General features: G+C 37.1%; 7 protein-coding genes and 1 long non-coding RNA gene across 9 annotated transcripts in view; 5 read left to right on the top strand and 3 right to left on the bottom strand.

The window, feature by feature from the left end:
- Positions 1-579, bottom strand: part of ctso (cathepsin O) — a 10,220-nt gene extending 9,641 nt beyond the window's left edge. Inside the window, exon 1 of the mRNA XM_017417540.3 lies at positions 280-579. Within this exon, the coding sequence (XP_017273029.1) occupies positions 280-501 (222 nt within the window). The 5' untranslated portion in view covers positions 502-579. The remainder of the gene's footprint in view (positions 1-279) is intronic.
- A 519-nt stretch (positions 580-1,098) lies between these two features.
- asb5a (ankyrin repeat and SOCS box containing 5a) lies at positions 1,099-7,319 on the top strand. 2 transcript variants are annotated; one of them, XM_017417410.3, is made up of 7 exons: positions 1,099-1,451; positions 2,690-2,769; positions 4,441-4,548; positions 4,788-4,938; positions 5,325-5,459; positions 6,274-6,465; positions 6,598-7,317. In XM_017417410.3, exons 1-7 carry the CDS (start codon positions 1,247-1,249, stop codon positions 6,723-6,725), a joined length of 999 nt encoding a protein of 332 aa, XP_017272899.1. In that variant the 5' UTR covers positions 1,099-1,246; the 3' UTR covers positions 6,726-7,317. The 2 variants fall into 2 exon arrangements, with proteins under 2 accessions (XP_017272899.1, XP_017272900.1); XM_017417411.3 differs by lacking the exon at positions 1,099-1,451 and adding an exon at positions 1,522-2,410 and having other exon boundaries at positions 6,598-7,319.
- Positions 7,320-16,752: 9,433 nt separating this feature from the next.
- LOC108236632 (C3a anaphylatoxin chemotactic receptor-like) lies at positions 16,753-18,901 on the top strand. Its single transcript, XM_017417424.1, has 2 exons — positions 16,753-16,893; positions 18,038-18,901. Exons 1-2 carry the CDS (start codon positions 16,753-16,755, stop codon positions 18,899-18,901), a joined length of 1,005 nt encoding a protein of 334 aa, XP_017272913.1.
- Positions 18,902-20,641: 1,740 nt separating this feature from the next.
- Positions 20,642-38,905, top strand: gpm6aa (glycoprotein M6Aa). Its single transcript, XM_017417494.2, has 7 exons — positions 20,642-20,928; positions 31,515-31,707; positions 31,839-31,995; positions 34,360-34,513; positions 35,598-35,674; positions 35,758-35,823; positions 36,845-38,905. The coding sequence occupies exons 1-7, from the start codon at positions 20,892-20,894 to the stop codon at positions 36,995-36,997; spliced, it is 837 nt and encodes a 278-aa protein (XP_017272983.1). The 5' UTR covers positions 20,642-20,891; the 3' UTR covers positions 36,998-38,905.
- On the bottom strand, positions 35,832-62,385 carry LOC112450549. The gene is made up of 6 exons (XR_003039202.2): positions 62,325-62,385; positions 61,476-61,644; positions 60,461-60,644; positions 59,614-59,839; positions 59,147-59,260; positions 35,832-36,179 (listed from the first exon to the last, which is right to left on the bottom strand). It is a non-coding gene; the product is annotated as an uncharacterized LOC112450549 (long non-coding RNA).
- lrit3a (info leucine-rich repeat, immunoglobulin-like and transmembrane domains 3a) lies at positions 40,154-45,584 on the top strand. The gene is made up of 4 exons (XM_017417493.3): positions 40,154-40,526; positions 41,341-41,807; positions 43,433-43,738; positions 43,937-45,584. Exons 1-4 carry the CDS (start codon positions 40,381-40,383, stop codon positions 44,956-44,958), a joined length of 1,941 nt encoding a protein of 646 aa, XP_017272982.1. The 5' UTR covers positions 40,154-40,380; the 3' UTR covers positions 44,959-45,584.
- egf (epidermal growth factor) lies at positions 47,216-65,521 on the top strand. The gene is made up of 22 exons (XM_017417492.3): positions 47,216-47,719; positions 49,784-49,983; positions 50,742-50,923; positions 51,535-51,762; positions 51,881-52,080; positions 52,207-52,320; positions 52,580-52,702; positions 56,263-56,385; positions 57,483-57,608; positions 57,785-57,921; positions 58,140-58,288; positions 58,521-58,625; positions 59,056-59,279; positions 59,668-59,835; positions 60,031-60,180; positions 60,264-60,419; positions 60,519-60,635; positions 61,485-61,650; positions 62,317-62,481; positions 63,629-63,728; positions 63,903-63,999; positions 64,111-65,521. The coding sequence occupies exons 1-22, from the start codon at positions 47,596-47,598 to the stop codon at positions 64,290-64,292; spliced, it is 3,336 nt and encodes a 1,111-aa protein (XP_017272981.1). The 5' UTR covers positions 47,216-47,595; the 3' UTR covers positions 64,293-65,521.
- A 5,088-nt stretch (positions 65,522-70,609) lies between these two features.
- elovl6 (ELOVL fatty acid elongase 6) overlaps positions 70,610-70,726 on the bottom strand; it is a 14,935-nt gene continuing 14,818 nt past the window's right edge. Inside the window, exon 4 of the mRNA XM_017417420.3 lies at positions 70,610-70,726. This exon is cut by the window's right edge and continues 1,970 nt beyond it. The gene's annotated coding sequence lies outside the window, so the exon portion shown is untranslated.

The raw sequence follows: 70,726 nt of genomic DNA, 5'->3' as shown, positions 1-70,726 counted from the left end.
TAAAAATAAAGCTGCTTTCTAATTAACCCCTTAGGACTGTCATGTCCTGGATGAGTGAGAGTCTACACCAGCGAATAAAAGCACTTTGAATAAATGCTAAATATGTAATTTTAATGTGAAACTGCGTATTTTTAATGACTTTTGAGCTCATGACAGTAGTTTTCTGTTTGTTTACACAGCATCTGACCTACTTTATGACTGACATAGATTATCAATCTGAAGATTTATCAACCCTTTATCTTTAATAGTTCCTATCGGCCTCCTTCTGATATTTCTTACCTGAAAATAACGATGACGAAGGAGAAATTCGTCGCTGCTAACTTCATACAAACGGTGAAACTTTTTTCTAAACGCTTCAAAATCAGCCTCGCCGGAGCTATTATTATTATTATCTATCTTTGGAGGAATTTCAACAGAGCTCCCATTTTGACAACACACAGGAGAGCCCAGCAATGTGACAACAGCGGCTAAAACACCTGTAAACAACTCCAAAACCTCCATTAGACGAAGCGGCGTGTGGTGAAAACATGAAGTAAATACAGGAAGCAGACATGTTCAATGTTCGCGGAAAAGGCGTTAAATAACGTAGGGCGCATGCGCGGGAATCCGGAGGCGTTACCGTGGAAACTGTCAAATGTCTATAAAAGACACTGGCGCAAAATAAGGAAGAAAACAAAGAAAAAGAGAACAATTCTTCAAAATTAACGATTCAATCATCACTGATATTGTGTCTTATTTGGGGTATATTAACAGTGATGTATATAATTAAATATGTTAAGTTTTTTTTTTTTCTTTTTTACATTATTTATCCTCTTTACCCTCTATAATAAGTAACTATTAAGATAAGATGTATTCAACACAACCTAATTAATCCCCAAGCTATACAGAAACACACTTCTCACATGATCTTGTTTGAATATGTGCAAAAAAGTAGATATTTTGATAATTCTGTGCTGTTATGGTTGGGTTGTTTTGATTGCGACTGAAACAGGTAAGTGAGTTTGACATTGAAATAACTTCTGGCCACCCCACACCCACACACAGGGCACAATAACAACAGTATCTACTCCTAGGCACGGTGGCAGCTGCAGAACATTTTTTCCAGCCTGCATTTTGTCAGGACCAGCCAGCCAGTGAGTGCAGAGGAAGCAAAAGTAGGCTACTCTTGTGCTTTTTTTTTTTTTTTGAGTGGCATCTCATCCAGCCTTCATCACAACCAAAGCTCTTTTGAAGCGCGCCAGAGGAAATGTCAGAACCAACAGCGGAACTCACCAACAAGCCTTTCGCAGTCCAGTTGTCCAATGTTTATCTCAGCATCTTGGCTCTGTTCTGCTTCAAGCTCTTTGTTAAGATCTCGCTCAACTTGCTAACATACTTCTATATAGTCCGGGGAAATCGTAAAGAGGCTGCCCGGATATCAGCAGAGTTCTACGACTATGGTCAACAACACAGTGAGTATTCAGAGAAAACTATTTTAAAAGCCTTATAAAAAAAGTTTCCTTATAGCGATTTGTTGTTTACTAATAACTGTGTCAACGTGAAGCAGAAAAAATGTGAACAATGCAGCTGTCTCTGAAGCAGGCATGGTGACACCTTTGGCCTCAGCTGTATAAGGTTAGATGTAAACATGGTAAAAGTTTATTTAAACATCCAGTGTGCATACTTAGTGTTTACACACATGATTCCTGTTTTACAGATGAGCTATAAATACTGCATCATTAATCCAGTTAGCAGAAAAGCCATTAATTGCATCCTCATTAATACATACACTGTTACAAACATGAATGTGAGTCCACTTTTCCTTTCATTTCATGCCTAATAGCCACTTATAAATCCTGAAGTGCACATTCAGTTTTAAATGAAGTCACCGTCGGCCCCAGCAGCTCTTTCTCTCTAATGTAATAATAGAACACAGTCATGATATCCTTCTCGTCCCTCCCCCACCCCCATCCTGCCCTAGTTTCCATTCCCAGCTATGCGGTGCACCCTGTCACACTCTCACAGCAACCAAAACAACACTCCACATTCTCGGGGACAAGCGTTCTGAAGACACATTCTGGGGCAAGACAGACACGACAACAACATAATCTGTAGCGATCATTCAAAGGGAATACTAATGAACTAAACTCAGGATATTAGTCACGGTCCTGTAGATATGGTCCGCCTTGTTAGGAGAAATCTGTTTGATGTCTCTAGTTGCTTCTTTATGTCTATGTTTCAAATGAATGTCAGTCAGGGAAAAATGTAGGCTGCATGAACAGAAGAGCGTGACTTTCCGAAGATCTTTGCCTGATTATTATATATAATTTAGTCGACTGTTATTCATAATTTATGATTCAAATGAAGAAGGAAGATAATGATGATGCTAGCGTGTGGAATGCAGCAGCTGTTATTCTGGACATTGATTCAGGTGTGCCTGATAGGTGGGGGGACTTAATTTAGAATAAATAGCTACAGCCTTTCTCATTTTATCATTATTACGTTTTAATCAGCTTGCTATGTAAATGTTTGCCAATACAAACTTCAGTGCATCAGGAAATTTATAGCACGGTTTGCCACATACCTGCAATAAACATGGCTTGTATTGGTGTTCAAGATTAGTTTGCTGCTTCTGTTCTGAATAACAGAATCGGGTAAATGGTAATACATTCAGGTAGGAGCTGGCACTGAATTGATATTCTTGTCACAGGATCGTGGGCAGACCGCTCACCCCTCCACGACGCTGCCAGTCAGGGGCGCCTCCTGGCCCTGAGGACCCTCATTTTACAGGTGAAGAGAACACAATCCCTTGGAGGGTAATATGTGTCTCCTTATCTGCACATGCGGAGCCTTTTGTTACCACCTCTTGTCCTGTTAAATTGTGCTCAGTACCTTTGCAGATCCCCTGGCTGATAAAGAGATAGGGGGATTGAAGAGTCAGGGATTACAGTTCACGGCAGCTTTTTATTATTTTTTAAGGGGAGATTCTTATCCCAGATTATCTATTATTTATTTATTTGTTATTTAATTTGTGTAAAATTACAAGGCCAAAGCTTATCTTTTACTTTCTGTATCCATTACGGGCTGTGTGTAATGAGATCCAGCTGGCATCATAAATCTCAGTGTTGTGCATGAAATATACTTTAAAGGTGCTCACTGCAAACCATGAAATCAAACATAAAAAGGTAACCCTGAACTATATTAAATTGTGCAGTTTAAAACAGTTTACTCCTGTAGTTCTCCAGATGTAGTGATAGAAATTCTGCAATGTGGGTACACACTGTATGTAAACAAAACACTTTGATCTGCCTACTTTACTCAAAAAGTCTTAATATAAATGTGTACCAATACATGAAATGTGTTGGACTTCTCCCTCCCAAATGGTTCTTTCATGGAGGTGGCCATTGTTGACCTTTTTTCAGTCACTTCAGCCATTTTTGTAGGTTAACAAACACATGTGGTAGTTGGTAGATGCTCACAAATTTTACTTAGAAATGTTTAATTTATGAACACATTAATCACTGAGAAAAACAGGTGGATTTATTTTGTTATAGTATGATTTTTTATCTATTTATTTATTTTTAATTAGTTTTATGACTTTGCAATGAGTACTTTTAAAGTGACTGGTTATAAATACGATCCTGTCAGCTGATCAGTGATTTGTGTAAGCCTAAATTAAAATTGGCAAGAGCGTTGGCTTAAATACTCAAAACTCAAAAAGAATCAAGAATCTTTATTGTCATTATGCATAGAACAACAAAATTTGGTTTGATGTCCTCGATTTAGGATTCACACATATAAAATACTAAAATAATCTAATTTATAAAATGATGTTAATATACAAAATTTACAGGGTTTGGTTGTGTGCTGCTGACTAAATTATCTAAAAACTCATCATGTGTTTCACATTTTCATCTATTCTAAATGACATTTTTCTTAGTCTCAAGTGATTACCATGACTTACAGTATCCTTACCTGTTTTAGAGCTAAACATTATCATGTACGAAGAAATGGCATTCTCAGAAAGTTGTCAGGGAATGGGATAAAACCTGCAGCTTCCACTTTGCTCTTATGCTGCTCACAGATGGAGGACTGCGCTGCAAAGCCGATGATGCCTTGTTTAAGTCAGACAAAGCTTTGACAAAGCAGTGACATTACAGTATTTCACATGGTGAATTATTTAGCTCTTTACCAGATTTTTGTTTGATTTTCATTTTAATTATCAGGCTCATTAATGCCTAATGTTGAAGTGTGACTTTGCAGTCCAGTTTGCTAATTACTTTCAACCATAACTGAGGATGATGGGTTTGTTTTGTTTTGTAGGAGGAGATAAGCTTTGGTAAAGCTCTTGTAAATCCTGTTTATTTAACCAGCAGAGAGTGACAGGGGTTATTAGTTCTTGATGCTTCTTATTATGTCTTTTCCCATTAAACTGTTGGAGCTGCTGGGTTTTGTTTCCAGGGTCACAGTGTGAATGTTCTGACCATAGACCATGTGACACCCCTTCATGAGGCCTGTCTTGGAGACTATGTTGCCTGTGCCAGAGCTCTCATTGATGCAGGAGCAAATGTAAGTCACCCAGTGGCATGAAGACTCTTTAATGTCGCCGCTCAGCAGAGGTCAAATGTAATTTCCATGGATGGGAAACTCTAACAAATGAGCACCATGGTACCCTCCATCCACAGACAACTGCAGAGTGATTAAATTGTTGGTCCTCTTCAATTGTCGCTCCTGGCTGTTGCTATTAGTCAACTTGCACGGTTAAACAGGGGCTAAAAATAACAATAAAGACAAAAATGTTTTCACAGGTCAATGCTTCTACAATTGATGGAGTCACCCCTCTGTTCAATGCCTGTACAGTGGGCAGTGTGGCATGCACTGAAATTCTTTTGGAAAATGGAGCAAAACCCCAGAGCCTTGTGTACCAACCTTCACCGATACATGAGGCGACCAGCAAAGGTAAAACGTGACTAAGTGTTCTGCATTTCAGGTTGAAGCTTTAGCTAATATTAGAGGGTCGAAAAACTGTTTTTAAGAAAGTCAGAAGTTGAGGTACAGTACATCTTAAAAGATTTTCTGTTTTCTATACTTGGGGTCAACCTGTTTCTGTTAATGGTTTTCAATATTTTTCCAAATCAATAATTTTTCTCATCATAACTCACATTCAGTCCTGTCTTTGGATCTGTATTTGTGCCTTCTGCTTTGCTGCAGTGCCCTTTCTAACAAACCAGCAGTGTGAAGAACAGCTTTAAAAATAAATCTTAGCATGACCCGAGCGGACAGCTTGAAGAATTATCTCACACTGTCACTTGCTGATTACTTTCTCCATGCCCCATTACTTCCAGGTCATTATGGTTGCGTTGAGGCTCTGGTAACTTGGGGGGCTGATGTGGACACAGACATTCCTCACCTGGGCACAGCGCTTTACACTGCCTGTGTGTGCCAAGAGCTGGAGTGTGCCAGGAAGCTCCTGAGGGAAGGTGAGCTCGCAGCATAGATCTTCATATAGACTGGCACAGGGCCTATAGGAGCAGCACCAACACAAGTAAACATACTGTATAATAAACACACAAAGAATTAAAGGCCTAGCATTCCTTAAAAAGAATGCATATCGCCCGCCAAGCTACGACCGCACCTAATATTTGCTCAGTATCTGGAAAATTGGCCAAGTTATAGCTGCTCTTGTGTTGTCTAAGGTCATATAGCTGAGGTAGCCATCTTAAAATAGGAATTATTACTTTACGAAACTTTTGTTAAAATCCTGAGATATTTTGCAAACAGTACAGGCAAATGAACACACACACAGACACAAACAACAATATTAAAAAAAGAAGAAAAAAAATGTGCTTGCAAATTCTTAAAAGGCTTTAAAAAAAACAACAACTTATAATCATGATGTCCAAAATCTCAAAAACAACTAAGACTAAATTGCAAATGGTAAAATCTGTACTCAGATAATAAAGTTAATAGAAAATAAACATATTTGCAAAATTTTGATTGACATTTTTTTAAGTAAACAAATACACAATGGAAGCAAAACATATGCTGCAGTTTAATTAAGGTGTAACTATAAACGTGTGTGCACTCTGCTCACAGTTTCAAGCTTGTTACCCTCGATCAAAGCTAAGTTAATTAAATTACAAGGTTAATGAAAGATTTTATTAGATACATGTAAATAAAGGTTTTCAGGAAATATAAAAGCCACAGTGTGAGGAGTGGAGCTTTCTAATTATGATAAAATATGTGTGTGTCATTAAATGTTTTGGAATAGATGATCAAACTGCATCTTTACAGGTGCGAATGTGCAAAAAGGCAGATCCCTGGATTCACCCTTACATGCGGCAGCAGAAAAAGACTGCACAGCTGTCGTGAAGCTGCTGCTGGACTTCGGTGCAGACATTAACGCCAGAAACACAGAGTTCCAGAGGCCAGTAGACGTGGCTCCACCCAGCAGTCTAACAGAGGGCTTTCTACTTCTTTATGAAGGTAAAAGTTCACTTTCAGTGGAACCTCAGCTTCATCTGGGATAAATTTGTTGTTCTACTTCTGTTACTTTTATTAAAGTTATATATTTTTTAAAAACTTAAATTAATTACTTGAATGTGCTTTTCTCTGTAGCTACGCCACGACTCCTGAGCCAGTTGTGTCGTCAGTGCATCAGAAACTGCGTTGGCCGTGACAGACTCCACCTTCTTTCCCACCTCCCCCTCCCCAACAGGCTCAAGAGCTACCTGCAGTACCAATGACCTGCAGAACCAAGAAACCGTGTGCCTAAACGGGACTTTTAAGAAAGACACCTTTAACTGAAAAAGCTGATCAACACCTAAACTATTTTTTCACTGTCACTTTTAGTCACACCTCAGTAAGAGTGACTGATTTAAATTAGGTACAGAGCAGGAACGGAGTAGCTGACAGTAGGAAGCTGCACTGAGCTGGTCTGATTCCAAGCTGCAGATATGTACAAATCCTGTAAAGACCTGGATGCATGTGAAGGAGGATGGTGCTGCTAATAGCAACCACGGTTCCTGGGTTTATTATGGTAAAAATAAACAATGCAATAAAAATTACAAAGTAAATATTACTATATTTTTGGTGTGTGCGAGTGTTTAGAGAATGCCTTGATATTTCCAACAACTATAAGAAGATAATGCACTTTACATAAATATTTTACAAGATTTCAATGTCATATAAATGAAACTGAATGAGTATTCTACATTTCATACTGTACACTGTCAAATAAAATGTTTGTAAACCTTGTAAAGTGAAAGATTCTTGGGGGTTTTTTGTATACTGGACACAAAATGGTAACAGTAATCATCTTTTCCTCTACATGCACTTTAATCACGCAGCTAAGACGTTAACAACTGCAGGTTTCAGGCTTGAAACATTACGTGATAACGAGCTGGGAATACGTTTTTCAATTAAATAATTTCATTTCCATTAAAATGATCATGAAATATTTTTTTCATTATTTTATAATATTTTAATACCTCTTATTTTCTATTCAGAAGCAGCACTGCCACATAAATAAATTACATTTTCTTACTAAGATTGTTTTAACGTTTCATTCTCTAGAGGGCAGTAGAGGTTTGTAGGCAGTAGAACCAACAAGGGGAGGCGGTTGCCATAGAAACACATACAAAAAGAAGGCCAGAGGGGAAGGTTGAGAGAATTAGGCTCTAACAGCAAGTTAATTAGCTCAGGGGAGATAGGAAGGTGTTCTAATAACTAAATGTGATTCCAGGAATCCACCAGCTTCAGCCTGCAACAGAAAAGAGACAGTTTAGGTTTAAGGATTTGATTTGCCGCTCAGAAAAACATTCTAAACTAAGTGAATAATTTAGAATGCATTTTAAAAATTCACAATTTAAAAAACTGTGCTCACATTTTAACAGCATTCGTGAGAGCTGTGGTTTAAATAATATTGAGCCAGTGTCTAAAAGGTATTCGTTGCAAAGTGCGAATCCAGTAAAAAATATCTTAAACTAGAACCTACGGTGCAGTTTGAAAAACATAACTCCAGTAGATTTCCAGATATTTTGATTTGCAATTCTAAAATGGAGGTAGGCACTCCATGAAAATGAAGCTGAATCTGCTGCAAACCAAGAGCTAGCTTGAATCAGGTGATTGACCTACATTGGGCTGGCTGTAGTCTGCGTCCTTATAAGACAAGTGTAGAATCTCAGAAAAGACGTTTAGATGGAAATTTAAAAGTGAATCTGCTGCTAAACGTGAAAAAAAGAGAAATAATTAGAAAGGCAAGAGTCAAGAATAAATACTGGGACTCAAAACACTCACAAGTTTTACAAAACTTCTTCTAAATCAAATAATTTACCATTTAAACCCTAACATTTATCCACATATTTTACATATCATTACATCAGAATCAGACTTCTTCACCCCAAACACCTTCATTCAGTCAATAACTCAATTTAATAGAACATTTCCTAAGTGACTATGATGTTTGTTTTTTTTATTTTTACCTTCAAATGAGTTCTATACAACAGACATATTCTCACAGTGAAATTATTGCAATATTAAGAGGACAGGGGAGAACAACATAGTAGATCAGACTGATTTGTTAAAAATAATTTGGTAATTTAGGCTGTAAAGCAATGCAGAAATCAAGTGGGTTTTTTTTTTTGTTTTGTTTTTTTTTATTTTTAGCACTGAAAGAGCCAATTCAATCAGCCTGCTATTTGTATATTTTCACTTTCTGAGATTTTTCCAGTGATTATCTTGTGGCTGAGATATTTTCTCATAATTCCCCATAATAATTTTCTTTGCGTTTGTACGACAAAGACGTATCATTTTCTGCCAAGCAGAAGAACTGGAGCCAGATACAGCAGGTAATAGGAAGCAGATATCCAGAAAGATAATGAGCCATTAACGTTGTTTTGTTTGTTTTTTCTTTCTGTTCAGCTGTTGTGTGATTGAATTAGGAGTCCAAGATAACATCTTCTCAGGTTACAATACACCAGAGACTGAAAAACAACTTCACATAGTTGCAAAAAAATGCCTAGAATGACCTGCGATGAGGGCCCTTTGTGATCTTTTCATCACCTTTATGTGCATGCATGATCTATACTAATTGCTCCAGTTTACACAAAAGCACAAGAGGACTTAATGAAAGAAGCCCCTGATGGAACAATCCACGAGATGGAACTGATGGAGCTGCAGATTTACTAAATTTTAACTGATAAAAGTACGATTTCTGTTTATATTTAAAATTTTATGGCCCTCTTTGAATTGACAAAAAAGTAAGTAAATGAATAAATCAAATGTTTTTGTGTAAATAAATGCACAGTTTTACTTAAGCAGCAACAGAAGTTTAATGGTTGGAGCTGACCGCCCTGAAAGACCAGATTCATGCAATCATAAGCTCAAACTCTTTGCTTAGAAATATAAATATATATTAAAAAAAACTAGTATAGAGAAACATCTTATAAGAAGGCAGGTTCAAAACCTTTTCTTAGTGTTACTCATATAATGTGCCAAGAGACACATTTTTCCAGTTAGGAGTTGTGGAAGCCGCTCGCTCCACGACCTGAAAGGTCAGCCAGAGATCCTGGCCGAGGCTCGGAGAACTACAGAGGAAGGCACAAATCATCCTCAGCAAGCACCTAGAGCACAAAGCTACGAAGAAAATTCTCAACATCGGTGGGTTATCAATAGATAACCGAGACGTGTGTTAAACAAAGGTTTAAAGATACACCATGATGCACTGTGACAGTGACAGTAGTTAGAGACTCAAGCTGACAGATATTTAATTTCCCTCATTGGAAAATATCTATACTGCCCTTTTTAAATATCAAAAGTTAATATTTAACTGCTCAGGAAGGGTTGAATACTTCTTGATAAAATGAATTAAACTGATGGAAAAATGTAAATTCAAATATTGTGAATTAGAGCTTTGATATGGTAAAACAACATGTTTCACTGTCAGTCTCTGTGATTTTTTTTAACTCTAAGTGATTTCCCAATATGAGCAAGAAACATGAGAGACAAACTTAGATGATGACATTGTTTAATCCTCTCAGCTCTGATTTCAGGTCCTTGCTGGGTTAGTAGTCTATTAGAAAACCTCACGTTGTACGACAGTCCTCATGGTGAGGCGATATCCTTAATATCTTTTTTTTTTTTAGTCAGAAATAAAGATATCTCCTCCTGTCACGTTGTCTGGTTGTAATAAACATATATCCTATATAATTATTTTGTCAGTGATTTGTTGACATGTTTGATATCTGAAACATTGAATCTTGGTTGGCAAAAAAATGATTTGACTGATTATTTTTACAAATTTGAGCACTTTTTCAACATACAGTGGAGCTTCCATTACTTTTGAGGAGAAAAAAAGTGAATCATCCTGTCAAATGCTCATAATTAACCATTAAAAGACCTGAATGATGAACTTTGCTGCATTACAATATAAATGTCACCAATATATTGATGTTCTTTTTAATTATTATTGAAGCGAAGCCTGTTTCTAATTATTATGTCACATAAGTGGTAATTTATCTTCAGTCTGTATATTAAAGTAAACAGATGGTGACAGTGTTTCAGAGCAGACAGCTGAAATTAGAGCTTTCATCGTGTTTGAGCTATGCCTGCTTGTACCAGCAGGTGGCAGCATTGTGTTATATACAGAGCTGGGAGACAAGCTGAAGGAAGGGTCCAGATAAACAATGCAGTGATTTGCCTCATTGCTCTTCTGTTTCAGCTGATGTTAAGGGCTAAGTGTATGAATGAAATCACCACAGATGTAAAGAGTACCCTTGTCTTTGTTTGCATTTAAAAGCACACTGCTGGTAATAGTTCCTTTTTGCTTCAATACGTTACTAAACTGAGGTAGGCACCACCCCAAGGAACATCTCTATCTACACTGACAATGTGAAAAGATTCTCAATAGATTTTATGCTTCATAAAGACAGGACTCTTTAGTTTTAACATGTCTTTTCAAAGACAGAGATCAACTGCCAAGGTAATGACTGCAGAGATTTGTGCATATTCTCTCTTATTTAGGTTAGGTTATATCATATATAGAAGGCAGCTGAAAATTGTTTCTTGGTTCTCAAAAAAAAATTTTTATCTTTTCTTGCTTCTGTCTGAATAGTGGTGAGCTGCAGGCTAATAAACTGTTGGACATTTAAACTTGTTTTTAAGTCTTATTGTTGAGGCGTGTGGAAAACATACAAACAAATACCTGAACACTGACTAACACATCTCAGCAGATCCCACAATTCATTAACAAGGTCTGATCCAAACAAGTACAACTTGGTTTCTTCTCAGCGTAAGATGATTTCAGTTAAAGACTCTGGGGTGAAAGGCAGAGGGAGGAATGTTAGGCCTTTATTTGACCTCCGCCAAGGAGGTGTATGTTTCCAGTAGCGTTTGTTTGTTTGTTTGTTTGCCTGTGCACAAGATTGCAAGATTATCAAACAGTTCAGAACAGATTTTGATTAAAAAAAAATTCAGGAGATGTTGAGGTTCTCACAAAGAACAAATGATTACATTTTGGTGGTGATCAGGATCTACAGTTTTTTAATGACCCTATAGCCTTGCCGGAGGCTTGAGCCCTCAGAGTGCTTCTAGTTTATTTATGTTTTCAAACATTTAGTGATGTTTTAGTGATGAGGGGAGGAAATATGTTTGTAATGATTTGGTTCAGAGAGTTAACAGCCTGTAATATCACCATTATTGAAAAATCAAATGATCACAACACACTTAGCAAGAAATTATTGTTTGTAAACTCTACATTATTTCATGCAGTTAAAATGAAAAACAAAATGGATGTGGAAACACACACACACACACACACATGCACAAAGACATTGTCTAAAAATAAAATATGCATTTTTTTAAATACATTGGGTTATCATTAAGCATGTACTTGTTTTTTTCTTCTGATGTAATATTAAACAGACTCTGGGGAGAGTTACCAATATGATCGTTTGCAAGAACTGCATAGAAACAAACTTGGCCCTTCCTCTTGCACCACAGATTTAATCTGTGTTTTCATCTCCTACATTTATGACAATGTGGCTCTTCAACAGAGTAATGTGAGATTTGATCTTGGGCAAAAGCGTTGATTTTTGTGCGCTTATCGGAAGACATTAAAGTGGTTTTGGTGTCACTTGGACTGAGATCACTCTGTTGGTCCCAAACCTCCGAGCTCTCATAGATGCACAGCGTTCAGCACAGCTGATCTGCGAAGCCAGCGAAGAATGGATGACAGGAGGATAAGTGTTTCTGGCAGAGTGCCTGGCTTCTCATGAAGTCCAAGTGCCACTAGTTTTAATAGAGAGATAGAACAGAGCTGTAATGATGCGATCTTCACCTCCTCAAATAACTCTGGGCTGATGTTTGCATGAGAGCAAACCTCTGCGGGCGACCTGGGCTTCACTGCTGCCACTGATTTCTTTTGTTTTGTTGCCACTTCATCGGTACATACACTTGGAATTTAATCAATTAGACATTTCAGCACATATCAAATACCTCACCAACTCTACAGCAACCTATTCTGTTTTCATAGCAGTTAATGGTTGGTAAAGCTTCTTCCCTGCCTCCCTAAGGAGAGAAGAAAACCTGACCTCCTTAATCTTTCAGTGTCTTTTGATTTCCCTCAGCTTGACTGGGCGTGAACACACATCAGCACTTAAGATGAAGCGCGCTGTCGCCTGTTGACTCCTGCAGGCGCCGGCTGATGAACATCAGACTTTAGATTTTCACAGCTGAGCGTCGCCTTTAGAAGAAAAAGAGAAGAAAAACCTGCATTGTAAAAAAAACTGACTAACGAGGAATGAGATAAGCTGCTTTACATAACAAGTGCTGGCCGCGGTTACAGGGCGGTGTTTATATTTATTCTACATCAACATGCCTCTCCAGCCGGGCAGTATCTAAGGCCTGGTTGCTATGGCAACTGGAAAGCTCATACTGGAGAGCGACCAGGACACATTAATAAGCTTAGTGTGAGGTTCTTTGGGTCCTTCTGTTGGTCATGAGCACAAGCAGTGGCTTATGATTTCAAGCAGCAAATGCATGTAGAGAAACACATTCACAAAGGTAAGAATAAAAAAATACAATAAAATTCACCTCAAAACGTTCTAATGCATTACATCTGTGATGAAAACGAAAGATTCCGGTTAATGATACAAGGAGCTAACAGTGCCTTAAAATGCCCCGAGAAAGTGTTTCACCATCTGCTGATTTTTCCTATCAGCATCATGGCACCCAGTGTGGAGGAATCTCTGGTGGTGGAGGGAAGTAGCAGGAGGAGGAGGAGGAGGGAAGCACAGGCATGGCTAGCCTGGGGGTTATTGTGAAGCTTTGGAAGCTGAGGATTCCCTCTAGAATAAAAGCCCTCCCCCATTTCCCTACAGTAAATCTCTCAATAAGATGGTCTGTGGTTATCCGGGACAAACGCTGGCATTTTGTTTGTCTGTACGTGAGAAACGACTGTGTGAGCAATCATGTGTAGATGGGCTAGCTGTCTGCATAAACTGGTGCCACAAACATAAATGACTCACTGTTTCATGCAATGCAGAATATTTTAAAAAGCTACTTTTCAGCATATGTTGGATTTTACCAATAAGCATGGAACAACATACATCACTTCATCCCAGCGTTAATATTTTTGCCATTTCACTACTGAAAAAACTTAAAGGCCTAGCATGCCTGGAGGGACTGCATATCGCCCACCACCTTTCAAGCCAGAGTTTTAAACTAATGCATGTCAGGTTATAAATGTTTTAGACTTTAATGTTGATTTTAAGTGTTTTACAACAGCTTTCAAGATGTAATATGATGGTACGAACTTAAAAGATTCTCAATTTTATTGCCTTCTGCCAATAAAAAAAGCATTGATAAAGTTTTTCTGTTTGTGTGTGTTTGTTTGTACCATTGGTTGGAATTTTATGAAACTCAGAAAGTAATTATTGCATTTAAAACTGATTCACTTTTGGAGTCAACCTGATTCAAGATGGCAGATACAGCCAGCTGACCTTTAAAAACACAAAGACTATACCTCAGATACTGAGCTAAGATTTGTTGTGGTAGTAGGTGAGCATCATCACAACACATACTTCAAAGCGGAGCATATTGCTTCCTTGGATGCTTCCTGATGCCCAGGAAAAATCAGATGCCCAAACCACCTCAGCTGATGTCTTTTGTGGGGAGGAGCAGTGGCTCTACTCTGCGCTTCTCCAGAAATCCTCACCGTATTTCTACGATTGAGCCCAGCCTTCCAAAGAAGAAAGTATCCAGGATCTTGTGCTTTCGATCATAATCTATACCATATGACCATAGCTGAGGGTTGGAAGGGAGACGGGCCAGAAAATTGAGAGGCTTGCTTTTCACCTTAGCTCTTTCTTTACCACAACGGACACAGAGCTAAGAGGCTGCGATCCATCGATCCATCAGCCGCTCCATCACTCATGACTCCCAGATACTTGAACTCCTTCACTTGAGGTAAAGATTCCCTCCCTCTCCGGGGGGAACGTTCTTCCTTTTTATGGTTGAGAACCATGGCCTCAGACTTACTGGACACGTGTCCAGGATATAAAGAACACTGCACATGTATGCTGTGTGTAGCGTCTTAAGACCTAAACTCCTGCATTGTGTGTATTTTAAAATTTTCTTTCCCTTTTTGGGCTAATTGGGACCTGATGTGAATGCGATGTCTACAAATGTTGATGTCAGATCCTGGGAGGTTAAAATACATGTTTTGTCTACATATCTAAACCACAATGCATGAAAAAAAACCCACCTACACTAATAAAATAACAAGACAAAAAAAAACTTTTAAATTTGTCTTTACTATTTCATCACCTGTCGAGCCATGGACTATTTTAATTAGATGTGATGTTAGTCTGAAGGCAAGTGACACATGTCTAATTCTGACACCAATAACATGCTGAGCTTTATTGTTTGAAAGGAAGGAAGCTGTAGACTTATTGCAGCTTATGTTGAATTCCCCTGTTGGGTGAAGCAGCTTTATTTCTGCAAACCAAAGAAAGCTTCACTGTGACTTTAAGTGATATTCCTCTGGAGCTCAGCAGCGTTTCATTTAATTGGTAAGATCACTTTTGATTTGAAATATTGTACTATTTATTGGTAAATATCATTTTTTACATCAGTTTTATTTTTGAGTGTTATAAAAGTTATAATATTTGAAAATGTCACTTTTAGGTCTGGATTGAGAACCTGAAGCTTTATGCTCTGACTTTGCAGATCTTTCCCAATATTTACAAGATTCTTGTGCTGGTCTGCATTTGATGAGGATCCTATGTTAACAAACCAGTGACGGAAATTATGCATTTATTAAACCTTTGACTTAGCTGACTGACTGACTGACTGTGGGTATAATTTTGACTTTGAATGTGGTTTACTAGATCGTTAAATAACATTAGAAGTTGTATTCTGGGTCACAAGTATTCAAATTTGTTTCAAGTTGTATGACTTTATGAATGACATGAAAGGAGTTATAAGTTAAAGGTCAATCAAATCAAATAAAAAATATTTCAAATCCTTATGAAGGGTTTTGAACCAATACCACCAATGAGTTCATGTCTTTCAAAAAACAAACAAAAAAACTTTGTTTGACATCACTCATAATTTGAGAAGAAAAGGCAGGTGCTGATAAGAGATTTACAGAACACAGATAAGAAGATTTTAAAAATAGTTGTTATTCTCAGTTTTTTTTAAAAAAATGAATTTATCATAAATGTGAGAAGAGTTTAGGACAGCATAAATCAGGATCATTTCTCATTGTAAAATCCATCTAATGCTGACGTCTTGAAAAAAAAAATCTTTTGAAATGTAAACCATCTGAAGTTAATTTTGTGTTTCCTTTTCAAGAAGTTCCCATCTCTAATCTGTGCAGTTTCATTCTTCAGAGTCAGAGAGCAAACAGTGTTCATTTGAATTCAACATCACTGCCTGTATCTGTGCTCAGACTGTTTTCTCCTTTTATATTATACCTGAGATTAAAGGAAGCTGCAGTTTTAGTATCTTAAAGATGGGCCTTATGTTCCAGATTCACTTCCATGTATGATAAAGTAATTTGTAATATTATTAAACTAGAACATTATCATGTAGTACATTAGCAATGAATAACAACAACAACAACAAAAATAACCAAATATGGATGACAACTCGGCCACTGAGATGAAACTGATTACATCATCAAACACAAAATCGTATCATAAAAAAAGACTATTTTGGGTGTCTGATTCAGCCAGGCTTATTCTTAGACTATTAGCAACGTCTACCTCTGAGTTTATTCAGAACTTTCTGCTCTGTTACGCATTTATTTTAAGACTTGAAACAGAAAAAAAAGATATACTCAGTTCCTTTTTGCTATAGTGTGTATTTTTGTTTTTTATTTTCAGCAGTGAAAAATATTTCAGTGTTTCAGACTTTAGAGCTCAACTTTTAAAATGTCAGAGTGTAAGTTTTGAAGTAGATAATAACTAAATGTGCTCTCTAAAATTAAAGTGTAATGTTGGGTTTTATTTTCTTGACTGTGCTGAACTTTAAAGAAATTAATTTAATTTAAGATCCAGTCCATGCACACAAACACAAACTGTCTCCAGAAAAAAATATTTCCCATGATATTATTGTGCATTTGGTCTCACAAAATATCTGCTTTGAATTCTTTTATATATTAAATTAATCTTTTTTATTTCAGCTCCACCTGTGAATACAGAAATAATTTTAAAATCTTCTCTTTTTTTATTTTCTAGCGGCACAATGATTCTAAATTTTTCTCCATACATGTATTTAACGGATATCCAGACAAGAGGGGACATTGAATCAGTCATTAAAAAGATCAGCAACGTATTCTACATACTGGCTGTCATCTTTGGCATCCCAGGAAACTCTGCGGTGATCTGCATGGCTGGATTCAAGCTCAAGGTAAATAAATAGTTTACAGTGTAGCAAAAGGCTAGGTAATAGTTAAAAAAGCAAAATTGTAACTAAAACTAGGAAAATGCTGGGTAAAAGTTAAAAGCAGTAAAATGCTTGCTAAAAGTAGCAGAACAAAGCTTACAGTACACAAAAGCAGCAAAAGGCTATCTTAAAGGAAAAAGTACTAGAGTGGTAGCTAAAACCTAAATGTAGCATAAAATACACAAAAAAGAGGAAATATGCTGAAGAAAATTTCCAAAAGAACAATGTTTCTGAAGGAATAAAGAGATCTCCATGTATTAATATAGGGAAAACAAATAAAATTAAATATTTTGAAAAGTAAAAAAGTCATACCACCCATCTCCTGAATGAGCTGGGTGTTAAGATAAATGAACGGCTAAAATAGCACAAAGTATGCTAAGTTAAGCTAAAGTATAAGAAATGAAAACATCCGAAAAACAAAAACAAAAAAAGATTTCAATGAAGTTGGGCTCCTTTTTGCAGCTATAACAGCTTCCACATTTTTGGAAGGCTTTTCACGAGAGTTCCAAGGGTTTTTGTGGAAATTTTGCTTATTCCTGTAGAGAATTTATGAGTTGAGAAACTAATGTTGGACGAGATGTTCCGGCACCCAATGGGGTTTTTGGTCAGGACTCTGTGTGGGCCAGCCATCTCATCAAACCATTTCTTTACAGTCTTTGCTTTGTGCACTGAAGCACATTCATGTTGGAATAGAAAAGGGCCCTCCTCAAAGTTAGTTTCATAGCATTGTACCAAATGTCTTGATATGATGAAGCATTAAGATCCCCATTAATGAAAATCTGGCGCCCAGTCTAAACCCTGAGAGAGCTGGTGTCTATCTCCAGGGCTTATTGTGGGAGAGGTGGGATACATCCTGCACAGGTCGCAAGTCCATCACAGGGCCACATAGAGACAAATGAGACAACCAGCCATTAACGATGTCACTCACATCTAGGGACAAAGTAATAATAACAGGTTTGGTCTAATACGTTTGGCAAAATAATAATTTGCAAGTTAAATTGTGATTAAGTGAATATTTTCAACAGAAGATGTGTTGCTGCATGCATTTTATTGCAAACTACATGTAAAAATATCTAAAATTTTTCATCTTCTGTTATTTTCCACACAGAAGAACGTTACCAATGTGTGGCTGGTGAATCTGGCGATAGCGGACCTAATCTTCTGCTTCACGCGGCTCCTCTCCATCATCAATAAGCTCTTCTATGACCACTGGCCCTTTGGTGTCCTGTTCTGCAAGTTCAACAGCTTTTTCAAATATGCTAACATGTTCTGCTCCGTCTTCCTGCTGGCTGTGATCAGTATAGACAGAATGCTTTGTATTTGGAAACCCGTCTTTACAAAGCGACACCGCAGCCTGTTTGTTGCCAGGGTGGTGGCAGTAATTGTCTGGATCACAGCGGTCCTCTTCAGCAGTCCTCACTTCATCTACCGGCAACTTTACATGGATGAGAATAAAACCAAATGTTCCATAAGAGACGAGGCGATGGCGGGAGACAAGAGCACCAAATATGCTCTAATAAACATCCGCTTCATGTGTGGTTTTCTTTTACCTTTCATTGTCATCCTTGTCTGTTATATTGTAGCAGGCTTTGGCATCCGACGCATCCGCCTCTCAAAGAAGTCCCGCACCTTGCGTATATTGGCATCATTAGTAATTGCATTCTTCCTTTGCTGGGCTCCTTACCACTGCCTGAAGCTTGTGGATGAGGTGGACAGTGAGAACACAGGGCTGAAGGTCTGGCTGCCTCTGGCAAAAGGTTTTGCCTACTTTAATAGCTGCATAAACCCACTGTTGTACTTCTGCATGGGTCTGAATGTAAGGGGGGGGCTCAGGCAGAATCTGGACATTTACCGGAGAGCTCTAGGTGAGAATGTCGATGGAGAGGCAGCTCATTCAAATGATTGCTCTTTGGAAACAAGATGTACGGCAAAATACGGTTCTGCTGTGGCGGCAGGAAGAACTCGCGTTTAAGTTTCTCCAGTCTCAACTTTAGAGTTAAATCTGTTTTTGCTTCTAGAAGATGATATTTAGATAGAGCTATGGAAGAGATTCAATAAACAGTTTAAATGTGATTCAGTAACCCAGTGGTTCCCAAAGTGGGGGGCGTGCTCCACCTCGGGGGAGCGTGGTATGACTGAATGAAAAAAAATGAAGGCTAAACCCATTTTGCACAGAGAGGCATTGACAATAGTAGTATTGAATATCGTCACACACACAAAATAATTACACTTAAAATAATTTCACTTTAAAGGTGGTTTGTTGAGATTTTAGTTCATTTTATTGCAACCTGTAATTTATTGCAGTTTACTTTTATTAGTCGAATTGAGACTGCGTGTGTGCCATGGTGACAGGGGTGTGTGTGGGTGAGGGCAGAAATTTTAATATAAACAAAAGCGGGGGTCAAACAGAAAAAGTTTGGGAACCACTGTAGTAACCCAACCTCACTTGTGTTGTGGTGTTGGATCACAAAGAGGAACATCTTCATTTAAACATGAAATCCGACAACCAAGACCTACAACAGCCCAAAACTCGTCCCCTATCCCATCAACCCATCAACTGCTCTTCTGTATGCTTTTCCACACCTTTTTGAAATGACTGTTCATAAGAACCCAACAAGTGTTTTCAGATAAAATGGTGCAATTCAAACTTTTCAGCTCTATGATTTTACTGATGATAATAAACAGCCGGACGTGTTCGCCGGAACAAGACAAAACTGCTTGCATGTTTCAGTCACAAGTGATGCTTTAGCTTTCTGTCTGACTTGGATCACAAATAAGATGCAACAGATAAGTGAAACAAGCTTTAATTCTCACTGAGGGCTTTGTTAGCAAAACCACAACCCAAGACAAAAGAAAAAGAAAAAAAGGAAAAAAAAAGAGCTTTGTTGATAAACCGGATTTAATAAAGTGAATTATTAAAGTGTATAACGAGCCTAAGAAAGAAATAATACGCACATGAGCTCTGTTTTCAGACTGAAATCAAGTGATCACAAATATTAAATAAATTTTAGTCTTTATTCTTAAGACAAACAACACTTCAAAAAGGGTTTTTGATTTGCTATTTTGGAGAAATGTGAACAGATTGATAAAACAGACACAAAAAAAATAATGAATTGGTTATATAAAAAAGAGAAAATTTGAAATAGTCTTAATACTTTCTGCTTACACAACATACTACATATGAATCTTAAAAAAAATATTTTGAAACTCTGCAATGTCTGTCTGCATGTGCAGTGTGCATTCATTAAACTCCATTGAAACCTCTGTGGTGATTGTATAATTGAATCACTATGACTAATAAGATTAGGAGAATCCTATTTCAGAATCAGTTGCCCCCCCTTCGTTTAAGGAGCGAATAAGTTAATGCTGTAGAGCTACTGGTTCTGTGAGGAGGGAGATGGGTGATAATGGGTGTAACCATTCTGACAGGGAACCAGGGGTGTTTAAAGCATGTTCTGTTGACCCAAACAGGACACAACTGTTTACATGATACAGACAAAAAGAGTCTGAACTCACCGACATCTAAACTCTGCTTCTCCTCTCAGTGTTTCAGCTCCATATTTTCTATAAACCTGTCATTAAAACTAATAAAACCCTTTTGTCATGCCTGCGCTTGTGTCTGCCAACCGTAGAGACCACCCTCTGCTCAATCCAGCCCCCTACCCCTCCTCCTCCTCCTCCACCAGGGACCAAGGAGGGTTTCAGCACTCACCACGGCAGCTCACAATGGACAGCACCATAAAGACTCAGTGATCCCTCGCATCACCCAGACTCCTGACAGAAACCACAGCTGACAGCAGGGACACTCAGAGAGAGAGGGAGAAAAAGTCAGACAAGAGAAGGAGAGGAAGGAGTGCTCTGTGGGTTATTCCTGATTAACATATTAGATTTTCTAACCTGTAAACCAAGCAGATTTCTTTTGTTGTTGAAAAATTTAATTGCTCCAAAACAAAATCAGCAAAATGGAAGAAGAGATGGATGAGGGGCAGACCCAAAAAGGTAAGGATGTTTTGCATGTTTAGATTTATTTTTAAAGTAAATTTGACATGGGTTTATTTTGTTAATGTCAGCTGTGCCTGTTAGAATAGGGCAGCAGCTGTTTGTGGTAATTCCTTTGTCCACCAAGTATCAGCACTCCACTGAAAAAGGCACGTCTGTGTGTGCTGCTTGAGTAGTCAGAGGGGTGTGAACTGCTTCAGCGACGGCTGGACTGCCTTTGTTTGCTTGATAAGGCTTTCATGCTTGTCGTGACGGCTGAGAGAGAAAGAGAAACACACCGAGCTTCTGCGCTCGTTATCCATCAGTTTCCAGGTTGTGTTTGTTTGTGTCTAAATGAATAGATGAGGTGTCTTGCAGCAGAGCTTTGCGACGTTCACTGAGGATTTAACGCAGGAGCTCCCTTTTTTCGTTTGCTTACTTAAAAAGGAACAATGTTTGTTTCATGTAAAGTGGAACAGCTATTTATATTTCCCACCGCCACCATTTTATTTCTGCATGAATGATTCAATGCATGGCTGAGATCTAAGGCAAGTGAGGATTTCTTTTTTTTCTCAGAAGACAAACCTCAAATTGTGACATGAAGAAAAGGTGGGCAGCATACTGCTGTCATGTCAAAGACATCTTTGTTTCTGCTTCAAGTCCCCCTCCTCCTTAATGTGACAGGCAGGGCTTCTTATGTTTGTGTTTTCATCCTCTCCTCTCCCTCCTTCCTGCGTCCCAGCATCCACTCACAGACACACTCGTGAGTTGAAGCAGTTACCATGGAACTGACCAAGAGTAGTCATATTCTCTCTTCACCCTCTGCTGCTGATGACAACTCAGTATATTATGTTGGAGAGTGTGGGAGGGGCAGAGACAAACCAAAGTACAGTAAAATACAGTGGGAAGACAACATGATCACAGAGGGAATGAAAAGAGGCCTACAGCAATGAAGGAAATATCACGGTCAAGACCATAAAGCCAAAAAAACAAAAGAAAATGCTTGTGTGAATGTGTTACTTCATGATAAGACAAACTGCACTGATTTTGTCTGACTTCTAGGCTTCCATGGCACGATGTAAACACAGACAGCTACTCAAAATCTGTAAGCCAAATGTAAAAAGTCTACTAAACAATGCAGACTTGCCCTGCCCATGTCATATGTGACATAAATTAGACTTTGTTCAGGTTAGCCTGTCCTTTGTTTGGTTTTTCACTCAAACTTTAGTACAACTATTCATGATGGAATTAATGAATTAATCCTTTCCTCACTGTAAACAATTTATCAACAAATGCTTAAGGTGAAGGTGGAGTGAATATGTGTTCCTTTTGCTGTTTCACAGAATGAATATTTATAAAACTTTCAGAAAATAATCTGTGGGATGATATTTACAACCAATTAACTTTTAGAGTCAATTCAAGTCAAGATGGCCACCACAGCAAAATCAAATAATTCTGTCAGTTTTACAAATGTTGAACTAAAAGTTTGTGTGGTAGTAGCTGACATTGATCTCCTACTTATGCTCTGAGCACTAACGGATTGCTCAAGATCTGTGTTTCAAAGTTTGTCATTAACTCCAGGAATCAGCCCTGGCTGTTCGTTACCAAATTTTTTAAATGAAACTGTCAGAAAGATAGATTTAGGATGACTTCTAAAACTGATTAACTTTTAAACTCAACCCAATACAAGATAGCTGCTACAACCAACCAAACTTAGAAAACACAAAAATGGTCATAACTCAGCCAATTCCAAAGATACTGAACTAAAATATCATCTTCAACTCATACTTTCACACACATTATGTGACTCCTTTGATCTTTGTTTACACTCAAAACTTTGGCGTTAACTGTTGGAGTCAAGACGGTTCCTTCGTTAGCAAGAAAACTCATAAACCACTGAACAAATTCCAGTGAACCTCACAGATTATAAACACTGACTGCATCAACAGCTGATTCATGTTCAGAGTCATCCCAATTTAAAATTGCCTCCACAGCTAATTAGCATTAGCATACATAAGAATGACTATACTTTAGAAAACTTTACTGATATTGAGCTAAAATTTAGTGTGGTAGTAGCTGACAGTCAATCACAACACATACTTCAAGTGCTAACACATGACATGAGACTGTGGGCCTTTAACTATGTTTACTGTTTTCTTTCCATTCAAAATCAAGCAACTAACACAAAAATATCTCCAACCAGCCTGTCACTCACTGTTCTGTTGCCCTGAGGAGGTGGGTGGGTGGGGGCATGAGTCACTGCCAGGGTGATTAAACAAACAAAAGCAAATATTCAATTTCTCCCAGTGACATTTTTTTGTCCTTCAATAAACCACTTTTAAGACTTAAAACTTTGGCACAACAGCTTAGATGTTGTGAATTTTTCCAAAGTTGACAGAGAAAAGAATCAAGACTGATGTTTTGGAAGTGTGATGTGTGCTCAAAACAAAAACTGAGAAAGTAAACAAGTTTCTACTTGAATGATTAAAAGAGAAAGTTTTATTTAATGAAACACACTATTCAATTTGAAATGTTTTCCAAATCATATTGTAAGTTAACTAAAATAACTACTAAATGTTTACATCTATAAGTTCTGATCATTTCCAGGCTTACGCAAAAGTAGGTTTCTGTTTGATAAAGCAATAAATACACGCTACTGAATTTATCTAAAGAAATCTGCAGGCTTTGCATTAATAGTTCTTTAACTGATTATTGAAGACAACACATGACTGGACAGACTTTTCTGAAAAGGAATAAATAAATAAATAAAAGAACAATGAAGCCATTCGTTCAGATTTTCTTCCATATCACTTTGATTTAATCTACTGTATAATTCTGTAATCATTTGTAAGGACCCATTCAAGCAAAAGCTATTCTAGATTCTGATTAGGGTTTCCTCTACTCACAGAGAACTTGAATATGATCTACTGTATTTTAAATGGAAGACAGCTTTGTTATTTATTTATCAACTGATTTATAATTAAAATTTCATGTTTATAGGTATAAAATCTATAGCTATGCTGAATTTGACACTGTTAATGCCATCTTCTATAATATTTTACTAAAAACTATGTTTTAGACCTCACCTGAGTTAAAGACAAACCATAAATTAGTATGTTCCTTCACTTCTGAGGGGTTGCAGGTGTCACTGAGTGCACTCGCAGCATGCTAATACCCTTCTGTCTTCCTCTTTTGAGGCTGCAAATCTCAGATTATGACTCAGATGCACCAGGTGGGCTCTGCTCACTTCAGCTGATAGCCAAATGTAGAAGTGCACTCGATATGCAAAAGTGGCCAAGCACCACAGGGGGCAAACCAACACCCTATGTTTGAACAAGGAAGTTTTCACATGTCTGAACTCTAGGCCAAATTATTAATTTAGCTAAGAACGTCTGCAGATGAGCATATGACGGGTAATACTGTCGACTAATCAACCAAGCAACATTTTGGATATAATTCACACTCGGGGCTTTAATTGCTGCTCAATGGAAAAACAGAGAAAAGCCCACCTGTTAGCACTTCCTGAGCCAAGAATCTACTCTGCAAGGCACAGCTTGTCCTTCTGTTTGATAGATTTGATCAGCCCTCTTACTTGGCAGGCAGGTACATATCAAGCATCTCATTGATATTTCTATCTATTCTAAAATAGCACATTTCTGTCAAACATTGGACAAACACAATATGCAACTGTGGGACTTAGATTTTAAAATTTGGTTGTATGTTTTAATGGTTCATTGAATTTCATGAAATTATAACTCTCATAATAAATGTCAACTTTGCATTTAGCTCAAGGCATTCTGGATTTAGGAGTGGCTGCTTTGAATATTAAATAGTTGTTGTGGTTAATTAGATACCAGTTGTAAAGCATTAAACACAGAGAGAAATTCATCTTTTTATACGATTAGAAGCATTTAACTTTAAGGTATTGCTTACCATTAAGGAAATATGTCAGTTCAGAGTTTTTGTCCAGTGACAGCCTGCATGTTGTTGTAAGGCTTTAAACCTTTTGCTCAGCATATAATACCACTACTCAGCAAGTTTTCATCATGTATAGTTTCTGCTTCTGTGACCTTCCTTTCCATCTCATTGTTCTGGAACTGTCCAGCCCAAAATAAGTCAAGCGACTTCCATCAATTGTTCTTTTTGGATTTCTTGGGGTTCTTTAGTGGAAAATGTCAGAGGGGATTACTTAAACCTTTCTATGTAGGTATGGTTTACAGTAATTGTTCCTGCTGGCTTATTACTATTATTATTATTGCAAACATTAATGCTGACAATCAACTGGATATTAATTTAGCAAAATTTTGTGTTTAAAGGTTACAATTTATATGCACTGCATGATGGTTTACTAAAACATATTTTACTTGAATATTTGTGCTATTCAAAGTATTTCACATTTGAAAACTCCAACTAAGCAAAACTTAAAGCTGCACTAATCGCCGCATCATTCATTTCTGAAAACAAGCTTTTTTTTGGAGCTGTGATTTAAATCCCTTCATTCTTTCATGTTGGCTGCTTAGCATGCTGGCAAACAAAACAGTTAAGCTCATTTCACCCTAGAAAAAAAAGGGAATTACTTGCACCGTAAAAATGTGGAAATACTACGTGCAGCATTCCTCGCCACTTGTGTTAAAGTTTTTGACACTTGCCCCTCAGTTCCTTGACTGAACTTGGACAAAAGGCCTCCTTTACTCTGCAGGCACACACTGCTGTTCAGGCTCTTCCATCTCTCAGCAAAAAAGAAAGAAAGGAAATCAGTGGCTGAGCATTTGGACCTGGCCTGCAACGTCCTCTTCACCCTGAGGGGTTATGAGTGTAATGTGTCTCATTCACTATTGTCCCACTGAATTTGTTGACATACAGTAAGTGGGTCACAGTTCTGAAGTACTCGTTCTATTCTCATGTTTCGCGCTGCGGTTGACATGGCAACCATACTGGTTGATTAAACATGCGCAAAGGAGAAGGGGGAGCTGGGAAAAGAAAATCATGCATGCTACACGGAAAAGAGGGTGGGTAGTGGAGGGTTGCATAAAAGGAACAAGAAAAGCAACGAGACAAATATACGCCTGTTACCCTCACTGACACAGACACACCATCCCCCCACTCTCTCCTTCTCTCTGCCACCCCACCCCCATACCACTCCCCTGATAACAAGCACCACTAACTGCTGGCTGTATGTGGAAAAATTATATCTGTATGAATGCATTACAGCACAAGCAAACCAACATGCAACAAACATAAAATTAGGTCAGTTTTCACTTTGGTGTGTGTGCCTTAATTTTTTCATTTTCTCTCAGGTTATAACAGCACAAAACTCTAACACTAAAGCACTAATATGACTTCAAAAAGAAAGATTTTTTTCTAGCTAATGCACCTGCAAAGGCATAACCAAAGGAAGAATTTAGAATCAGCTCAGCATTACCTTCGTAGCTAGTATTCACAGACTGTGAAGCCTTCATGTTTTTATCTACTGCTGTCAAAACAGGAAAAAAAAAGAAATAAAATATGCAGAAATCTAAATTCTAAAAAGCAAGAGAAGATCAAGAACAAAATAGAGCCAGACTTCTCTACTGGTTTTCCAAACTTGAAAGAATATATATTTTTTTATTTAAAAGAAAACTCTAAAGGTTCTCACATCTTTTTGCTGCACTCTTGAAAAGCCAGGTGTTGACAGCTCATGATATTAGCATTAAAATGTTCACTTTCTGGACACTTTTTCTGGTGTTTTTACCCAAATATATAAAAGACTGAACTAATTTGTATTGCATGCTTTGTCACAAACACAAATTAAGCAGCCTAGTACCATGAAAGTCTTATGAATATCACTAAAGTCATGTGAAGCTCTTTCACAGCAGCCTGTCCTGATGAACAACACCACTCACTGGTTTTCAACTCTGACCCTAATCATTTTGTGTGCCACTTAATGCTATATAATTACGTGCTAAAAGCTTCAAATCCGCTTAAACCCCGACACACAAAAAGGTGCTTGAAGATGGCACATTGGATTAAGGGTTCAGATAAGGCTTCAACAAAATACTGGAAGGCAACGCAGATTTCCTTCAGCTCACAATGATGGTGCACGTCACTGCCATAAAACAACTGAAATAAATTATGCGCCCGGCTTGATAAAATGATTAGCAACTGAATAATGTTTGTCATTTTTTAATATGTTAAGATGAATGTAATATTCTTGAGATAATCAAGATTTTTAAATATAATGAAGTCTAATTCAGGGTGTCATAATAATCTAGTGAGCTAATGTCTTAAATCTTTGCACAGCTGTTAAAAGTTGTTTGAAATACAAATATATGCATAGAAAAACTAACGAGCTTTAGACACATAAGAAATGCTTCATTAATGCTGTAATTCTGTTATCTTTATTTTGTACAGATAGTTTAATTCAGTGGTCTTAAGAAAGTTACAAATACATTTATTAATTAACCCCAAGTGTCCTCCTGAGCCATCTTTTCTTTGATGCTTGTCGTTTAGCACTAAGCACATTTAATCATGTGAAAGTTGACTGGGTCATTGAGTGTGTGTTCCCTTTGCCTGTTGGGAGACGACACTGACAGATGGAGGAGAAGTGGGAGGTGGGAGGGGCCTTGGGGGGGGGGTCATCCTTTCTTTTTGTATTAGGGAGACGCCTTCTGTTGACTGAACTGATCACCCGGTCACCCTCCACCCCAACCCCACTTTTTTTCCCAGAAGAGACTTTATTTAATGAGGCTTTAATATCACAGAAAGAAAATCAGCACAATATTTTTCTTTCTCATATTAATGCTGAATGTGTGCAGGAAAAATGTGTGTTCAGATGGCAACTACTGCGTTTGTTTGTTTACCTACGAAAACAACCGAAGTGACTGAAAACAGGTCAAACGCTAAACTTACCGGCCATATTTGTTTACCTACACTGACTACAGCTGGCCTAATGGAGGTCAGTGAGGTGACTCAAGCTTCCACGTGGTTTTCGGAGGATTCAGCCAAATGCTTTGTTTACCTTGAATGCTGACCCACATTTCAGAATTGCATTCAATAAATCTTGAAAAACTACGAGAATGAACCTTTTCAGTTCAGGGTGTTTCTTTTTATGTTTGATTTCATTCTTTGCAGTGAGCACCTTTAAAATTGAGTATCAATCCCTGTGTAATAAACATTGGGTGATTATTTCATGTTATTCAAATCCCTTAAAAGTAAAAGTATTTTATGAAAACAAAAAGGAGAAGATTGTGAAGATTTTTTTAATGCCCAAAACTTTTAAACTAAATCTTGAGTTTTATTGAAAAAAAATGCACATTTACCAATAAAAATCTAAACAATACAACTGAAATAAACTGAAGCGAGCAATACCAACAGCACAATGCAGTCGTCAGTGTGTACTTTGAAATACAAGCCAACGAAATCCCAAAAAAGGTAAAAAACAAAAACAACTGGATTTCTTTTCTGTAGCTGAAGCCGTTTTGCTTCTCAATTGAGAAAGCTCCTCAGATGAGAATTGAAAAATCTTCAGCTACAGAACAGAAGTCCTGTTGTTTTTGTTTTTTAACCTTTTTTGGATTTGGACTAATAATCTACACCAGCATACAAGCCAACTAAACCTCAGAACTGAAATAGCCATGACCTCTCACACAGAACCAGATCTTTATTTTTATAGGTAATGTTTAGTTAAGCAAAAGTCATGAATCATTTATGTGAGAGGCTGGTGCTGTGCTGTATTGTGCCACTTGTAAATTATGAATCAAGCACCCAGCAGCTCTCAGAGTCACCACCACTGCTTGCCATCTTCACCAGCCCAACACACAGGTCAGTTCAGCTGAAAAGAAAGATTTATAGAGAGATTAAAAAAAGATGTTTACAAGCTTCTTCTTAAATATGACTTTTTCACTCACATCAAGCTTCACCAGATCTTTGAGACATTTTTTTAAGTGGAATTTAAATTAGTCATTTAATCTTGTTCTTTAGGGCTTCACTGAAGCTGAAGAGTTTCTCTTCCACAAAATTAAGAGCAAACAATCAATAAAACATCACTCATGTTGCAGCAACTCTCACGCTCTCATCGAGCCCTGTAACTTCATTCAAGTGTTTCCATAGTAACAACACTTCTTCTTAGTGAAATAATGAACAAGATGTTAATCATAGCTTGATAACTCTACATTGGTATCTAATTTGTATCAGCACAACATAATGATAATAAGCTTGATTATTTGTCAGAAGAAAATAAGACATTAAAAATAAGCTAGATAAGTGCAATCTGTGTGCAGAATTGTAAATAATGCAAAGGTAATAAACCTCAATTTAGGCCATGACATAAATCATTTATATAACCGCCATGTTAAGTATTTGCTTCACGCAGCTGCAGCTCCAAATTTTACCTGCGCGCCTCAAAGGAGGCAAAAGGAACGACTGATGACTGCTTGAGTTTGCCTAATAATGTGCTCAGCCTGCAAGGGAAAAAATTACTGCAGTCCCTTCTGGAATTTCTTATTTGAGCAAAACAAATGGCCTGAATTAAAATTTAACATGGAACTAAATGAGAAGTGAATCAGTCTGACCATCAGTACTGCATGCAAAACTAAAAAGTGTCCTAAATGTGTATCTCCTTGTCTGTTTTGTTGAGTTCCCCACATGATCGGACAGTTGATTTTGGCCCAGAGCGCAGAGAGTAAATGGGACTGGTCTCTATCTCTCACACTTATCTTGTCAGTAAACACTACTGAATCAATAAACTCCATCACTGCCTGCTTCCTGAAATGATAAGGCAACTCGAGAAAATGAATCTGTGAGAGAGGAGGTGGTGGCAGAATCACTTTTTATCTCTGAAGATATTCAAACAAAAATAGCTCTACCGGTCGAGTTTTTGGTTGATATGAACGAGACGATGAAGCCGATTCTATAATGCACAGGTTTCAGTCACAGATACACGATTATGAGGAACATCAGGTGTATTGAACACAGTTTGAATACAGTTTATCTGAAGACAATGCCTTCTGAGTGAACAATACGCCTCAAGCATGACTGCATTGAGATATAATCTGTGGACATCAATCATTCTAATCTGCTGCAGGTTTCTAAGACAGTGTACAGCATATTGTTTATACTGAGCTTTGTTAAAGTGAATGCCAGGTAGTGCTGCTGATTGCCTGAAAACCCTCCAAAATAAGCCGTGTTTTCATGTCTTTTCTCAGGATGGTTTGTGAAGGTGTTTGAAATACCCAGAGGTAGAGATGATAAAGAAATATTGTGGACAAGGCAAATAAATCCTACAGAGAAAACAAAAAACCCAACACAATACTGATAGAGGAAAAAGCTGCACAATCATTGATAAAAAGCATACATCCTCAGTAGACACCTGTCTGGATGTAAGATAAATGTCTGGAAAGACATTCTCCAGTCTGCATGACATCAGTGGGGATGCAGATGATCAAACCTGGGCGAGGACTCGAGCTGCACCAAACGTATGAGAGCTCAGCACAGCCTGGCAGGCGGACCGGCTACTCAGTATTCCACTCAGGTCAGCAGGAAGAGTCAAAAGCAGGAGGGATATCACTCTGACTGCTGATTTGCAAAACAAGTCAATGAAAAATGTGTGAATCAACAGCAATGAATGCAGTCCATATTTCTGTGTTACAATGGAAATACTATAAACCGAGTCTCATTTCAAAACAGAAGCAGCTGAACAAAGGCAGGTAAATTTCAACATGGCTGGTCATTATCATGTAAATGATGGAGGCATTTTCTATATTTATCTGCACAATCCACAGATATTTATTGACTTACACATTAAACCAGTGTAGGAAGTTGCTGTTTATTTTAATTTATTTATAAAAGGAGATACTGATTGATTCATAATAACACATAATCTGGATCGTTTCTCTGCCCTGCAATACTAGACTTGCTCTGTTCTTACACAGAAACTAAGCTTGATTTCTGCTGTTCTTACGCTGAAATGACCGATTGGCATACCAAAAAAAAAACAACACACACACACACAAATACACAAAAGCAAAATGAAGCCTCATAGATGTGAGCAAGTCATGCAGAAAGCCACATACATGAGTATTCAGACTCTTCATCTCCAGGAGAAATATGCACAGTAGATTAAAGGTGGAGTTAAATCGTCAGAAGCCACTTTCAGATCCCCCTGGAGCCGTAGCCTGAAGGGGGAATGGCTGAAGGTCACAATCTAATATGTAAATCTTACAGTGAGATTGTCATGATAAAATGAGTGCCAGCATCATATGCAGCACTGATTAATATAAATATGGTGCTTGGATCTATAAACTGAAGTAAAACTGCAAACATTAGAAGGCAATGGCCATTTAATTGTATGATTTTGATCACAAAAGTAGACAAACTGTCCATAACTTTGGTCGTGTTCTTGTATTTTGCTCCACCATGCATACAAGTGCCTCCCAAATGTGCTTTGAGTGTAATAGATTCTCAAAAACTAAATGGAAAAACAGTGTACAGAATGCTGAAAGATTTTCCTCATTGGCAATGTTTTGCTGAATAATTTAAAAAATCTACAATGGAACGAAATTCCTGTCTGGCATAGTGAAAATTCCACTTTTTGTCTGTTTTCAAACCCATAAATCTTTCTGTGTGTTCAGGATGCCTTGAATGCTGCATCAAATGCCTGGGTGGGATCCCGTATCCGTCCCTTGTTGCCACCATCCTGCTGTATGCGGGCGTGGCCCTGTTCTGTGGCTGTGGACATGAAGCCCTGTCGGGGACCGTCACCATCCTACAGAACTACTTTGAAGTAGTGAGGAGCCCCGTGGATGCACTGGATGTCTTCACCATGTGAGTAAGAAAGGATCAAACAACCAAACATAACAATTTGTATTTGTGCACATTTATAGACATATTTTAGATAAATTTGAAAATATTATAAGTAGTAAAACCAAATGGTTTGTGGATATTTTGTTCTGCAGGATTGATATAATCAAGTATGTGATTTACGGCATTGCTTCGGCTTTCTTCGTCTATGGCATCCTGCTGATGGTGGAGGGATTCTTCACCAGTGGAGCCATTAAGGACCTGTACGGAGACTTCAAGATCACCACCTGTGGACGTTGTGTCAGCGCTTGGGTATGGCTACTGTTTACCTCCACATATACTTAAAAAAAATGAAGCTTAAAACTGGGTCTGGTTACTGGCTCCACTTGTCTGAGCATAATTTCAATTTTTCAGGAATCATTTATAGTTTAAGGGTACTCATTGCAAATTCATTAAGACTGGTAAAAAAAAAATCATACAATAATAAATTCTGCACAGTTAAATTTAAAATTTCTAAGCACAATTTGTGAATGACTTCCGTACCACATGCGTTAGTTTATCTATGGAAACAGCTAAAGTGACTGAAAATAGGTCAAGAGAGGCAACATCTATCTAAAAGATATTTGGGATCAAAAAGTCAGACAGTTTTGATGTATTGGTATGTTTTTACGCTCAGATTTGTTAAGTATGCAGAAAAAAGCTGTTTTGTTTACATTGAGTGTGTACCTGCATGCTCAACTATATCAAATGATGCACTTTGAAAGAGTTTACTCCAGTAGTTTTCCAGTTATATTAATTCAGGATGACCTTTTATATGTTGGATTTCATAGTTTGCAATGAACAACTTTAAAGGTCAGTTAGTTTCCTTTACATGTTTGAAATGTTTCCGGAGTCACAGCCCCGGCAGTCGCTGCTCATGTTGTTTCTAATCCCTCGACAATTTGTTGTTATATAACATAACATGAAGATTTTATTTGACATCAAATGAAAATTGGCAAACATGACTGATTGCTACAAGCAGATTCTGAACATTTATGGATTTTAATGGTTGGTCTTCAAAGGGTAGTTTTAATGTAGAAGTTGAATGTTGAGCGTTGCGTCTTGGCTGGCTGCAAAAGTTTAAGTCCATATAAATGAATGAGAAAAAACGTATAAATACACCTACAATGTTTTTTCAGTTTTGAACAATAGGAGGAGGCAGACTCTTCCTTTTTTTAATGTTGATGGTTTTCACCTAACAGTTTAAATACACAGAGATCCATGATAATCTGACTAAATAGTGAACACAATATGATCATTATTTAAGAATTTCCCTGCGATGTGTTTCACAAACTGGTTTCCATCTTAAGGTAGTATCTCACTAGACTGCCACTGTTGGCCACTTAAAATTGTGAGAAAATAGGCAATTTTTTCATTGCAGTTTCATTAAATTCTGTGTTTGCAACCAAGTGACCAGCGAGTCATGTAGAAACGGACAGTTTTTGAAAATTATGGCCTATTTTTGTGTGCACAGCTTGCAAAACTGAATTTTTGGATCGTGAACCTTATTTAGTTGCCGACTTTCACCCACATTACACCCACCTCGACTGGCTTCGTACCCACCTTGGCAGCCGCCCCCACATTTATGATTTAATCTGCTGGAGTACACTTCTGAAATGAAGACAGGCAGATCTGGATCAGATGTTCAAAATTATTATTTATCATCAGCTCGTTTTTTTAGACCTGCTCTACTACCTCAGATATTTTCTGTCAGACGAGAGCTCCCATGCAGGAGTTAAAATACAGATCTATCACTCTTGAGATGAGCTGGAGATGCCCACAACAAAACTCAGGTGGGTCTGAGACGGGTTTGAAGATACCATCAGTGACTATTTTGAGAGAAAAATCCCCTTCCCACACGGAACATATTCAAAAGTCAAGCAATGGGACCGCATGCTTCTGCAATTCAGAACTGCAGCAAATGTTGCAAGACATTCTGGAGACTACCTCATAAACGCTGTTTGCCAACAAGTCACACCCCAGTGAGGTACCACCTTTACCCTGAAAAAACACTGCCTAACTCTGCATCTCTACTGCTCAGCTTTGATACTTTTACATTTGCTGCAGGCAGTGCTGAGAATATCCTCAATACAGGACTGGAGTCGCTCTGTTGTTCAGACTTTGTGATGAAGCTATTTCCAGCCTAGACATACCATCTGTCACTTCTTAAAGCCATTCTTCAATAATGTTGGTCGATCCATTTTCAAGTAAAATTTACTTGTACGGCATAAATTATAGGAATGCAGGATAGTACAAAGCATATTACTAAATCTTAACAACACTCCTAGCATAATGATCTTTAAGATTTAACTTCATAATAGATCTTAGGTGGATCTTAAGCTAAATAAACTGAGCCACAGGTTTAATAATTTAGTCAGTCAAAGTGAAGCTACTTGACAGAAACTGACAAGCAGCTGAAGAGCCTCAGGAACAAACTTGTATCCCAAAGGATCACACTTTTTTTTTTTTAACCAGTTTGCATTTTTGCCTTAGAAAAAAACACTTTACCTGTTCCACTGTAGAACTAAAGCGATAGAACTGTCGTTGTGTTTCTACAACATATAGAGTTGAACCCAGTTTTACAGATGTTTAATTAGACTAACTAATGAGCACAGTTATTCTTTGTTTCTCTTTTAGTTCATCATGCTGACTTACATCTTCATGCTGGCTTGGCTTGGAGTGACTGCTTTCACCTCCATTCCAGTCTTTATTTATTTCAACATCTGGAATATTTGCCAAAACACAACTGTGCTGGAGGGGGCCACACTCTGCCTGGACCCACGCCAATACGGTGAGGAAGTGTGTTCTTCATTTCTACAGTTCCAGTTTTAGTGCTCTTCAAGTGCCTGAGTGGCTTCTGGAGTCCGGGCTGGACTGAACTGCTGCTTCTTTTGCAACTCGTTAAATGAATTAGGTAATCTTTAAGTGCAGTCACTAAATAGTTTCTAATAAAAAATCTCTTTAGTGATAACTGCAGCTCTTTATGCTACATATAATACATAGAGAAAAGTTTTCTAAATGTAATATTTTACACAAATAGCCTGACACTTAGACAGTGATCACAAAGATTTTAATAAATAAAGTATGCTTGTTTTTGACAATTAAATGATTGAAAAACAAATAATCTCAGTTTAGCACTTTTCAAGCAAAAATGCATTGTGGATAATGTTATTCACAGGATGAAGGAAAATAAAAACCAGGCAGAAATATAAAAGTTTGAAAGACTAAAACTACTACATTTTGCATGTAAATATAAAACTAAATTAAAATGCAATAAGATTGAAAAGGCAAATAAAACAATTAATTGTGCAAAAAAATTGTAAATATTAATGCAATACTTGGTACACAACATCATCGGGTTAAACATGATTTATTCAAAAGATTTCATTTCAAGTTTAGCTTTAAAAAAAGAAAAGAAATTAACAGTTTGTTATCAGCCTGGGCATATTTGTAGAAATCAAATGCCGGAAAATGTAAAGTTTTGAGTTTGATTCTAAACCTGGAAATTTTGCAGAGCAAAGGCTGAGCTCTAAGACCAGTGTAAACAAACAAACAAACAAACAAACAAACAACAACAACCCTCCTATATTAAGCTACAGGGATGTTCCACCAAATCAGCGAATGTGCCTGACATGTTTTCACTCAATCAGCCTCTGATTCTGCCTCTGCTGTAAGCCAACAACAGTTTCTGCCTCCACCAACACATTAAAACCCCGTGTTTCGCCTGTGTGCACACAACATTTATTTATTATTACAGAATCTTGGTACATATGGCCCTGTTGTCACCTTTTGTCTCTTTGTGCTTTGAAGCTGTTTGGACTTTTCCGTCTCTCATGAATTGTTATAATGGATTCATGTATACCAACTTGTTTCAGGTGTTGTGCCAATTGCTGAGGCCAAAACTGTGTGTGTCGGATCAGAAAAGTTCTTCAAAATGTGTGATTCTAATGAGGTACGTCCCACATAGAAATTGGACTGAAAAGATTTCTGAAAGCATTGTGCGCTGATGTGTGATGTGACTTGTTTCTGTTACAGCTGAACATGACGTTCCACCTGTTTATCTGCGCCCTCGCTGGAGCAGGAGCTGCTGTTATTGCAATGGTAAGAAAATTACGCAGAAAGCGCCCCGAAAGCTTTCAAGAGAAGAACTTAACATGCAGATACAATGTCTATAGTGTTTTTTTAAATTATTATCTCTTTAAAAACATTCTTTAGTCAGTTAAAGGTGGATCCACGTAGCTGAGAAACTAGCGGCATTTTGTTGTGTCTCCTTGTGTTTATGAGAGAAAAGCCGGAGATCGGAGAGAAGGCATTTTGGTGCAGTGAAAAAGACAGGGTTTGTCTCCCTCCCTCTTTCGGAGGCGGCGGGCATGTCGTGCTGTTGTCATGGAAACAGGGAGAAGAAAGGCTCGGAGATTGTTGCAAACATCACTCAGTAATTTGTGAGGAGCCATTTCCTGAAAAACAGAAAGTGGTTGTTTTTCAGAAATGATGGTGCAGCAAAGTGCAGCGAGACTTTTATCTCATCATCTTTTTATTTTTTCCTGCCCACATAAAAAGCCAAAACACTAAACACAACAAATACGCTTAGATCACTAACTTCATGCTCACAGTAAACTTGTTACAGTCGTGTACACAACAAATCGTAAACATATTTAATATACAGCAGGTTAAAGAATACAAAGGTAGAAAAAAAATGTAGGTATAATAGTGCTGGATTTGTGTTTGAATCTCAGTTACCTAATTAGAGAGATGCAGACACCCATTAAACTGCAGCCATAAAACTGCAGCTCCTAAGAATAGAGAAGCTGTATTACAACCTCAGTCATTAAAGCACAATACATTCATTATAATCTTAGCTGCCATGGCAACTTCAAGGTCTAAAACTATGTTTGACAATATGCTGCCACCTGGTGGACTCCTGAAAATGTCCCCTTCCATCTGAGAAGCCAAGCCCAACAGGCTTTGCAAGAATTTTTAAAAATATATTTTAAAACCACATAGAAGTACTTTGCATCCTCAAATAAATGACCAAACCAGTACATTGTTACTACCGTTCATATGTTGAGATATTTCTCGAATTTGCTTTTCTTAGTGTCACATTTTGCAACGTTTCCCACAGATCCACTACTTGATGGTGCTGTCCGCCAACTGGGCCTACGTGAAGGACGCCTGCCGAATGCAGAAATACGAAGACATCAAGTCGAAGGAGGAGCAGGAGCTCCATGACATCCACTCCACCCGCTCCAAGGAGCGCCTCAACGCCTACACATAAAGACCAGCGTGAGGCCTGGCCCTGCCACTCCGGCCTCTTTCCCTCTCTCTCCTCTTGCTTTCTATCTGTTTCTCTCGACCATCCCCTCCCAAAGGGGGAGGGGGGGCGGATGGCGCCTGGGGCCCTCGCCACTGCTGATATAACTGGTGCGTCATATGACAATGTGGTCTAAGGGGCGCATCACACACAGCTCCTTAGTCACAAGCAGCATTTCAAATGAAAAAAAAAGCCCCTTTACCTCTCTCATGAATGGGTTTTAGAGTTATCATTACGGCAGTTGTAATATTCTTAAAAACAAGTTGTTTAGTGCTGATTGTAGTTTTAGTGTAGTTTGTAGAATCACAGGTAGCAGTAATATTTCAGCTTTTTATTTCAAGTAAATAGTGTATAATTCTTTTTTTTTTTATTTGATACAGTAATTTTTTCTCTCATTCATAATTTATTTTTTGTTATTTTCTCCTTTTTGCTGATTTCTGAGAGGGTCAATAGGGGCTTTAAAAGGTTTTTAAGCACATTTATCATGTAGTGTGTCTGGAGATTTCATGCTCAAGAGCTATGTACTGTATGTGAGTGAGTGGTTAGTTTTTGAAAATATTTTCAATTTCACAACTTTGAAGAATTGTAATCTTTTACCAGTTTTCCCAGGGATTAAGATCACTTTTACATAAAATTCATTCTAATTTTCTATTTGAAGCTACTCCGTATCAAGACAACAAAATTATAAATTCCAAGTAAGTGAAAAAACAAATATTTATTGAGGTGCCAATCCTGTTAAACAGGAAATACTGAATCATGAAAAATTTTAGAAATAGGATAAAGCCACTACAAAAAAAAAGTGATAATCTTACCATATAAAATTAATTTTAGAAATGTAACAATCCCATTGTGTTTGAATAAAATGCCACAAAAGCATGTTTGCATACTCCCAATTTAATTTCTTACAAGTCGAACTTTATAAATAAGATCCTGTTTGTGCAGGATTCTGCACTGTAAATACTGATATAACAAAGCATTCCTTTATGTTTTGCACTGATATTTGAGAAAGGTTTTCATGAGATAAAATAAAATAAAATAAAATAAAATAGGTCCAACTTGCATCTGTTAGTCTTGAATAAAAAAAAAGCCTGATGTGGAAAAAAAACAAACAAACCATGTTGTAATGACACTTGGTGGAATTATGAGATATGGTAAAAGTGTGTGTTGCAGAATTCTTTTGTTTTTTCATGACAGTGACTTTATTGCCTACACATCTTGATGCCATATGGCTACAGAGGTGGCCCATCACTGCATTGCCTGGTGATTTTTTATTTTTTATTTGTTTTTGTTTTAGTATTTCTCAAACCTACTTTCATGCACTTATTTGACCTTTTCTGTGCTCTCTAGATGTAAGCGCATTGGTGTTCAACTGAAAGTTGGATAACTGTACTGTTAGTAAAGACTGTGAATTTAGATGTTTTTTCGTGGCATGGACATTCATCAGTATAGTCTTATTGACTCAAAAGTTACTTTTTTCACTTTTTTATTTTTGCTATTATGACTGTCTTGCTGGATCAAACCTTTGTTTATATGTGCTGTACTAAACCTCCCATGCTTTCTGCGTTATGCTACTGATATTAGAGACTGTAGTCCTTGAGTTGTGTCTATTTAGTTTGTGATGAGCTTTCAACCATGTCTTAAAGCTGATACTTGTACCAACATGACTTACTCTGTAATGATCGGAAGAAAAAAAAAGCTTTCAGCTTTCTCCTCGTATTAGTCTTTTGTACTTTCACTATGGATGCTTAATAGCAGGCTTTAAATTAAATCTGTTTTGTACATTCATGTGCCAACAGCTCGAAGTGGCTTATTTGACCTGTATGATCAAATTTGCTTGCATAAATAAAATTCACTTGTGTACTTGTTAATACATTTGGTCTTCTGTGTGCCTTTTGTTTCAGGGAGTAAATGTTTTGGAACAAATTCAAGCAGCCAAAGTAAAACTATTACTATTTTCTATTTTTTAAATCACAGATCAGTAGAAAATGCATGACGTCAGAAACTACTTGACACCACTAGATGTCTCTTTTTTTCTCAGTCTTTCAAAATACTAAGAACCAAACAGTGGAGTGTATAATGATCAGGTTACAGTGTCATAACTAAAAATGAATAACTACATTATTATCGATCCCATTCAGGTGTTACTTGTTGTATATAGTATTGTAGATTTCAAACATAAGGGAAGGTAAAAGATAAGTCATAATTTTCAAAGTTTATAAGGTATGATTGAGTAACGCAAATATATTGTTTTCATCAGACAGTCAAAAAAAGCCCCTAAATGAGCACTTTTTCATCCCAAAGTGGATTGATTCTGCTTCAGAGCTACCAAAACTGCTGAAAACATGCATCAATAAATTCTATAAATCTTAAAAGAGAAGGAATGTTTGCCTTAAAGAAAAAAAAAATCAATAAAACATTCTAAAAAAGTAAAAAATGAGTTTAAACATAAATAATGAGAATGAGGTGAGAAGTTTTTCCCTTAGGATGAAGGTTACCATAAAACAAGATGAAGACTGAAAACTCTGAAAGAGCAAATAAACTTTACTTTTTAAGCACTTTCTTAGGTAAATGTAAATACATCCACATGGCATAAACAATGTGCTGAACAAATGAGAAGGTTTAAACTACTCTGAACCTGTCATAGGTGGGCAGGTTGAATCTGATTTCCTGCCCTGAGCCCCTGATCCTCTCAGCCAGGTAATAAATCAGTTCCAAGATTACATTTTGCACCCTGGTGTCAGACAGAACTCCCGTCTCACTCCTTAAAAATACCTTCTAGCTCAAGTTTGCATTTACATTTAATAAACTCCTTGGAAATACTAAAAAAAGGATGAGGATGTAACTAAATATGCTTGGTATTAATGTGTAAAAAGCATCTGTGTTTGCATATAGAGTAGATTCAGAAAACTAGACAGAGTCTCTTTAAAAGAAAAAAAACGTGGAGGCTGATAACTGAACAGATTGCCAAAAGCATGGCTGGCTCACGTGAACTTAAATCTGTCTAGAATTAACTAATTAACCATCATGTTGAAAAGACAAGATGGAAACGGCTGAGCTGCTGAGGTGACAAGGCGAAAAAAGAAGCGTCATCTCAAAAAGACCAGTGTTGCCTGCTGCTGAGCTTTAGTGACACTGTCACACCTGAGAAATCCCTCACTAATCCCTCCCCCCCATGGTCAATCCGATAGGTCACCTGTACTGTGGTAAGATCCTCAGCCTGTGTAGCACTGCCGCCTTTGGACTTTGAAAGCTCTTTTTCTTATTTTCCCCTTTCATGCGTTTCCTGGGAAGAATTTTTCAGGCTCTTAATGACTACGGATGTATTTTTTCCATGATAGCTCCTGAATATGAGCTTTCGGGGCGTATCGGGTGACATCATGTGTCGAATTCTCTGTCTGCATGTATTCCTGTGCTGCTTCAGTATGGCTCTGTCCTTCTGTCCATCCCAGTGTACTTGTGTCTTCCATGGGCGTACAGATGGAACAGGAACCAGGTAACATGTACTTTAATTGTCCAGAAAGAAAAGTTTATCTTTGTGTATTTATAGTAAATGAAATACTGAGCCACAGAAAAGCAACTTTAGTATCAGAGCAATGTGACTCTTAATATGGGTGAAACTAATTTATATTTTGTATTGTTTATCATGTATTGTATTGTATGGAAACCTGTATCAACTTTATGTTCAATCCCTTTAAAGCCAACAAAGAGCTACTTTCCTCTGTGTGATTAGTCATAATAGTGCTGAAGTCTGTGTTCCAATAAATTTAAAGACAGTAGTTTAACATAACAGCTGTTATAAAACTGTGGAAGAAAGTATAGACATGCCGTTAGTGACAGTACTTAGGATCATATTGAGCATGCAACCTGCTACTAAGTTATCTAAAGATAAGAAATCTTCCAAATATGTTTTTTTTTGGTTCTTTTGTCAGTTATGTTTATAGTTTTCTTGCTGTATGTACAGTGTGCTCGTGCCATGAATTGATTACATTCCTTTCAGCTCACATGATCCCTCTGTGTTTATGATAACAGAGATTATCTCTAACCTTGGCACCTGGGAAGTACCCTTTAGGTGGACTAGAGAAATGTCAGAAATAGCTTCCCACATCATAACAGAGTCTGAATGGATAGACTGATGTTTACCTGTACCACATTAGGACCACATTACTAAAACATATTTTTTTACACTATTGGCAGATCAATGATTTGCCAAAATGTTCTTGAAAGGGTGTTTACTCAGAGGAAAATGTGATAAAATATAAAGAGTTCCCCTCTGCATTAGCTTCATCTTCTTGATCTCTGACTTTCAGATCTGTACTCTGCAATGACCCAGACATGTCTGACATCCCCGTTAATGTTCCCGTGGATACGATAAAACTTCGTGTAGAGAAAACTGCAGTACGACGAATCCCAACAGAAGCTTTTTACTACCTGGTGGAGCTCCGGTACCTGTGGATTACCTATAACTCCATAACCTCCGTAGATACAGGAAGCTTTTACAACTTAAAAGTGCTCCATGAGCTGAGGTTGGATGGAAATATGATCTCCGTTTTCCCTTGGGAGTCCCTCAAAGAGATGCCCAGACTGAGGACATTGGATCTTCACAACAACAGACTAACTAATGTCCCCACTGAGGCAACCCCCTACCTCCTAAACATCACCTACTTGGACATTTCCAGCAACAAATTGACAACCCTGTCCTCTGATCTTATGGATATCTGGCCACCCTTCAATGGTCTACGCGTCTCTTCTAATGCATCTCAAAAAGTTGTGTTAGGTAAGAAGAAACTGTTCTGTCTTCTGATTGGTTTTACAGGATATTAGGGGCCAACTCAGGACACTTTTGGGGTTACCTGCAATTACCTCACTTCTGTCAAAGTGATAGTGGCAGCCAGGGCATATTCAAATGAGCTTAGACTGAGAAGTAGCAGACTTGTGGATTGACAATTATTGTCCTATTTACAAGCAGAATAATCATTAAATTGTGCAATTATCCTGTTGAAAAAACAAAAATAACAATCAATCAATAATAATCAACCAAAACTAACCTGTGAGTTTTAGAAATGTGTCTACTATATTTTGATTTATTTTCTCAAATTTTGGATGTCAGACCATGAATGTTGTGTTTAAGGTCTCAATGAAACTGTCTTCAAACAGAATCAGTTCACATTTAATGTTTCTGTCAAAATAGCTCTTTATTCAAATTCAAATCTGACAATCTATGCACTTATTTAGCATGCACATTGCCGTGTGCAAGAACAAATGATTATTTTTTACAACTAGAACAAGAACACCTTTGTTTTTAGTTGAACAAAACTAAGTGCATTACAGTCAGAAACAATACAAAATTAAAAGTCAGGAAGGAAAGTGGTGAATTGATCTTTGCAGTAGTAGTAAAATCACTGGAAAATCTGTCCATGACAGAAGGATTTATTTCCTTTTTGCTGATTTAAAAACAGATATATTTTATGAATGAGAATTCTGTAATTATCATTAATAAAGCAACAATAAAACAACATAAAAGTTTAGGATGGGTTCCATTTTTATTCAGAAGTCTGAATTTCAAAAATGCAAATTAAAAAAAAAATAATAATAAAAACTATTGGATTGTCTTGTAGTGATAACTGGAACTTGGAAAGTCAGAGATTTATAACCAGCCTCAACTTGGAAATCCAACATGGCTGCCAAACACAACCAAAGTAATAATAGCTGAAGAAATAAACTATATATTTAAACAACAACAACAAATAATAAAAATTTAAACAGTACAGGAACTCGGATTGAATGATCATTCCTGTGGAGTCTTCCAGTAAAGCTAAAGGAAACTCTGTTGCCACAAACCTTCGAAAGGCCAGAGGCAGCTTATAGGTGCTTTGCTACAGTTAAGACAAATTAATCTGGCTGAAGGGCTTAGCGTGCACCAGAACATGTGTCGAGTGCATCAGGTGTTTACAATAAACTGTAATGGAAGGTGTGTTGTTTTATTGCAATACAATGATTTCTATAATGCTTTTCAAGTTGAAAATAGTAAAGTATTTTAAACGTTAGCTCAACTGTAGTATATAAATCAATTGTCTGTTCGACAATCCTATAAATTCACAGGAGCTCAGCTTAACTCAGGCTCTTTTTCTGACTTGCCTCAGTAAAGTAAAGCATTTTGAGTTTTGAGCATTTTAAACAACATGACTTGACAGCACAAAGAATATCATAGATCTCTTCAAAACTGCTAAAACTGAATCTGAACTTGTAGCATTTCAATTTTTATGAGACTCTACTGCTAAAATGCCAAAATGGCACCCACTGTCATGACAATGACTCTGTCAAAAATGCAAAAGTAAGATACCATTAGGCACGTAAAAGGACAAAAAAATAATTAGAACTTCTCCATCTTTTTGTTCTCAGGCCTTCAGGACAATCCCTGGTTCTGTGACTGTAAAATCTCCAAGCTGATTGAGATGTCCAAAATGGCTGACACACCAGTGGTTTTGATGGATCTGTTCTTGACCTGCGCTGCTCCAGAAAATTTGGCAGGTGTCCTTTTTCAGCGTGCTGAGCTTGAGAACTGTGTGAAACCATCAGTGATGACATCTGCAACAAAGATAACATCTCCTTTGGGTAGTAACGTCCTCTTACGATGTGATGCCACAGGATCACCAACCCCAACTCTTTATTGGACAAAGTCAGATGGCTCACCAGTCAACAACGCAGGTATTATATTATATGGTTTTATTATAATAATAATAAAAGGAAGAAGAAGAAAATACCTATTTGAGTTTTTTGAGGTGTATATTTTCAAAAAGCTGCAAATGTTTGAAGATTTTTATCACCTGATAGAACAAAACCACAATAATGTGATCAACAAGTCCTGACTTATACTGACTTTTGCATTTTTGCTCTTCTATCTAGTTCAGGAGTCACCTGGGGAAGGCATAAAGTGGTCCATCATGAGTCTGAATGGAATAGAGTACAAAGATGCTGGGAACTACAGTTGCAAAGCTAAGAATGTTGCTGGTTCTGCAGAAGCCACTATTTGTGTGTCAGTTGCAGGAACCATCAGCACCACAACCCCTCCACTGCGACCTGGTGGTGGGACTGGACCGACTGGCCAATATATGACACTCACTCCCCCAACAGGCAACTCTAACTCACCATTCATGATGACCACGGTCTTCCCAAGACTATCAACGACACTTTCTGTTCTCCAAAGGCAGCTCAGCTCAATCTCTGGCAATGACTTGCAGAAGGGCTCACTCAAACAAATAAAAAATCAGCAAGGAGGTAATATGAAGAAACTTGCAGCAGATGAAAAGAGCAAGAAAAATGATGCATCTCAACCAATTAAAAATCTACAGATTATGGAAGAAACAGCTGACAGTGCAGTGTTGCTCTGGACTGCAGGTGGATTATTAAATGATGCTCCGCTGACAGTTGTATGTTCACCCTATGGTGATGATGACACTAAAAGGACGATGGAAACCAGAGCTGGGAGTGGAAAAGTGCTCCTTGATGGACTGTCACCAGGGATGAGGTACTCGGTTTGCCTTGTAGCAAAAGGGACTCCTGCTGGAAAAGACCCTTGCATTGACTTCTATACAGAAGACAGTGAACAGAACCAGCTTTTCTTTATTATAAGCGCTATTGCCTGCGCTTTAGTTCTGCCTCTTATTGCTCTACTGATCTACAAGATTATTGCTCTTTACTGCAAAGGACAGAACACTGCGTTGGACGAAGATGAGCTAGAAAAGGAGAGTTATGTTAAGTTTGAGACAATTTCAATGAAACAAAGGACTTTGAACTCCCATCCCACCGAGCTTTGGGCAAGACGACCAACTAATGAGTCCCAGCGACTGCTGCTGTGTTCTCGGTCGAGCATTGACTCCCAGATGACTTATAAAAGTGACAGTTCTCGCTCTGAATATCTCTGCTGATGTCAAAGCTCATGGCCTACACTCTAACACCTTGCTAGCAAAACAGTAAAATCTACTTGCCTTGCTGAACAATACAAACAAAAAGGATAAAAATTAACCTTTACACTTTTTTAACAGTGAGCCAATAACAATTACTGTGATTCACTGACAGAATTGTTAATTGCTAAAGATTTATTTAATTTATTTTTATGTGTCAACAAGAAACATTTTGTCTGAAGGTTGTTGGTGTTGGAAATTGATGTTTTTATTCTTGTCTGGTTTTTAGCCTTATTCAATCAACTAAATGTTTATTGCTGTGGGGTTTGATTTGAAATGAGCCCTTACAGGAAGCATGCCAGTAATCTCCAAATTGTGTTTGATGCTGATTTTAATGCCAAAGTTACGAAGTGTCAGATATGAATATTGTGGTATTCTCAGAGAGGGCCCAGAATATTCCCCATTTCATCTACAACATCATTGTTGCTTTAAAGGTCAAGCAAACTGTTGCCTTACTAGACATAAAAGTACTGTTTTTACTGTGTTTGATAGAAGACAATATATGACTTATTTCACAAATATTGCCACCTTATGATTATTTGTGAATAAATGTCTTTAAACTCATATCCACACTGGTTTTTAATAAACTAAACTTGATATCTGAACTGGCTGTTGAATGCTATCTAAAAAGTTTTTTTTTCTAACACTTAAAAAACTTTACAAGACTCTATTGATCATTTAAATGAACGTTTATTAGTTTACTATTCAAAAACTACAAAACTGCAACATTACAAAGACATAAATATATAAATGTGTGTTTTTGTGTGCATTACTTTTCTTTGTTTCTTTAACAGTCTCTTATTTTATTTTATTACTAACAAATGACTAAAATACATCAAATACATCAAATTTGGTTAGAAGACTTTCTATGGTTTTCTATTGCAAGTACTACACACTTGCTACTTTTCTTAGAAATAACTCAGCTGGGCTCCAAGGAAGCTGTACTGATTTTAACAGACCACTGAATTGTCAGAAAGAACCAGACGTACACCAATACAAGTGTTTTCTCTTTGAATAAAAAAGTTGTTTGCAAATCTGTGCACACAGTTACAAATGTACTAGCATAGTTTTCAAAATGTAAGGCGTAGATGTCCAATCTGTGCACAAGCATAGCAAATTCCCATACATTAAATACAAACCTCAAGGCACAGAATAGGTTTGTGGCTCTTGTCCACTTTGCTAAAAGAAGGTGATATCAGTAAGTATGGTTGTTAAGAACAACAAGAAAAAGTATGTCTCACACAATGCAACAACCACTCTAAACTCATAGGGTAGTTTAGGTGATCTGTGTCTGTGTCATAGGAATTTCACACAGTTACAGATAAAACTGATCTGACCTGTGTTCAGGACATGCTCCCAGCAAAGAAAAACAAAGTCAATGCAATGTGAAAATGGCTAGAAATAGAATACAAAACCTCATAGGTGTGTGCTCATACTGACTTGTGAGTACAGTAGAAAGACGGTTGGCATATTTGGCTCTGCCATACTGCTACTACATCTCAAACATACAGTCTGCCTGATGATTCAAACCCATGTGTGACTCTTATCCAACACACTGCTCAACTGAAGTGTGATTAAGAGGGCTAACACTTTTATTGTGATCTGTCTGGGGTAAAATGGTGGGGAGAGGTCAGTGGCCTTCAGTCTGGAGACAAGGCAACTTTCTCAGCAGTGTAAATCTTCTGCTTCTCTACAGGGTTACTGGTGACGCTGTTCCTAACAATATCGCAGTCATAGAGCATGAATAGAGGCTTTGGTTCCTGGCCTCTGTTAGCTGTTCTTCTGGGTACGAAGAGGACAAGCAATTTAGGGATAATCTGCTCAACTCTTCCGACATTCTATATAAATGACTTATTCTAACAATTCCTCCTGGGAGCCAGATGGACCTGAACAGGAGTCAGTCTGACATACTGACTTGTCATTCCCACACAAGGCATAAAACAGAGTTTACTGTATGTGTGGCTTCTGGAAATTACACTAATACTGTAAGAATTCATGAATTGAGTAAAACTCAAAGTTAACAAAGAAAATACAGTGAGATGCTATCAGTGGTTCCCACAATCTCCTCCTCATCTTTCTCACAGACGTAAAATCTCTGTCTCAAACAGAAAACATGCATCTAAATTCATCACGGACATAGGTCAGTGGGTGGGGAGTAAGGCTAATTCATTGTTGGAACAGTTTTTTTTCCAGCCGAGCCTCAGTTTTGAGAAGATCTTGCTTCAGTGCTGGACCAGCAAGTGCAAAATTTACCACTTGGGTGACAAGAATTTGAGTCTTTGCTTCCAAAACAGACTGGCAGTCAGAGGGGTAAAAGTAGGGGGAGCAGGACCCCCCCACACACCTTTTTTTTTCTTTAGGAGAGAGTATTGCCATTCTCATGGAAAAGTCCACAGTCTTTTCAGTGTGGCTTTGAATCCCTTTAGCATGAAATCGTATGGTATGTAAATCTCACTGTCTAAGGTCTTTAGCTTTACACAAGGATGCCAAGAATCCAGAAAAAAGTTCTGTTTAATTTTTGGGAATTCTTGTGTGCTGGGGTTGATAGAGGGAATGCCTGAAACTAAGTGAACAGGCTTGGCAGGAACAAAACACAGGATTATGCCAGCTGCAATGATAATAACAGCACTAATCTATTTTTTGGTGCAAAGTGCCAGAAGCTTGGCACTTGGGACGATATGCTGGGGAGAAAGACTATCAGACGGAAGAAACGGCAGCTGCATGGGTGAGTTTGACATGTCTCTAATCCTCATCAATACAATCATTTCTTACTGTCATTTAAAGTGTTACAGTCTTTGTTTCTCTATAGTGTGCTTTACACAAATCAAAATACTTTCTTGACCTGGCATCTTTTTTAATAAATAAAATTGTTTTTTTTAAATTTCTTAGTTTAATTGCACTAATGTTTCAACCAACCTAATAGCAAAGAATAGATAGGCTGAACAGGGGGCAAGATTCATGGTCATATAATATATTAATATATGATTATACGTATTATATGACTTTTTTATTTTAATGTGTAAGTGTGATCAGTCTGGTATATGGCAACAAGATGAAGTTTATGACACAATATGCTGCTCTGTTTTTGATAACACTTGGTCAACTTTTCAGTAAATTGTGTCAGTACATTAAAACATTAGGTGTCTGACACTTCCTAGTATAATATTAATGACAAAAGTTATTTACAGCATGAATAAAGTCCATAAGCTACATGATAATCAACTGTTTATCTGTTAAGGATTATGTTCCTGAAATGTACTATATAAAAGGTAAATAATAAGCAACCCACAGCAGAACCTTTCTGTTGAACTATTTCTGAATACACATTTTCTCAAAAGGGTTTAAATTGGACTCTGTGGTGGCCAATTCATGCTTTAAAAGCTTGTCTAATACTCCCAGAACCAGACTTTCACAATTTAAGCCTAACATTGTCATATTGGTGTAATCCTGTGCCATTAAAGAAGAAAAATAAAATGTTTGCTTGTCATTGAGTATATCTAGACAAACTGTTGCTGAAACTAGACCTGACCAAGTGAAGCATCCCAGGGTTATATCCTTAAAGTTAATACAGAAAGTGAAGCTTTCTTAGGCCAGCCGAGAAAATGCAAATCTTTAAAAGTTTATCTAGGATGGCAACTAAAATTGCTTTAGCAAAGTATTTAATTTCCACAGTACTAATAGTCATGTTGACCATCTTGTGAACTTCTGAATCAATGATTAATCAAAAGGCATCCGAGCAACTCAAGGACAGCGACCATCTTTTCTTTTTTTTCTTTTTTTGGAGAAGGGGTGGAGGATCTCAGTCCAGACGTTTTATTATGTTGTTTATCTGGTGTTACTCATTGTTTTCATCATTCCATAGAGTTAAGAGCAGTTTCTGTGGTTGCGCATGACAGTGTTGTTATTATTGTGACAGACTAGAGGACTTTCTGTCATTTTTTGGAGAAATAGCACAGATTTGTTGTCTGCTCATGTTCAGGTTTTTCAGTTTCAGAACGCCAGCCATGAATAGGAAAGCATTTGCTTTGTCTCCTAAAGTTAAAACCCCACATAGCTGCTGTTTCAAACTGATTAACACCCTGTGTGCTGTTGTCATCTAAAGCAAAAACCTGCATGAGAAAAACTGCTTCTGCCTTTCGCTCCATTCATTGCTGCCAGCACAAAAGCTATTTGTTGCTAAGGGACTGATGTTTCATCCAGAACCAGCAGTGGCTGCTTCTAACCATCACCCCATCACACTGGTGAATGGGTTTTATAATTAGACAGTTTGACAAATTTAACACTAACAGCAGAGTGATGCAAAGCTAGAAGGGGCTGCTACTGAAGCATTAACCCTAACACAGCTACTCCCTTGTTTGTGGGATTTACGTATTTAAACTGAGAACATGCATCAGAGAAAGCAGTTTACACATGAATTTTAAAAAGTAGCTTCTAGTATTTTTTTTTTTCCCAAACAAAAGTGCCAAAAGGAAAAAAAGGTAGAACCAAAGATACTTTTCATATTCTTATTATTACTGAAGATAGTTACATTTAAACGTGTAAAAAACCTGCTACAAGATTCTAATGCTTCTATTCAGTCATGATATACAAAAACCGATTCACTAATTTTAGCCATTTGGAAAAAATGTTCCAAAATAATAATAAAAACAGTCATTAAAAATCCAAAGACACTGCCAATTTAAAACCTTCTGTACGATCCTATAAAAACAAGTTATTACACAACTGAGTGAAGGTGATAAATGCATCAATGTATTAAAAACAAGGGATGTGTGTTTTTGTTTTGATTAAGATTTACAGCCTTTCCTGATATTCGGCCATGGTAAATCAATCCATCGGATGGGCCTCGATGGAAAGAGCCACAGAAGGCTCGTGGCTGGTGTGGGAAGCTCCATCCTGCTCGACTTCCATTTCAAGGAGGAGAGACTTTACTGGGCTGACAAGCACACAGGCATCATCTACGAAGCATCCGTGAAGGAAGCACACAGAAAGGTGATTACGTAACGGTCCCAAAAGCTGCAGAGATTTGAAATCGGTGTCACTAGATTTTATTCTCTTGTACGAAATGTTTTCAGTTTTATTAATCTAAAACAGTGGTCTCCAATCCTGGTCCTGGAGGGCCACTATCTCGCAGGTTTTACTTGTTTCTCTGCTCCAACACACTTGATTTGAATCAATGTGTGATTAACAGGCTTCTGCAAAACATGAAAAGGTAATTTAACCACTATATCATGTATAGTATATCAGTATATATCAGTATATCTAAGACCAGGATTGGAGAACTCTGACCTAAAGCATTAGCACTCATCAATTAGCCACAACAATAAAACCATCTGACAAATATGTTCACCATATGTTAGCTAAAAAGTTCAATTTGGGTAGAGGTCTAAACACATTAGAGGTAAAGTTATTGCATTAAACTCTTGACGTGTTCCCAGGTCATTCTGAAACAGATTTTCAGGTGTTAGGGTGGGTTGTCTTCATGGCTGAAGCAGCTGGCATTGGGGAGGGGGTATGTTTTATGTACCTGTCAAAGTAAAGTCCACATAAGATGTCAGGGCACAAAATAGCACTGCATAATTACAAGATGATCAATGTCATTTCTTTTTCCCTGTCAGTGATACTTGTGCAGTTGCTGAATGGTGTGACAGTTTAGGTTTATTTATGTGCATCGATATATTCCTTTTGGAACTATTTGATCCAATGATTTGACATAAATGTGTTTTTGTTTGTTTGGTTGGTTTTTACAGAAAATCTATTCGCATGACAAACACATCTCTGGCCTTGCAGTGGACTGGATTTGGAACTGTGTGTACTGGACAAGCAGGGAGAAGGGGGAAATAAAGCAAATAGACCTAAATGGGAAAAATGAGAGAACAATCTTAAGACACTTAACCCAACCAAGTTCTATAACTGTTGATCCCACTAACAGGTAATCCATTTTACAGCTACTGATTCAATTTTTTGTCCAATACAGATTCAAAACAGGCATCAATTTATTCATGAAGTTTAGTTAAGTTTATTTATTTATTTTAAAAAAGGGCAATAAATCTTCTCTCACTGAGAATGATTGGCACAGAATGACAGACCACCACATACCACAAACTTCTCTAATCAAAGACTTTTTCATTGTAATTTAATATTTTAATTTGTTAATGAGCCTAAAATGCCAAGACTTTTAATTTGTTTCACTTTGACTTTATTATTGTTCTCTCTTGCTGAAATTATTGCCACTACAGTTTATTGTAATGAGTTTGAGACCAAGAAATATTTTAATCTAATATATATATTTTAATAACATAATATATCATCAAGAAAAAATAAATTTTTTGATGCATTATTTCATAACAAAGTCACTAGGCTGTTTTGATAAACATGCTTTAAAATTAATTCTGCAGCCCTGTCTGATAAAACAAATACTCTGATTATTTCCTTTTTCAATGACTGTATGAGCTCAGCACTAGAAGTTGTAAGCACCCATGTCGTCATGTGTGAGAAACAAAATCTCTGGATTTGAATGTAACGATCTGAAATAATTTGCAGGTTTTTATTTTGGCTGAGCGGTGGGATAACTTCAGGAATCCAACGTTCTGATCTCATGGGGCAAAGGAAAATGACCTTAATTGAAATAAAAGAGCAATTCATGGTGCTGTCGATTGACAGGGAGGACAAAAGGCTGTTCTGGGTTCAGTTTGGTTTACGAGGAGAAAGTGCCGTTGCTTCTTGTGACTACGATGGGAATGCTCTGCACATCATGGACCAACCACTTTTGTAAGCAGCTACTCTGATAGTCTAGCTGACACAAGCAAATCAACATTTCTGGAAAAAACATTTAAAATATTGCTATTGTCTTTTTGTTTTGCATTTTTACTGTTAACTGAACTGTCAGGTCTCAGTCACTTGGATTATCAGTCTTTGTGGACCATGTATACTACACTGATGCTGTATCCCGGGTTATAAAACAAGTAAACAAGTACACCGGTGGACAACCAGAGGTTGTTAATATTAAACAAATGGCTAAACCTCCTGTTGATATCAAAGTGGTGCACCCCCTCGCCCAGCCAGCAGGAGACCCTTCACCGTTTCCTGGTAACAAACCACCTTGATTTATTTCAATGACTTTTCAGTTTTGTACACAGTTTGTCAGATTTTAAAATAAATTCAGAGACAATGTTCTAATACTGTAAAAATTTTGCTTTTTTTTTTTTCAAACAGGCTGCGATGAACAAAGTGGGAACTGTGTGAATGTGTGTTCCCGTCTGGCAGAGCACGGCGTTTGTCAGTGCAGCGAAGGCTTTGCTCTCAGCAAGCACGGCACTCATTGTGAAGGTTAGTGAGGCATCTGTAACTTAACGTCCATCAATGAAGGAGTTATAATTGGGAACAACATATTTCTTTTTTTTAGTTTATAGTCACTGAATCAGGTCTGAAAAGGGCCACTACTCTGACTGCCTAGCTGTAAATACTGAATGTATTCTTGTTGGACTGAAACTAATTTTAGGAAAACAAAAATGTAGCAGGTATTTACATAATTAAATTTACCTAAAAACAAAAAAGGTATTTCATGACATCTATCTGTGTGTGACAGATATAAATGAATGTGCCCACTGGAACCATGGCTGCTCTCTTGGTTGTGAAAACGTCCCAGGCTCTTATTTCTGTACCTGTCCGAAAGGATACGCTCTCCTAGCAGACAGGAGGACATGCCGAGGTACAATATTATGTTTTTAATATACTATATTGGTTTTTGTGTTGTTATTAGGAGCATGAACAACTTAAGAGGTAAAAAGTGAATAAAGTGAAAGCTAATTCGGATTAAGCTCACTGGTGACACACTAAACATAAACAAACTATTAACTTTGACTTTTGCTGGATCGTAAACACACTTATGATTAAATCGTGCTGATTTAAACTATTTCAATAAACTGTCCATGTTTTTCATTCTACTACTAATCAGTTATAAAATATATTCCCAAGCTCAATTAGAATAACACTAAAAATCTAAGAATAATAAAAAATACAAACTGCACAGAGTTGGTTTTTTTTTGTTTTTCTTTGACATTCCAGAGAATAAACAATCATGTCATCAATGTACATAATTTAGGTACACTGACAGGTAAAATTTATAACAAGCATTTTTTCAAAAGGTTGTTTCTATCACCATGGCGACTGACGCTCGTTTAGATTAGATCCTTTGTGGCACCAATAGAGATGGCATTTGCCCACCAGACACTATTTTGACCTCTGAGAACCTTTAGAAAGGCTGGGTCACTGGCGTCCAGACAGACGAGACATTTGTGAGTCGCCAATTGTGTGTTTGGTTGCTCTGTGTGAAACACTGACACTTTGTCACACTCCTACAGGCTGAACTGCACTCAGATCAGGAGGCTACGTCAGAAAACTAACGCAAAAAATATTATTTTTCTAAGCTACATTGATAAACTAAATTTAAAAAACAAGATTCTTTTGTGAACCTGATCAAACTTTTCTTCACTCAAACATGCATTTGATAACATTTAAATCACTTCCTGGTATTGTGCAGCTTTTCTTGCCGTTCTGCCTCCATGCATGGTTGTTCATGTTTGTTCATGTTTGTTATTGAGCAGCTCGATTGTTCGCTAACAGAACAATACGTCCTTATTTTTAAGTGAACAGAAAATTCAGACAGTCTATGTTGGCTCAGATATTTTTCATTGCATTCATTCTGGGATGTTTACTTAGATAAACAAATGAAACCTACTAATTTCATGAATTTCTCTGTCTTGTTAATGTAGTAGCCGTTTTTTTTTACTGACTTCCCATGCAGTGATTTATTTTAGAAGATAGTACAACACATCACCAAAATGTTTTTTTTTTTTTAATTAGACCTAACTGATTAAGTTTTTTGTGGCCAGCTTATGTATTTATTTTTACTAACCTATCATGAAGGCACTCCTGCTCACAACATCTGCTCAGGTGTGTACTCTGCTTTATGTGCTGCAGAAAGAACTGAGTGTTTCAACAATCAAGTCTGGATAAACTGCACTGACACAATGCATGATTTACCCTGAGCAACTTTACTATGTTGTTTACAAGAAACAGTAACAAATGAGTGCATACCAGACAAAAGTGTAAACAGATACTGGTACACACACAAGTGGTGGTTGATAAAATTGGCTGTCTGCTATTTTAGTCCACCTTTAATCCTAATCTTTTCTCCTCTAATCCCACTACTTGGAAGGCAAGACAATAAGAAAGGGTTCAGAGACACAATGAGATTAAATGATGAGGTGACATTTGCAATTAGGAACATACCGTGCCTATAAAAAGAATTCCCCCCTTTGGATATTTTATCATTTTATTTCTTTCAAAACTGAGTTGTGGTCAAAGTAAATTGGCCTTATTGACAAAAAAGGCAAAATGAAAAACAAAATGAAAGTGAATGTTCTATGAAGTCAATTAACAAAAAAAATAATCAAACCCCTTTTCAATGAGAAAGTTAAATTCAGATTTCTACAAAGTAATGTCAAATAATACAATACGTGATTGCACAATTTTTCACCCTCTTTAAAGAGACTGTCCTAATTCAACTCAGAGAAAAGATACAAAAGGATTTCCAAGGCCCCGAACATCCCCAGGAGTTCTGTTAAATTCATCATCAACAAATAGTAGGCATAACAGGCTGTCCTCACAAACTGAGGGACATTGTAAATAGGAGAATAGTGAGAGAGGCCACCATGACACCTGTGACTACTCATACAACACTTCTTTTGTAGACAGCATCAGAATGTCCTCCAGTATTTCCCTATATTTTGCAGCATTCATTTTACCGTCTATCATTAAAAGCCTTCCAGGGCTGGCTGTCGAGAAGCACTTGACCATGGAGTCTTCCACATGTCATCTGACAAACTCTGAGTTTTCTTTACCAATGGCTTTCTCTTTGATACTCCCTCATAAAATTTGGACTGGTGGAGAACCCGGGATCAACACAGTTGTTGTAGCAGTGTCTCTCATCTCACCTGCTGAAGCTTGCATTTCCTTCAGAATGCTCACAGGTGTCTTGGTGGTCTCTCTCTCAATTCTCCTTCTTGCACGCTCACTCAGTTTGTGAGGACGGCTTGTTCTTGGTAGAGATACTCAAATTCCTTCCATTTCTTGATGATAGATTTAACAAAACTCATAGGGATGCTTAAGGCCTTGAAAATCCTTTTGCATCCACCCCCTGACTCGTACTTTTCAATAATCTTTTCTCTGAGCTGAATTAGAAGAATCACTATAAAGGGGGTTAATATTTATGCAGTTCCTTATTTTACTAATTGACATTTCTTTGTAGAAATTTAAATTTCACTTTCTCATTAAAGAGGGTTTTTTTAATTCTTTTGTTTGTTTGTTTTAACAAAAATGCCAATTTATATTGAGCCTGACTAATACCAGCAATAAAAGGGTAAAATATTCAAAGGGATGAATACGATTTTGTTTTCTTTATAAGCATTGTATCTTGTCAGCAGCTTTGTCTGTCAAAGGTATTTAGCAGACCTTAAGAACAAACACTGTAGACAATAGAGATGACAGCAGAGATTACAAGGAAGAGTGTACCTGAGCTGCTAATGGATTGTTTTAATCAAAAATCAAACTGAATTTTGTACAATATTCTGAAAAAAACATGCTTGACAACTGAGTTTTATGCAGAATTTCCCCATTGAAATAGTTTAATAATTATTTGATTACAAAACTATTTATTTACATTCTATTTACAATAATTAATCAAATACAGAAAGCAGTCAGCAACTTTCTTTATTGTTGATTTATGGAAAAGCATCAGTAAATAGAAATAGTTGTGCCTTCACCAATAGACAGATGGTAACTTTTCATCCTAAGGCTCAAATAGTGCTTCTATAGACTTTAGCCCACACGAGATGTCATTCTCCTGTGAGCTAACATTACATCACCTCACTATGTGAACTTCTCATCACACTTTCTACCATTTCAATAGGATGAAGCCTGATTTCATAAAAGGATTTTACCAGAGCAGAGCCTAAGAAGCTTGATGTCCATCAGGCTCACCTGCCAGTTAGGTCCCAAAATAGCCTGGAAAAGTCTCAAACATGTAGCATCACTTTTACTTTTTATGCTGCACTTGATGCATAATTGTAAATGTTGCAATAATTGTTTTTTTATTTTGTTTATCTTTAATGTTTTGAAGCTGTTGACTGATTTGTGTTCTGCACATTCATTCTTGTTGTACAGCAAAAATGCCATCTCTAAGAAGATATTTCTTTTTTCCTTAAATAGAAATAATACAATGTGAAGGCAACAATACAAAATGTGGCCATGGATGCCTGCAGTCAGAAAACGGTACTGTCTGTGTTTGCCCTGAGGGATCCGTTCTACAGGAGGATGGACAAGCGTGCTCCGGTATGAACAACAGTTTTCAAGTAATGAATTAATTTGGCCTTCATTTCAAAGTAACAAGAGGTAATGATTGAAAATCCCACCGTGTTCAGGACACCCCTTTAGAGGCCTATCCTGCCACACGGCTGATTAAGCACTTGGTCACAAACATTTAGACTTCAGTGAGACTGCAAATAAAAATTTATGTATTTTATTTTGCAATATTAAGTCAGGTTTGAGTCGCTAATTAGACTCCGACAGTCTTAGCCCATTGAGAGACTACCTTAATATATCAGGATAAAAACAGACTTGATATTATTGTTATTAACTTTGATTTAGACAGGTAATTTCATTGGGAGAGGTGGCCTCATTTACAAGACAGACCTGTAACACAGACACAGAACATCAGCTTTTTTTTTTTCTTTTAAAAGGTTTGTTGTAACTTCAACATGTTTACCGGGGAAAATACATCTTTACCTTCCTTTGATAACATAAGTAATGAACACTTGGACAATCAATTTAAAGTCTGCCCTTAAACGAATTTGCCTTCCTGCTCATCACAAAAACCTTAAATAACCAGTACCCTTTAGGATGAAGGCAATACTTGTTAATTAAACTTTTTGTAAGAAAACTAAACTCTGCAGTGAACTCCTATTTAAACTCACAACAATCATTATTTTTCATGATTAAAGAGAAAAAAATCATGTTTACCATACCTTAAACAACTTTTTTTGTCAGGTAGCGTTTGTGTCTTGTTAAATAATAAATAATTTATCTTGAATGTTAAGCATCTGTTCTAATGAAGAGTCATTTCTGAAAGTAAAGGTTGAATTAAAGTGAATAAATTGTTGGTAGAAAGGTTAAAAGTCCTGACAGCAATGCATTGTGGTAACCAGGGGGATTTTAATTACTGAACTACGGGTGGGTGTCTGAGGAACATAAATTTTGATCAGTGATACCAAACTGTGGTAGAACATACATTTATGCACACAGGCGTAAGACTAATTTTACTCAATACCTAATCAAATACTGTCAACAAGATAGCAGTTAATGTAAGGAAATGTAAAATGTTGACACTGGGGCTAGAACCAAGTTGTTAACACTAATCTGGGTGTCTGCAGGCTGCTCATCAGCAGACAGAGGCGGCTGCAGTCAGCTCTGTACCCCCCTCAGCCCCAGTAGGTGGCAGTGTGGCTGTTTCCCTGGCTACGAGCTCCACCAAGATGGCAAACGCTGCACTGCAACTGGTGAGTCACGCCACGGCGGAGCAGACAGTGGAGGCAGAGAAGCCCACACAGAAACACACATCCTACCTGCCTGGATCTCCAGGCCTATGTCTGTCTCTGAACGGTCTGCCTGAAAATACAAAGAAAGAGCTACTGTGGTGCATTTATTCATGAAATATTATATTCTTATTCCTCAGGGTCTCCACCCTTTCTAATAGTTGCCAATCTAGTAGATGTGAGAAGAATGAATCCTGATGGCACGGAGGATCAAATCCTAGTGAAGGAGCCCAGAGGAACAATCTTAGCTTTGGACTATGATCCTGTCCTGAACCAAGTAAAAACTCTTTTGTTTATCTTTTCCATTTTCTTTATGTCTTTTTTTCCCTCCTGCATTTATACAGGAATACATTTATGCGATTTATGTAGTACAGCAAATAGGTGCAAACATCTAGTGACACCTAGTGGTCGTGTATTTTACTGCATGTGTCCTTTATAATGTCTACAAATCTTTGTGTTGACTTTTTTAAAACATATATTTGTATGTATTTGAAGGTGTACTTTGCAAGCATAAGTAAGAAGACAATAGAGCGAGTTGATCTGAGCAGTGGGTCCAGAGAGGTTCTTGTCTCTGATGGTTTAAACTCTCCAGAAGGACTGGCAATTGACTGGGTTCACCGCAAGATGTACTGGACAGACAAAAGGTGTGCAGAGTCTGATAAATGTAGATGTAGAGGCTTGTTCCTGAAAAGTCTGAATAGTTTATAATAAGAAAATTAAACAACAAACAAACAAACTAATTAATATACCTGTCTGTCATTTTAGGTGTATTTTTTAGGTTTTGGAAATATTTTGAAGTCACTGCTACAATCAAAAACTTGATAAGATCTAATATATTTAACTTCCTGATACCTCTGTGTACAATTTGTGGTTCAGAAGAGCAGCTGTTGGCTGCAGTACTCTCTCCGGACTGCACAAAGAAACAGTTGTGAGAGAAAGGCTGGAGAAACCAAGAGGAATAGCAGTTCATCCTCAAGCAGAGTGAGCAGAGTTCTTTTTTCTTTTTCTCTCTCATAAAATATATTTTACTAACTGCAACTTTACACATTTCAGTTCTAGATATATGCAAAGCTAATTTCACTAAGCAGGATATCACTCTGACATGAGGAGAAATCCCAGTGCATTAGCAGAAAATCACATCTGTAATTGACTAAAGATCAGAGACCATAAAATATATGAATGAGTGAATTCTTACATAACTTTCTTATTAGACTTTTAGATACTTGAACACCAACCCACTCCTTATGGTGTCCTTTTACTGTATCAAAAATTATAATTAGCAATAATCTATTATTAATTGTCTGCATATTAATATTAAAAAAACTTAAAATCATATCATCTGTTGGTTCAAACTAAATATTACAGAAACATAAAGCTGATACTTGCTTTTCCTGTCTTATTTATCTTAAAGAAAGTTATTCTGGACTGATATCGGGGCTCGGCCTGTTGTGGAATGTGCCTCTTTGCAAGGAGCTGATCGAACCGTTATTGCAAGCACCAACCTCGTGTCACCAACCGGCCTGACCATCGACTTCGCCGACAATCGACTGTTCTGGTGCGACCAAAAGAGGGGCCTGATAGAGACAGCTGCCTTTGATGGTTCAGATCGGCGGATCCTGTTAGAGAACCAAGTAGGTGAGGTTTGTGTGAAACATATACATGCAAACTTAGAGCACTGCAATGCACTGAAATAAAAAAAAAAAAACATAATAGTGTTGTAGATTTATACAAGTTTATGTTAGGATGATGTTAGGAGTGAAAAGTTCAGCTGAAACTGATCAATTGCAGTTTTACAGCAAGTGTGTTTTGCCAAAAAAATTAATTAAATGATAAATGTAAGAAAAAATATTAATGATTTCTGTCACTATAGGTCCTTTTTAGGATCATAAACCCTTTATCACCTGGTAAAATGTGCCCAAACCTTTATCAACTAGTGTTTTTGTGTTCACAGTTAAAAACAACCACTCACCTGAAGCTACTTTGTTAACTCGTGACTTTTCGTCTTCCGTTTGAAATGTCTCAGGTCGCCCTTTTGACCTTGCAGTATTTGAAGACAGGCTCTGGATCTCTGACTGGGAACATCAACAGCTAAGGAGTGTCCACAAGCGGACAGGGATGAAACTGCAGCGGATTCATGGCAACATGGTCCAACCAGCATCTGTTGTAGTGGTTCATCCTCTTTCAAAACCAGGTACCTGAACAGGAAAGCAACTACACTGAAAAAGGCTAATAAACATTAAAAAAATGATTCAACAGTTGCTAAAGTGTTTAAGCTATCACTGCACTAAAATATTGGATCTGAAGTTTCTAAATCCAACAGCCTGTAAGCCAATCAAATAAATAATTTAAAAATAAATATGCCTAACTTTGTAAAACCCCTCCTCAGGAGCAGATGTCTGCCTACACATGAATGGAGGCTGCGCTCAGGTGTGTGAAAGCAAACTAGGATTTCCCCTCTGCTCCTGTCTGCCACGTTACATCCTGTCGCCTGATGGGAAAAGTTGCTTGGCTGCTGATGTTTCAGATGCAACTGCAGGTAACTTTACCTCACTTAGCTGCAGAAAACTTTATGAACCAACAATTAAAATGAATTCTATGATCGTGTTCATGTTTGTGTAGAATCTGGACACAGCAACCCCCGTGATTTAAACAAAACATTTAACGACGAGGGCACACCTCTGACCACACCCGGGCAAACAACTGAAAAAGGGAAGACTGATTTCCACTCGGATGGAGGAAACGAGCCAAGGTTCTTCACAGAGAAAATGGTTTCAGGTAAAGCACCGTTTTTAAATCAAGTGGTTTGAATTTCTTACCATTTAATTTTTTTCTCTCTCTTGATTAAATGTTTATTTCTGTCCTCTTCTCGGTCAGACCAGAATAAGTGTCACCCACTCCGTTGCGATGTGAATGCACGGTGTCAGACGAATGCCGGAAACCCGCACTGTTTATGTCAAGAAGGTTTCACAGGTGATGGGCAGACATGTCTGGGTGAGCATTCTGCAATGAACGATATGAGACAGAGGGCCTTTTTCACTTTGTGAAAACAGAATTTTAACCTTTTCATCACCTGTACTGAATCTGACTGGACTAGTAAAAGTTTAAAGGTGACCCAGTGTTTTTCATTATTAAAATAGATGTAGTGTTTGTTGTCCATCCCTGCAGCTAAAATACAGTAAAACTGCATCTGAAAGTTAAATAGTACTACCCATTTGATGTCATTCATTGGTCAGCTTTCAATTTTGTTAAAGCCAACTTGACAATGTTAGCTTTTAATAGATTTTATTTCTTACTTTGGTTTGGTTTTAAGGAAACTGGTATTTCAGTTTTTTTAAAAGATGTTCTTAATGTACAAAGTCTAAAAAAACATTATTTATCCAATAAATAATTCTTTCTTTCTCCACTTTTCTGCATCCACTTTATCCTGTTGATAAAACGTCAATAATGAACCATGAAATGTCAAATATTTTATGCATCTTAACTTATGTGATATTACAATTAATGTCTAACTTAGAAGGTTGAACCAAGAGTATAAATGCTAGAATTAGGTTATTTTTTCTTCTCTTTTTGTCCCTGGATATTATGGCAATGAGCAAACATGCCAAGGTCTGTTTTAATAATTTTAATGAACATGTTTTAGTCTTTATTTGGATTACAGTTCTGTAATGTTATAGCATTAATAATCATTTTTAATCTTATCTGCAATGTGAGGTAATCATTTTCATGACTAGGTGGATATATTTTTTACCTGTAGTTTAAATAGCAGACTAAAATTAAGGTAAGGTATACAACATTGCCATGTTTTGCATTTATGTAATATAAATAAATTACCCTCTTCAGAGTTGGAAACCATGTCACCATGGAGGACGTCTCCAAGTCCTGTCGATGTAAGCACCCGGCGCCACAACAGTAACTCAGCAGAGAGGTGTCCCTCCAGCCATGAATCCTACTGTCTGTACGAGGGAATCTGCTTCTACCTTCCTGACATGGAAGCCTACGCCTGCAAGTAAACATAAATAAAAAAACACTCATCTTATTTTTCAATTTGACTGACAGCGTTTAAGTTGCTCTTGACTGACACCTTCATAATTCAGACACTTTGCAAATGTGACAGAAACATCAGGTCTGTGTTGTTTCATGGCAGCAAACAAACAGCAGGTGTCACTGTTGTTCTATAATCAAAACCTTCAACAAAATAATGTATATCCTCTATTATATACAAACAAAACAAATAAATACAGTTCTGACAAAAGATAAATAGCATCATATTTTGAAATTAATTATTTAGGAGTTTAATTGCATATTTAACTTACCTCCATTTTACAAAGGTGAACTATAATTTCCTGTCATGTTTAAAATAATTCAAATAAAAATTAAAAACTTGTATCAATGAACAGTGGATGGCCACTCCTGAAGCTTTTTCTGCCTCATTTCTGAAACCAGCCACCTCCTGTATTTAATTTGCCAGACTTTCAGTATTTGCATATAAAACAGCACTAATTTGATCAGAAGCAGACTGATGCTTAAGAGACTACACGTCTTTCTTTGGGCAAGTTTTTGATGCATTTAATCTTGGGCTAAACTTAGACCTAAGCTAAAATATGCATTCTTATTTGATCCTGTCTTAATTATGAAAAACCCTTGGAATGAGCTTTTCTTTGACATGTTGCAGTTGCTTACCAGGCTACATCGGGGAGCGTTGTCAGTTCAATGACCTGGAATGGTTGGAGCTTCAGCGGGCTGAAAAAGAGAAGAGAAGGAATATTGTGATAGCCGGCTGCATGTTGGTGCTCGTTTCGCTGCTTTCCTTTATCGCCTGCGTCACCTACTGTTTCAGGTGAGAGGGAAGCTAAACGCTCAGTGAAGTGCATGACCTAATAGGAAAAAAACAATGGGTGTGATAAAATATAGCAAAGTATAAAACAACATTTCATTTTGTATAACAGTCTGAGCAAATATTCAGATGAAAGGAAGCAAGGATTAAATCATTTGTCAAGGATTAATATTTATAAGTTTGGGACTTTTGGTTAGTTTTGAACTAATTCTATTCATGTTTTATTGAAATTGTAAAAGTGTCAGTCATGTTAAGGGTTTAAGAGGGTTTCTATGGGATTTTCCACCCTAACAGTTAAAAGAATCTGTGGAAAGCTCAATTATGTATACCTTGACATATTTTACTGTGTGCAGTGATGTTTGCACTGCAGTAATGATGTTCAACACCAGCGGCCTCGTGTTTAGTTATTGTACAGTGGCACAGCCAGCCAGCAGGGTGGACCTGCTCCAGTAATGAACGAGTGCACAGCATTTAGAAGTGTCTATCAAACACAGAGTGGCATGAGCCGTGTAATGTAGGTGTTTCAGCAAGCCAGCAGGGGATGGAGGAACATATTACACGTGGAGCGACTGACATACAACCCTGATTAGCTGAGTGAGGAGCATACATAAACCACATACTGTGACACCCCTGTTATATTTCCACAGGTGATGTATTTAAGTAGCTGATTTGTTTTACGGCTGTTTTGCTGCTGGTACTCTCCAGTCTTTTGCCTCAGGAAACAACCCCTCCCCTCACACCTCTACACCCTAGCATTTATACTCTTGGTTCTCTGGTGGATGTGGCACGCTTTCAATTACATGGTTGGTTTAGCTTGTTCTACAGCAATTACACATAAAAATAGGTCATTTCTCAGCTACTAAATGGAGCTGGTGAGGTATGACCCCCGTGGAAACGCTACATGGTCGCCAATAGCACCGCCTCAAATTGCCTTCTGCACTCGACTGTTTGGTCTTTGAATTTGTTGGGTTTGTTGCCCCTGCAGCCTAGAAACAGGTAAAAAGCTATATTTAAAAAGCTAGAAAATTAAAAGACCAACAACATTTGCTTTAGACATTATTTAGCATTGTATTCACTACTGTTTGCGAATATAAGTTATGACACATTGCTTAAATTGGGACAACCTGTGAGTTTTTTATTTATTCTACAGAAGCAGAAGGCTACATAAACAGTCTTCAGTGGATAACGTGAGTGAAATCAGCATGACAGATGCGAGCATGTTGGAGACCACCACGACCAGTGAAACTCGGGTAAGGCTTCTGCAGTCAAAAGGTTCAGACATATTGAAATACTCAAGAAAGGTGGGTTAAAGTCATATAAGTTTCTTAAAACTCCCAGACTGGGTGAAAACACCAAGACAAGAATAGACAAAGTAAAAGTTTTAAAGCTGTTAACAGAACCTGAGATATTGTTTGAAACCACAGTACGAAACGGTTGCAGAAAATGATGTCGAAGAAAAAGTCATCTCACCAATGAAATGTCCGAGGACAGCTGCCTGTCCGTCATGCTCGTCAGAAACAGGTACCAGAAACGTCCGTTCATCCACTTACAACATAAATCTACCTACTACAGACATTTTGTGCTTATTTTTTTTTAAAACACCTGTTGATTTTGTCACATTTTCTTTGTCAGGCACCAACCATTCATCTGACGAGTCAGGAACGTTGTCCAAACACAACAGAGGGTATGACTGTTCTATGGTGTCAGCTGTCGCCACGGAAACCAACCAACGATCCGACCGTCACTCAGATCCATCATCTGTAGGGCCAGCAACACCCCCTCAGACTCCCAGCCATGAATCTTCTTCTTCTTAGCCCAGTAAATAATAATAAAATGCAGCTGTACAGACTGATGAACAGTACTATAGATTTAGCATCACATTTTTGTAAACACTTTTCTTGTTGTTAAGAGATAAGTCCTCTCACACAGAACAGATGGAAAAATAAAGTTTAACTTTAACCCATCAATACAGGCCTTCCTCCATCGCTGGCATGATAAAGAAAAAAATTAAGTTCAACGATACCCTTTTTTGTTTTGTTTGCCTTTCCTAATCAAACACAATACCACATCTCAATGTAGAAACTACTGTGATTATATGGGTACATATTTGGTGTGTCACTCAGCTGTCTTAATTATGAAGCTTTGGCTGGTTTTGTTTGGGCAGAAGAAAAACACAAGATCACAATTATATCTATGTTTTGTATTTATAAATATAGACTCATAACACATTCAAAAAGTGTCTAAACTTCTAAAGTCACTACAGAAACAGTTCAGACTGATGCATGAAGTCAATAAAAAGCCTGACTTATTCAATTTTATGAATTAAATGAAATACATACGTTCTCTGAAAACAATTTGAAAATGTTCAGAGACAAATAAAACTTTCACTTTCAGTGTTAGGGTTGAATAAATGTGTTAGCTAAAGTGATGATTGCAACCTGAGCAAACTTGTAGATTCTGACAGTGAAGAAATGTATTTTAAAGTGCATTCTGTATGTTACACATCATATATGATTAGATTTGTGAGATATTCTCAGAGTTTTCAAGCTTCATTTTGGATGATTTCATTATAAAAAATAATTGATGCAATGGTAAAATGTTACAAGCAAACCTTGTGGTTCTGACTTTTTTTGGGGGCATCAGGATCAGGATGTTGAATCTTTATCCGTGTTCAGATTTTACTCAGACTGGTTCTGTACTTTTCAGCATGTACCATTAGCCTACATATATTCCTTATAATAACTGTACAGCAGCTGACAATACACATCACACAGTTCAGAATGTTTTCTACAAAACTCTAGCAGATTTAGGTGATCATGCATTGTAAAATAAATCTTCCTGTTTGTTCATATTCAGATAAATGGAAAATGAATAAACAAAAGTACAAAACCTTCTTCTGAAGAGAAACTGCCATGTTTACCACTAAGCTCTCGTGGATCATTTATTATGAACAATTTTTGACTTTTGAAAGGACTTAGTTACATTTTATGAATTATAAATAAAAAACTTCCTTTTAAATTTGCATGGATTTGTTTTCCTGTTCAAAACAACCTAGGACATAAAAGATGGACTATATCCAATTTTAAGAAAATGTATAAATTGAACCTAAAAATATTAAAATAACCCAACAGATTCCATTCACTAAGTGACAGATTTTTCATTTATTTTTCTTTATTTTCTTTCCTGACACTCATAAAGGAACCTTGTGACAAGATGTGACAAGATAATCTTTAAAATATAAAATTTGCTTACTGATCACTTGGTCAAATCAACAGCACACACAAAAAAGTCCAATCATAAGCAGCATTACTCTAAACTTCTGCCAATCTTTAACATCATTCCAGTACATTTTTAAATAACCCAAATTAAAATGCATTAGTAAAGCTGTATTTTTAAACATAAACATCTGTGATCTGTCATACTTAAATGTAGACAAAACTCTTGCAACGTTGATTTTTGACCAATGGAAATTTCAGCATTTTTCTTGAATTGTTTTACACCAATCATGTATTAATTTAACTACCTATGGGCTACAATTTGATGACATTTGCTTTATTTTTTCCCAAAAAAATTAACTATCCAGCATTACCCACAAACCTCCTGGGCACAGCAAACAAATGTTGTAATTTCTCATAATGACAAGGTTTCTTTTGTCTATTTAGACTGTCTCTGTGTCGTTACACCCCATCACCCTCCTCTCCAAAGCTTGTCTGTGCCTCACTGATGATGCTTTCTTGTCCTCCACCAAATCTATCGCTCGAGTGGTGTTGGTACCAATGCTGCCACCCTTCACCACCACTCCATCTTTATATTTCCACCTCCATCTCAGACTCTCTCTCAAGGTTGACTGGCAATTGTTAATAGAAGGACCCACGGCTCTTTGTTTCGGGGCAGTGACAGAAAACAAAGCACTTTAACTCAAAAACCATCAGGGGCCACATTGATATTGATTTTTCTGGCAAGACACACTTATCTATATATTGGGCTCCATTAGGACTAACAGACAGGTTAGGCTACCAATCTAAACAGAAGCAGATCAGCCTGAAAAGTATAGATGAAATTGGGCCCGGTGTCAATTTACCGTGTATTACTTCTCAACTGGGGCAACAGGGGGCAATAGAGTCACTGACGCTGTAAGTAACAGGGGCCCCACTTTTAGAACTTTTAGAATTCCCATATTTTTGAACTGTATTAAATACTCATGTTTAAAGGAGATATTTTATACTTTTATACGAGTCTGTGCAGTTTCTGAAGGTTTTATTAAAAAGCCGGTGACATTCTGTTGTAAAAAAAAAAAAAAAAATCCAAGTTCACTGGACTTTTCTAAAGCTTGACAGGTTGAATCTAAAATCGAGTGGGTTGATTCTTCTGCTACCATGCAAAATAACTAACTAAAAAATAAGTAAAATAATGGCACAAAATGCACCTGATAAGCAATGAATTCTTCTACAGCACAAAACCTGAATGCTCACACTGCATGCAAAACATGGGGTCCTAAAATTTAAGTAAGGCCATTTTAGACAAATATTTTTGTTTATTTAATAAATCAGTTGTTTAAATGCATGCTGTATAAAGGCTATATGTTATTTTTCAAACATTTGCTAGCAGATTGCAGATTTTGGCAGCCTAAACAAGTAAAAAAGGAACATGAACACTTTTTTTTTTAAATCTTTAACAAGCCATTAATTGATACCCTCTATAAATCTTTCAGTCAGATCAGTTTTACTGTAATTTATCATCTTTCACACAGTGGTTACACTTTATGGCACCAAAATATGACATTAAACAACTATTTTCATTTTTATAATCAATGTAAAGTATTCCTACTTGTTTAGAAAACAGTTTAAACTAAATATTTTAATAACTTTTTTCCTTTTTTTTTTTCTGTTCCCATACCTGGAAAACGTTAAAGATTAATCCCACATTGTGTATTTTTTAAGCCTTTGGAGGTACGTACTCTTAAAACAGCAAACTAAATTCAAACTACACACAACTTCCTATTTAATCCTTTAAATCTAAAACTATTCTCCTTCCTCAATTCAGACTCAGATGGCCGGTATGATAGCTGGCAAAGTTTAAAACACAACTAAATCGTATAAAAACTGAAAAAGTAAACATAATGGTGCCCTTTTAAGTTTGTTGCATGGTGTCAAAGTTAGTGGATAAATGTGTTGACACAAAATAAAAGAATGTTAGAATGTTTGATTTAATAGACATGATTTTGAAGAATAAAAAACACTTCATCGTGACTGAGAAATAAGAGAAGATTCAACAACATTGTTTTTGCTCCTTTTTCTCCAGTTTTGAATATTTCTGCCAGATGGGTGCAGTTTTGACTTGTCGCTCACGTTTCCAGGCTAGCCCAGAGGACAGCTGAGGAGGGCTAAAGGAGGAATTAGCTACCCACTCAAAGGCTTTGCTCTGATCCTTCAGGTCAGTGTTTGGTCCCTGCAGTTCCTGAGCAGGACAGAGTAACACTGATTTGTGGGGATTTGAGTAGATTTAAAATCAAAAGGAGGTGGTGAGGGGGGTCTAATGCATGTTTTGGACAAAGACACATGAGCTACAGTCTGTGGGTGCAGCAGAAACAGGAGAAAGTCCCAGATTGGGGAACTCCCGGTGGGGGCTTTATTCTCCTGAGAGATAGTTGGTGATTATACTTTAAGTATAATGATTCAAAGAGTGAAATCTGCATTTTTCTAAATGACAGCAAGTCTCAAACTTAATAACATCAATGAGTATTACAAATACTGCAACATAAATCTGTAACATTCTGGAAGTTAGAGCCATATATTAGAATAGCAATTGTTGTTGGGATAAATTTTAAGTCCCCAAATAAACAGTTCACAATAAATGTTTAGCTTGAAATAATATAAGTGGAGTAACTCTTTAAGCTTCTGGACTCCAAGAAGCAAAAAGTTCATTTTTAGGTTTGTTTACAGCCACATTTAGGATAACTTTCAGATGATTTTAAGAAAAGAACTAAAACCCTTATCTGTGTGATCTGTTGTTGCATTTTCTTGTTAGAAAGTAATCTTATTTCTTTTTTAGTTTCAAAGCTGGACTACTATAATTCCACTAGATGGCGACAATGCATAAATAAATGTCATCTATGGAGCCCAGCTTCAGAAAATGGTCCCAATAAAAGCAGATATGAGGAATAATTAAACCCAGTTAAACTCCTCTCTTACAGGACAAGTATTAGTATTAAACAATCATATCACTCCTGACAGTAATGAACTTGTTGGACAGAAAAAAGCTGCATTAGATTAATCTGTTTCCACTTGGATTTGTTTAGTTCAGATGAAGTAAAAACAGAACATATTTATATTTATATTCCTGACAGGACAGCACAATAAACTGAGACACAGCTACTGGAGACAGTTGTCTAAACTTTAACCCCTTTAGGTTTAAATTATACATCTCTCAACAAAAACAGTGAATCATAAAATAGAGTTAAATTAAATCCAGGCTGCCTGCTGGTCCATATGTAGCTTTTCCATTGTTTCTTATAATCCTACATCCCATAATATTCTCTTGCACAGACAACTGTGTGTTGTAGAAATTTATACCAACATGTTTCACTTTTTAACAATGCATTAAAAAAGATTACTCTCTGTTCTGTTTATTTAATGAACAAAAACAAAACAAACAAAAACAACATTTTAATGCCAGCAGCTGGACACAAGTCCGATTATATCCCAAGATATATTTAAGTAAATTATTATGCCTTATTTACAAGGAAACATTACAGTCATTTTGCTTTATTATTAAACTCTTATGCTTTAAAAAAAAGTTTCTTTTTTTAAAATCAGCTTTGCAGCTAGCATGTACAAGTTAGCTGGCTAACAACACTGTCACATTTGACTAACTCTGTTTTTTCCCAAAGTTTTATTTGTTATTGTTTTGTTTTCCTGTCTTATTTAGATGTATGTACAAAAACTCTAATCTACTAGAACAAAAATAAATGATTAAATGAAGCTTCAGGGACCAAAATAAGCTTCTAAAGTTACCAAAACAAGCTGACACTTACCGTGAATCTGACGCTCTTTGACGGATTCTTCTCTCATTTATAGTCAGGACAAAATATCAAATTTAAACTTTAACAATCTTTTTATTCCTAATCTTGTCTTCAAACCACAGAATATTCAGGTTTCAAACAAAGACTCCAATTAAAGTAACTTGATTTTGTAGTTCAGCAGGTGGATGTGGTTTTCAACGCAAAACATGCCTTTTTATTTATTTATTTTTTAATATGTGACTATTTTAAATTTTAATTACTGTTTAAGTGGCATCTTGAATCAATCTGAACTATGGGCAATAAACTGTAAAAACCTTAGTCTTTTAATTTGTAAACTCAGAGGTACAAATTGATTTGGAGACACTATAAACATTAGTATTTTATTTTTGTTTAGTTTTTTCTGCACAATAAACTCACAATGTGGCATTTGAGAGCATTTGGATGTTACACCCCTGCAAAAACTCCAAGAATAGAAATACTAATCAAACCTGGCCAAAGATTTGTGTGTATATATATATATATATATTTGATCTGGATTTGATCATTAATACCTATAACAGTATTTGCTGCCAACCAGTTGTATCAGGGACAAATTAAAACAATGATACACAGATTCACTTCTAATTTTTTGTACTTTATTCCTAATATTTCAATTTTAGTAAAATCATCTGGACAATTGCTGCAGGAAAATGTGAGGGGTTTAGCAGTACATGTTTGGTGAAGACGTCTGAAAGGTGACCAACACGTTCCTTTTTATGCTGAAAGATGACAGAAGACAAAACGTTTGGTAACTGCTGGTTTATTGTTTACAATGCGTGGCTTTTATTTCTTTTTTATTTGCCGTGTAAGGACTTCTTTGTAAAAGTATTGGTCAATCTTAAATACATTTGGAGTGGAATGTGTGGTGAACGTATAGTGTTGTGTAAAGTTGACATGTTTTTGTGTAAAATAAACGAGTACCATGTTTGAGTGTATGTGCCGTCACTTTCCAGCTCTTGGTGGAAGTGAACACTCACGTAGGCGATTTTAATTGTGCTTAATTTATTGTTTGTTTTTTTAATCAGCGTAAATATTTTTCTTATGCGTCACTCATGTATGCCACCAGCGAAGTCAGTTTGCTTCAGTTTATTTAGAAAGCACCATTTCACAACAAAAGTCATCTCAGGGCACTGTACAAAGAAGTAAACAGGTCCAGCTCAAATGCAATTACATGCGGTCTGATCCAAT

Source organism: Kryptolebias marmoratus, linkage group LG9, assembly GCF_001649575.2.
Source record: "Kryptolebias marmoratus isolate JLee-2015 linkage group LG9, ASM164957v2, whole genome shotgun sequence".
NCBI classification, from domain to species: Eukaryota; Metazoa; Chordata; class Actinopteri; order Cyprinodontiformes; family Rivulidae; genus Kryptolebias; species Kryptolebias marmoratus.
This window is presented reverse-complemented; position numbering and strand designations above follow the sequence as displayed.

What these genes read in the sequence shown, in the direction of transcription:
- asb5a (XM_017417410.3), top strand. Translation starts at nt 1,247, where the DNA reads ATGTCAGAACCAACAGCGGAACTCACCAACAAGCCTTTCGCAGTCCAG. An exon ending in CGACTATGGTCAACAACACA is followed by an intron (nt 1,452 to 2,689) that starts GTGAGTATTCAG and finishes TTCTTGTCACAG; the next exon opens with GATCGTGGGCAGACCGCTCA. An exon ending in TGAGGACCCTCATTTTACAG is followed by an intron (nt 2,770 to 4,440) that starts GTGAAGAGAACA and finishes TTTTGTTTCCAG; the next exon opens with GGTCACAGTGTGAATGTTCT.
- LOC108236632 (XM_017417424.1), top strand. Translation starts at nt 16,753, where the DNA reads ATGTATTTAACGGATATCCAGACAAGAGGGGACATTGAATCAGTCATT. An exon ending in TGGCTGGATTCAAGCTCAAG is followed by an intron (nt 16,894 to 18,037) that starts GTAAATAAATAG and finishes TTTTCCACACAG; the next exon opens with AAGAACGTTACCAATGTGTG.
- gpm6aa (XM_017417494.2), top strand. Translation starts at nt 20,892, where the DNA reads ATGGAAGAAGAGATGGATGAGGGGCAGACCCAAAAAG. An exon ending in CCTGGACCCACGCCAATACG is followed by an intron (nt 34,514 to 35,597) that starts GTGAGGAAGTGT and finishes AACTTGTTTCAG; the next exon opens with GTGTTGTGCCAATTGCTGAG. An exon ending in AAATGTGTGATTCTAATGAG is followed by an intron (nt 35,675 to 35,757) that starts GTACGTCCCACA and finishes TTTCTGTTACAG; the next exon opens with CTGAACATGACGTTCCACCT.
- lrit3a (XM_017417493.3), top strand. Translation starts at nt 40,381, where the DNA reads ATGAGCTTTCGGGGCGTATCGGGTGACATCATGTGTCGAATTCTCTGT. An exon ending in ACAGATGGAACAGGAACCAG is followed by an intron (nt 40,527 to 41,340) that starts GTAACATGTACT and finishes TCTGACTTTCAG; the next exon opens with ATCTGTACTCTGCAATGACC. An exon ending in CTCACCAGTCAACAACGCAG is followed by an intron (nt 43,739 to 43,936) that starts GTATTATATTAT and finishes TCTTCTATCTAG; the next exon opens with TTCAGGAGTCACCTGGGGAA.
- egf (XM_017417492.3), top strand. Translation starts at nt 47,596, where the DNA reads ATGCCAGCTGCAATGATAATAACAGCACTAATCTATTTTTTGGTGCAA. An exon ending in GCACGGCACTCATTGTGAAG is followed by an intron (nt 52,321 to 52,579) that starts GTTAGTGAGGCA and finishes TGTGTGTGACAG; the next exon opens with ATATAAATGAATGTGCCCAC. An exon ending in TGCGTCACCTACTGTTTCAG is followed by an intron (nt 62,482 to 63,628) that starts GTGAGAGGGAAG and finishes TTTATTCTACAG; the next exon opens with AAGCAGAAGGCTACATAAAC.